Source organism: Homalodisca vitripennis, unplaced genomic scaffold, assembly GCF_021130785.1.
Source record: "Homalodisca vitripennis isolate AUS2020 unplaced genomic scaffold, UT_GWSS_2.1 ScUCBcl_3209;HRSCAF=8585, whole genome shotgun sequence".
Lineage (NCBI taxonomy): Eukaryota > Metazoa > Arthropoda > Insecta > Hemiptera > Cicadellidae > Homalodisca > Homalodisca vitripennis.
The window spans coordinates 1-68,303 of record NW_025779322.1 but is presented as its reverse complement, the minus strand read 5'-3'; the positions used below and the strand labels follow the sequence as shown (position 1 = coordinate 68,303).

General features: G+C 30.9%; 1 pseudogene; it reads left to right on the top strand.

The window, feature by feature from the left end:
- Window positions 1–27,203: 27,203 nt before the first annotated feature.
- Window positions 27,204–58,322, top strand: LOC124372436 (annotated as a pseudogene).
- Window positions 58,323–68,303: the final 9,981 nt, after the last annotated feature.

Here is a 68,303-nt window from a genome sequence, read left to right as displayed (position 1 = left end):
ATAAATTAGAGAAATACATGGACGTGATACAGGGAGACAACAACAGTTGTTATAGACTCTTATAATATATGTGAAATATCACAAACTACGTAGTATAAATTAGAGCAATACATGGACGTGACGCAGGGAGACAACCACAGGCTTTTTAGAGAGCTATGAGACACATGCTACAATCAGATTGTACAAATCTAATTTTTACAATCTGATTGTTAGTTTACAAATATCTGAACTTATATAGGGAGACAATCAAAGTTTTTATAGACTGCAAAAGTCAACATGACATGTCAAAAACTAGAATTTAGAGGAATGCTTAAACATAGCACAAAGGATCAATCAAACGACTGCAATAATAGATTGACATACTACTTGTTACGTGATGCATTAAAACGGTGAATGAACGTAACATAGAGGAGCAATCAGAGGTGTTGTAGACTGCAACAATAGACTGACATACTACTTGTTACGTAATGCGTTAGAAAGATGCTTGAACGTAACAGAGGAGCAATCAGAGGTGCTGTAGACTGCAACAATAGACTGACATACTACTTGTTACGTAATGTGTTTGAAAGATGCTTGAACGTAACAGAGGAGCAATCAGAGGTGTTGTAGACTGCAACAATAAGACTGACATACTACTTGTTACGTAATGCGTTAGAAAGATGCTTGAACGTAACAGAGGAAAAATAAAATGGGTTTTACACTGCAATAATATACTGACATACTACTTGTTATGTGGTGCATTAGAACGATACTGAAACATGACACAGATGAGCAATCAAATATGTTTTTGAGTGCAGTAATAGACTGACATACAACATTTTACGTGATTCATTACAACGATGCTTCACATGACATATTGGAGCCATCAGAGGTATTGATGACCCAAGTAATAGACTGACATATCAGAATTTACGTGATACATTAGAATGTTTAAACGTTTTACAGAGGAGAAATCAAATGTGTTGTAGGCTGTAATAATAGACTGTCATATCACATGTTACGTGATTCTTTATAACGATGCTAGAACGTAACTTAGAAGAACAATCAGAGATATTCTATTCCGCAATAATAACCTGACATCCACAGACCAAATGTTTACAGTACAGTCAATATACTGTACACTTGAACATGAAAATGGAAACATTAAAAGGTTTTGTACATTGCCACATACAACGTGACATACAACAAACAACGCAGGAAAGTTGTTACTGTACACTGGAACGTGACACAAGCGGACAACCAGAGGTGTTATATACCGCAATAATAGACGTGACCTCAAGTCTTGTCACTATCGACATCTCAGTTTGGTGCCAGGCTCCGCTATTCGGAGCTCTGTTGTAACCCAGTCGGTCGATACATCCCAGGTACACTCTACTGTATTATCATACTTGTAACTTCAACAACCAGAGGTGTTATATACCGCAATAATAGACGTGACCTCAAGTCTTGTCACTATCGACATCTCAGTTTGGTGCCAGGCTCCGCTATTCGGAGCTCTGTTGTAACCCAGTCGGTCGATACATCCCAGGTACACTCTACTGTATTATCATACTTGTAACTTCAACAATCAGCTGTCATCTTTGATTAAATTTATCAACACAAGTCCTTGAAGTTTTTTCAGTTTCGCTTTCTTTTTTTCTAACATAAGTATATCTTACAATTCGAATAGTATTATTTCTATCTGAGTGCATTAATTAAGGAGATAAATGAGTATGAGGTGGCTACATGAATATGCATGTAAATATCGAGAATTAACTATTTTAAATCACTTATTTAAAGTTTATTTTTTATGATGAAAGAATTGTGAAGATGACATCATGTTTTGGACATTTGCAAATGTTTAGAAATACAAGAAATCATTAACACTACGTTTCGACGTCTGTTGAGAGATCTGATCTACGCATAAAATAGGAAATTATACTAACAATACTTATTGACACTGTTGTTGCTTATTCAAACAACCTAACTCAAAGTCTAAATCGCTCAATTTCTAACAGTACTGGCATATCTTCATATTTTAACATTTAAACTGTTCCTTCCAGATAATCATGGTAAGAATAGTTTCGTATGTGGCTGGCTAATAATTTGAAAATATGCAATTGAATATATACGCCTTTCAAGGTTATTCTGAACAGAGGTATTGCTGAAACAAGGTTTTGAACGATATTGTTTTACATTACCAATATTTCCTTTTAATTTGAAGATACACATTTGAAGATATATCTAATAAAATATCAGAGTAGTTATGAGTAAATACGTGGTTTATAAAGACGTGTGTGGTTATCACCTGAATGAAAGTTCTGAGCAATGTAATAGAGCTCTCTTTTAGATTGTTGTGAAATAACTGAAATATAACAACTTAAATAAATAATCACAGTAAATATAGAATTGCAAGAACCGAAAGGAGATGGTTGAAAATTAGTTAATGACGTAATCAATAAAAAACTCTCCGATTCGAATGTGTATGTTCACCCTTGGCTTCTACGATTAAATTAGCATGATTCAGTATTACATTATTGCACTTATACTCTTACATAAATAATATAATTTGATTAATTATTATAAATGTTATGTTCGGATTAATGGAATTCATGTTGTAAAACTCTAACTAAGCTTTACTGTAAGCCCATACTACCCTATAACTAGGACGTATATGACTAAAAACGAGGTCCAAAGGGGTACACATTAATAACAACGAGGCCGTATACGAGTAACGAGGACATATTGTATGACTAACAACGAGGTCCAAAGGGGTACACATTAATAACAACGAGGCCGTATACGAGTAACGAGGACATATTGTATGACTAACAACGAGGACGAAAGGGTTTTACATTACTAACAACGAGAACGTATATGACTAGCGAGGACGTATATACCTAATGAGGTCGTATATGACTAAAAACGACAACCTATATGAGAACGAATGGGGTGTATATAACTAACACCGAGAACATAAATGACTAACAACAAGGGCGTATGGGATATGTATGACTAACAACGAGGACGTATGGGGTACAGTTCGAGGACTTTAGCTGTGCGCGTAACCTTGAGTGTGTGGTGATTGGCGAGAGGGGTGGCGGGGTAGCATTATGCGCTGCGTCCCGAAAACATTTCCTGTGACTCATGGATAAACCCTCCTTTCAGGAATCATATTGACCCAAATAACTAATCACACTCACTACAATCAGTCTGTTTTGTGACAATGCTGATTGTGGTGGAATTAAATAACAAGAGAATACCAAATAATAGCAATACTAGGACTTATCCTTTTTTTCAGTTGTTATGGTGTTGTTTAACGTGTTTTTGAAAATAATGTATTTGTCAATACTAATCTGCAAATCGAAGTCGTGAGTTTAAAGTCTTTAAAGAGATTGTTGCGCCTTCATCTCAGCGGCTAGCACGTAAACGCAACACGCCACACAGATAGCGTTTATTTGTTGAAAGGGTAGTATTAGGGCCCTACGAGCACAGCTAAATTCCTTCAACTGTATATAGGAGCAACAACGAGTACGTATGGGGTACTAAGTAAATATATAAATACAAGGTGTGGCTATAAATATATATATATATACAAATATATAAGCTGTGGCTATAAAATAACCCGATTAGTGTTGGCGGAGCCACAGAGCGAACGCAATAAGGATGAATGTCGTATGTCCGGTCACATGACTAACTGTCCCACCCCACTTCGTTTTTCATCTGGATCCCCTATTTATTTCCCTCGTTAGCCTATGATCTTATAAAAATACGATAGTAATGAAATTCGAAATTGGTTTAAAAACTAAATTGGTACTATGCTTGATCATATTACATCACAGGTGCTTACTGAGAAAAAGCTATAAAAATCAGGACTCCACTTCTATGGCAAGAAACATTTCTGTAAAAACTATTGAAATCTTACGGTTTATATATTAAATATCATGGAGGTTTTTTTAAACGTCACTGGTAGTTATAGAAACTGTTTCCTTCCCGAGTTTAGGGCTTGGAAAAACTGTCATTTAAAATTAAATATCCAATTATTCAAAAATGAATCTGGAGTTTTAGTTTCTTCCCATAAACATAACTTATGTGTGCTTAGTACGTCATTTAAAAGAGATACATATTATTCGTTGAGCTATTACAGGAAATTATGTACGGTCAATGTATGCAAATATTAAAACATTTTCAAAGTTTAACCGTTTAAAACTACAGTCGTTCGTGCATGAAGTCTATGTCCACATCGCACCTAAATCTCTATGGAAGTTTTGAAATAGATATATAGAATTTGTAACCTCATTCACAATCAGACTTACTCTCACACTCCACACATACATCCTACTCTTAATCAAAATACTAATTTCATGCTTGCATTAGTGCTAGCAAGTTGTACTTCAATTCCTAATAATTTTGGAGTTAATTCAGCTTTTCTTGGAGATAAAAAACTTATTGGCAGAGATTCTGTCCTTGCATGATGAGTTGCTTTGCAAGCGATTATCTTATGTCGTCACCTTACAAAATGTAAAACTCAAATATTGGTGCAAAGTCTACACACAGGCTGATGATCATGTGGGTATTAAATTCCCGAACAGTTTTTATTTGTATTTCCGTAGAATCTTCTATAAAAGTTGACTGTAGATTATACAAACATGTATTGGTTCTTTCTGTAATTAAAAATATTAAATGTGCATGTACTTTAATTCCAATAGTTGTATCTAAATATTTTCGATAATTTAATTATTTTTATTATTATTAGAGAAGACAAAATTACGTATTTTTCGCTCTGAAATATTACAAATGAATGAAAGAAATGTCTAGTATACTATTATGATGAATATGAAAGTGAATCAATGTTTTTTTTTTTTTTTTTTTTTTTTGTAACCATGTAAAAAATAATTAAAACAATGATTCCCTGGACAAGGAATCTTATCTAAATTTTGTATTCTATATATCAAAACTATTAATGACGGTGCTGTATACTTTGGAAAATAAAGCTATAATTCTCTTCCTGCGAACCGAAGTAAAACCTGTTCCACATCACTAGGCGAGTACTCAAATAGACGTTATGACATCAAACACAGTCGCTATTTTTGAACGGTTTTGCAACCAAATTAAATTTACCATAAAATATTGAAGTAGACACAGGAAGACGGCCGCTTCAGAAAAAAGGGATTAATGGAGTAGCAGACTCAGCCAATGGTCGGATTTAGCAGCTCGTGTAACAGCTGTCAGTTGGCGAAGGATGATTGAGTGAGATTCACATGTAATTAACCCTAAGTCACAGGAACAGCTGCTACCCGCCTTGCTCACTTCAGATGGCAGACTGTAACTGTATTTACTGTAACAGACTGTAACTGTACCAACTGTAATGAACTATACTGACTGGATCTAACTACTAACTGTATGGTCTATGGATGTACTGGTTGTGATGGACTGTAAGTGTACTTACTGGAACATATTGTAACTGGAATGGCTCTAACGAGCTGTAACTACTAACTGTAATGGTCTATGGCTATACTGATTGTAATTGACTTTAATTATACTTACTGTAACAGATTTTAACTGGAATGGCTCTAACGAGCTGTAACTACTAACTGTAATGGTCTATGGCTATACTGATTGTAATTGACTTTAATTATACTTACGGTAACAGATTGTAACTGGAATGGCTCTAACGAGCTGTAACTACTAACTGCAATGGTCTATGGCTGTCCTGATTGTAATGAACTGTAAGTGTACTTACTGTAACAGATTGTAACTGGAATGACTGTAACTGTACTAAATGTAATGTCAATAACTGTACTGATTATAACGGATTGTAACTGCACTAACTGTAACATACCGACGGTAACGGACCGTTACTGCACTGACTATGACGTACTGTAACTGTACTGATTGTAATGGACTCTAACTGTACTCAATGCAACAGATTGTAATAGGAATGAATGCAACGGAATTTAACTGTACTACACTAACTGTAACGAACCGTACTAACTGTAACTGACTATGGCGTACTGTAACTGTACTTATTGTAATGGACTGTGACTGGACTGATTGTAACGAACTGTAACAATTTTAATATGTACTTATTGTAACGGACTGTAACTGTACTGATTGTAATGGACTGTAACTGTACTTAGTGCAACAGACTTTAACATGAATGAATGAAACGGAATGTAACTGTAATAACCGTGACGTATTAAAAGAGGGGAAGTGTATCATGTTTCATTTATAAGGCCTTTGTTAAAATCATGGAATGATTTATCTAATATCAGATATCGCATAAATCGGTATATTCATTTAGGTAACAATACTAAAATGGCGGGGTTTGTCTAGGGCACACTTGATTTATTTATACTTCTTTGCAGTGTTTTATCTTATTGGATTAAGTTGAGGAGTATACTGAAATTACACCAACATTCTTTTCAAGTATTCTTGCAAACCGTGTTTACATAAATGGAAAATTGAATACCGTATTGAATAGGAACAGCTACAGAATATTCAACGTAGCACTGATGGAATTGGACGTGCATAAACTGTACACAATCAAATAGTTATTACCATAAAAAGACACACATTTCAAAAAGGTTTTAAAATGTCTATCTAGAAAAACTACTGCTACGTAAAAGAATATTTATGTTGCAGCTCTTACTCAATAAACTAGTTATTGTCGACTGTCACGAGTAAAGTTTATAGCGTCGGTGCCAATATAAACACAAAGTGTGATATCGCCACCGGTGTGGGATTATTGGTTTCTCCCTTATCAGGAAACTGCCTATCGAAATTGCTATCAGTATTGACACGTCGTTCTGATAATTGCTCCTATTTTGGCACCCCTGTCCACCTCGCAGACCTAGCTCGACTTTGTGCCTTTGATTCCTAGAACTTTAGTACGGCTAACCATTACTGTAATATTTACAATATAACAACCAATATTTCACATTTATAAAAATTATACGTTATACTCATATACTAGATTCCTATTAAAACATATGGTATTTAATTTAATTCTGAACTCGTTTTTGCTCGATCAGTATTCACAACTTGTGTATGTTCAATATTTATAGTTTACTTATTTATGTTACAGTTTTACAAATTTTCAATTATTAGAAAACAAATGTAATGAAAGTATGTCAACTTCATAAAGGAGAATGCCACGATATGCCGTGTCGCGTAGCAGGCTTCACTGAAGTTGCATTCGAAATTTTAAGTCCATATTTCATTGTATACTTAAGCGACATATGCTACTGCGGAACATGTTATTATGCCACATGATTTTACTCAGTTTGTTAACAAATGTATTTATTTAGCTATTTTCTCGTTGCCATCATGTAACCCATTAGGAAAATTTAGAACTCTTCGCTAAACCTCATCCAAATACCAAGGAGTGATAAGCATCATCATCGAACTTAAAACTATATGTATAAAAAAATTATAGAAATGAAGCTTCATAGAAAATTATTCTATGTCAGTTCGTTCTCGGGATATCGGACAGACATACAGGCAGTCGGAAAAACACTTTTTTCAGCTCCTGTAGTGATAGGCTTCACTTGTGATCAGCCATTAAACCACTATTTAGCTACTTTTTCTGTATGAAAACACGAAGGCTGTTTTCTTTATCGAAAGTGACTAAAGATACTCTGTCAGTAGTAATGTGAGCATGTTCATTGATCCAGCACAAAACTTATATATATATATATAAGTAGATAGTAATATGGGGTTCCTGGCGCACTTTCGGAGCCGACCGAAAAGCAATGTAAAATACTGTTCAATGTACCATAAAGGAAGCTGAGAAATAACACAGCAAATCTCAATGAAAAATTAACCGAATCTACAGTCGTTCGTCTCCAAAAGCGATCGGTACATTACTCTGTGGAATGAAAAATTAACCAAATCTGAGCTTCTACTTTCTTAAGCTGTGCTTTGTAAAATGTTGTCAAATCTGCTACGAATAAAGGATTTATCTTAATAAAATTTAATCAATTTAAATCATTTTTACTAAAAACATACTGTACTTTAATAAAAAACTTTTCTACTAAATAAACAACATGAACTCACCAAGCTCTCTTCAGTTTCTAGCATTAAAACAGTGCAACAAAGATGAATTCAGTGAATTGCCGGTTTATTCTCAACAACAGTTGATACCGTCTTTAAATGAAACAGAATTAAAAGAACTTGTAGAGTCTTTTGCAGAAAGAACGAAAACTGCATACGTGTACACACAAAAAACGAAAAAAATAAGGGATTATATATTTAATATAATTACGAAAGATATTGAAAAGAAAGTAAAAAATAAACAAACAGAGAGTTTTCATCGTTTTTTTATGACATTTTTCCCATATTATACGTTCTTTCAAGATAATCAAGACTTAATTGATGAATTTCTTAGGAATTTTTGTGAGTATCAAGATTTATCAACACAATTCATTAAAGAGCATTATAGAATTTTTCTTATAGAATATAGCCACATTTTGTGTGAAACAAAAGGTATTACTGTAGATAATATTCCATGTGATTCCTATGAAGAAAGACACCAACTATGGTTATCAAAACAGTACTATGACGTGGGGAGGGACTGCAAGTTTTAGAGTTAAGACTTTATTCTACAAAGTTAATTGTTATAATTTCTTTATCTTTTATAGTCTTCTTTCCAGTAACAATCAAGTGTAATTTATCATTTTTGTTTAATTCTTTAATCTTTTTTTCATCCAAAACAGTCAAAAATCTGTTCGGCAAGTGTACTTTACAATCTTCCAACTCGGCAATTATTGTAAACCCGAATTTATCTTTCATTTTCTCCAAATTCAAGATTCTATGTTTCTTCCTTTCTTCCAATTCATTTAACTTCTTATACTCTTTAAACTTACATTCTCCAATATCATTTAACTCCTTCAAGAACTCCATTTAAATAGAAAAAATTTAAAGTCAAAAAGTGCAAAACCATTTCTCGGTCGACCTTTTCTCCTCCCTCTGTCTCTTTCTCTCTCCCTCTCTTTTTATGCCTATGACACGATCACTTCTGCCGTTTATAGGCTAGGATCTATATTCAGGCTAGAGAGAGAGAGAAGAGCGAGATACGGATAGAGAAATTGTTCCGGAATACGATCTGAATACTTCTGAACTTGGTGTTTCTCCGCTATGGCCACTCGCATTGAAACAGTTCAGAAGTAAACTTCCTAACCGACCAAACCGAATTCGCGGACATATATACTCAGCAACACAATACAACAGCCCATCAAGAAGTAAAAATTTAAGAAATTAATTTAAAATATAATTTGAAAATTACAAGTAACAAAATGTACGCATATTTAAAATAGGTAAAATTATCTAACATTTTGAAAAAGAAAATGTTATAATAGTAAACGGGAACACAATTTTTATTCTTAAAAGCAAATCTGCATTACCGACATTTTAGTTCCGAAAGATTGCGCTGTGTGTATCAATGACAGTCGAGGTGTGCTACTACAGACCGACCATCACGATAATCGCTTCGCCTGCGTCATATCCGTAGTGATATCACGCCGTGAGAGGCGCAATCGTTGGTTTACAAGCACCATTTAGTTAAATAAATTTTTCTATCTAAATGGAGCGCGAAAAAATATCATGTCCGTTCTGCAAAAAAGAAATTTTAAGAAAAAACTATGATCGCCATTATAATTCTAAAAGTCACGAAAAAAACAAGCAAATTTACGATAATGAACTAAATTATTTAAGACAATGGGCTAGAGAAAATAAAATTGCCGATCACGAAAACATGTTTAATATTGAGAAATTACGTGAATTAAAGAGAAATTTCAAAGTTGAAAAGAAAAATCTGGACCTATTTAATGATGAAAAACTTCATTCAATAGCTGAAAAGTTGGCTATCGGTACTAACGATAAAACCAAGTCTGAAATGATCGAAGAAATTGATAAAACTCTTAAAGTAAAATCCGAAAATATCATTGATGTAGAAGTTTTATCCTCAATACACGGTCTTTTCAAGCAATACATTTTAACAAACTTGAACGACATTTCCATGTCAATTTACAAATATCTTTCAATTATGCGGTCAGAAATTAAAAGTTTAATCGAGAAATTTCAAGAAAATGTTAAAAATATGAAGGGCTATCTCTCTTTGGAATGTGAATACGAACGAACTTTAGTGAATGGTGAACCGCAAACATGTCTAATGTATTTTACTATCAAAGCAGACGAAATCTTTGACGTAAACGACTTTATTACTAAGCAATTTAATAAATTAACACATCGAGAACAAACGAATAATCCAAATAAAGGTTCCGGATGGACATTTAAAAGTTGTAAACAACTAGTTTTGAGCCTTAACAAACACGAAATGATGAATGCAGGATCATACATCGATTTACCAAAGAATATCAAAGATAAAAAAGCTTGTATAAATATAAAAAATAGAGATGATTTTTGCTTTATTTACTCAATAAGATGTGCTATTGAAAAACCAGAAAGAGACTGCGAACGTGTAAAGCAATACGAAAAATTTGTGAATGACGAAATATTTTCAGGTTTTGAGTATCCAATGTCTCTGAAAGATATACAAATATTTGAAAAACGAAGCTACAATTCCAAGTATAAGTATCCAACAATGTCTATCAATGTCTACAGTTTTGATGAAAATATTAACATTGTTCCGTTACAAATTTCTGAAAAATATGACGCTGAAACAAACATTGATTTATTGTATGTTAAACAAGATGATAAATCTCATTATGTTTTGATAACCGATTTAAATAAGCTTGTTTCTTCGCAGTTGTCTAAACATAAAGAAAGAAAATTTTTGTGTAGAAGATGTTTAAGCCATTTTTACAAATCTGGAGATTTAACAGATCACTTAGAAATTTGTAAAAATCATGAAGTTTGTAAGCCAATTATGCCATTTCCAGGTCAAACAACTAAATTTACTAATTATCAAAAGAAATTTAACCATCCGTACGTAATTTATATGGACTTTGAGAGCATATTAGAAAAAATTCCGACATGCAAGAACAATCCACAAAGATCGACTACAACCAAGATTCAGAGGCACATTCCTTATGGTTTTACTCTATATTTAGTGTCGAATGTGACCAATCGCATCTACAAACCGATATGTTATCGTGCCAAAAATGAAGAAGATTTGAAAAACGTCCCGACAAAATTGTTTGAAGAACTCAATAAATTATCGAAATACATAGCGAAAAAAATATAATTCTAAGAACATGAAACCTATGAAATTGACAGAAGAAGAAGAAATTTCGTATCAAAATTCAAACGTTTGTCATATCTGTGAATGGTCTGCTTATGATGTTGGGTCAATTCAGTATGGTTTTACTCCTGATAGTTGGAAAGATAAGAGTTATAATAAAGTGAGAGATCATTGTCATTTAACCGGCAAGTTTCGAGGCGCAGCTCATGCATGTTGCAATCTAAATTTGAAATTTCCTCAGAATATTCCCGTTTTCTGCCACAATATGTCAAATTACGATACTCATTTGTACATAAAAGAATTGGCTAAACAATATGGAAATGTTGATTTGATTGCAAACACCGATGAAAAATATATAAATTATTCTGTAAATTCTGGATATGGCTATGAATTCGTAGGTGATAAGCCAAGAAAATTCATCAAGTTTTCGTTTGTAGACACGTTCAGATTCATGGCCTCGTCTATAGAAAAGTTAGCTAAAAATCTAAAGAGAGAAGACTTCAAACATACAAATCATTTTATACAGGATGGACTGAATGAGATAATAGATAGACAACCAAATGACGACGACGAGATTTTTAAAATTCTATCTGGAAAAGGAATATTTCCCTATGAATTTATCGACAGTATTGAAAAACTTGATTACACAGAAGAATTGAGAATTCAAGATTTCTATTCACTTTTGACAGACGAGAGCATATCTGAGAAAGATTTTCAACACTACTTAAATGTTTGGAACAAATTAAAAGAGAAAAATCTAGGAAATTACTCTGATCTCTATAACATTCAAGATGTTCTATTGCTCGCTGATATCTTTGAAAATTGTAGGAATATTTGTTTGAATTGCTATAAGCTTGATCCAGCACACTATCTAACAGCTCCCAGTCTCGCATGGGACGCAATGTTAAAATTAACGAAAATTGAGCTTCAGCTAATTAACGATTATAATATGTATTTGATGATTGAAAAAGGCATTCGCGGGGGCATTTCTCAGTGTATTAAACGGTATGTGAAAGCAAATAACAAATATTTAAAAGATTTTGATAAGACAAAGCCCGAAAACTATTTACTCTATCTCGATGCTAATAACCTTTATGGGTATGGCCTCATGCAAAGTTTACCATACGGCGATATCAAGTGGATGGATCCTAAAACGTATACAAAAGAAGAGTGGCAAGAAACAATTTTAGAACTCACTGGCGACGAAGATTATGGCTATATTCTCGAAGTCGATCTTGGATATCCAACAAATTTACACGAACATCACAAGGATTTACCTCTTGCTCCAGAACATTTTAAAAACAAACTTTGCACAACTCTACTGGATAAAACTGAATACGTTGTTCATTCGAGAAATTTGAAGTTCTATTTGGAACAAGGTATGATTTTGAAACATGTGAATAGAGTTATTGCATTCGATCAGAAGCCTTTTATGAAAGAGTACATTGATTTTAATACTAATATGAGGACCAAAGCTACAAGTGACTTTGAGAAGGATTTTTATAAGCTGATGAACAACTCAGTTTTTGGAAAAAGTATGGAAAATGTGCGAAATAGATGCGATATTAGACTAGGAAATGAAGAATTTTCAATGAAACAAGCTAAGAAAACAAATTTCAAATGCTTTAACATCTTTGACGACAACTGTATAGCGAGTCACATGTACAAACAAAAGGTTAAATTTAACAAACCGATTTACATAGGATTTTCAGTTCTCGACCTCTCAAAATTGCTAATGTACGAGTTTTATTACAACAAATTAAAGAAGTTTGATCCAGATTTGAATCTGTGTTACATGGATACAGACAGTTATTTTCTAGAATTGAAACGAGATCCTTTTAAAATTATTAAAGAAAATATAGATGACTTTGATACAAGTGATTATCCAAAAGATCATGAATGTTTCACTACTAAAAATAAGAAGGTAATAGGGAAATTCAAAGATGAGTTAAATAGCGAAGTTTTAGAAGAATTTTGTGGTTTAAGGTCTAAGATGTACTCGTACAAATATCTAGATAAAAACCCAGTTAGGTGTAAAGGAATTAAGAGAAGCGTTGTAAATAAAACCATAAATATCGAAAACTTGAAGAGATGTTTGTTCGAAGATAAAGAAGAATTTAGGGAGATGACAGTCATCAAAAGTTATAAACATGAGTTGTACACTGTTACCATAAACAAGCTGGCACTGAACGCTAAAGATGATAAGAGAATTGTCCTAGAAAATAAGATCGATACAGTACCGTATGGCTATAAAAATGAAGCAAAATCTGATATATTAGACGAATTAAATAAACTTGGAAACTTTGATATGTAAATGGAAGATGATTTAATTCACTGTCACAAGTGTAAAAAGAAAACGAAAAATATAGATTCAAAAATCGTTCAAACTCAAAATGGATTGTATAGAATTGCTGCAAAATGTTCAAAATGTAAGACAAATAAGAGTAAATTTATAAAGAATCCAAATCCAAAACCTGTTAAGCAAGAATTGAAGACTAAAGATGAGATAGAGATTGAAGCTCGAGAAATTCATGCACCAGTACGAAAAAAGTTTAAAAAGAGAAAAATTATAACATTAGGAATTGACGATTTATGGGCAGCAGATTTAGTTATAATGTCTAACTATTCAGATCAAAATGATGGATTTAAGTATATGTTAAATGTTATTGATACTTTCTCAAAATATGCTTGGTCAAGAGCTATCAAAAGAAAAAACGGCAAGGATATTTCAAAAGCTTTCGAAGATATAGTAAAAGATGCCATAAGGATCAATCACAAACCTCCTAACCTACTTCATACAGATAAGGGTTTAGAGTTTAAAAATAAAGAATTTAACGATGTTTTGAGGAAATACAACATTAAGATTTATCATACTGAAAACGAAGAGAAATCAAGTATTGTAGAGAGATATAACAGAACTCAAAATGAGAGAATGAAAGTAATTTTTGAGATTAATAAAAACTTTAAATGGATCGATATTCTTCAAAAAATCGTAAACAATTATAACGATACAGTTCACAGCACAATCAAAATGAAACCGAAAGACGTAGATAAGGATGCAGAAAAGGAGTTATTAGAGACCGTTTTCAAGTATGTTCCACCTGAAATTCACACGAAAACTAAATTTAAAGTCAATGATCATGTAAGAATTGTTAGTAAAAAACAAACATTTTCGAACAAATATAAGAACAATTGGTCAAGAGAAATCTTTGTGATTTATCAAATTAATAACACAGATCCTGTAACTTATAGTATAAAAGATTTAAATAATGAAGAAATAACCGGAAAGTTTTATGAATATGAATTGAGAAAGTCAAAGCTGTAATTTTTTCTATATAAATGGAGTCTCAAAAGAAATGTACAAAGTGTCAAGAATTTAAAGATTTAAATGAATTTTATAAAGATAAAAATAGGAAAGATGGAATGCATTATAATTGCAAAGATTGTGAAAGGGAATATCATAAAGAATTATATGATAAAATAGAAAAATTAACTTTGGAAGATAAAGAATGTCTTAAATGTAAAGAAACTAAAAAAATTTCAGAGTTTAATAGTGATCACTATAGTAGAGATAAGAAAGACTCATATTGTAAAGATTGTGTAAAGAAGAATCACCATAGATTATATTATGAAGATACTCAATGTGAATGTGGAAGAACTATAAAATGGTTAAATAATTATCAAAAACATTTACAAACAAAATATCATAATTCAAGAGTTTAACATTTTCATCGTGTAATAATTTGTTCTATATAAATGGAGTCTCAAAAGAAATGTACAAAGTGTCAAGAAGAGAATAGAAAAGACTGTTATTGTAAGGAATTATACGTTAAAATGAACAAATTAACTTTAGAAGAGAAAAAGTGTTACTTTTGTAAAGAAATTAAAAATATTTCTGAATTTAATAACTGGCAGTATAGTAAAGATAGAAAAGATGCTTTTTGCAAAGATTGTGCTAAAAACATTTTCAGCGAAAGTTATAAAAACGAAATGCCTTGTGAATATGAAAAAAGAATTCTACAATGGTTACCTAGTTATGCTAAACATTTACAAACAAAATATAATAAATCGAGAGTTTTTAGTAAAATTTAGAAACATTTTCATCGTGTAATTTAGATATTCTATAAATCAGTCGAGATTCTGCCATATTTGTAGTAAAATGATTTCCGTTGTATAAAATATTCAAAGATTCTTTCATTTGGTTATACAGATTGATAGAATTTGGTTCGTCATCAATGAACAAAATCTCTAATTCAGGATATTTTATTTTTAGATGTTTTAATCGGTTTGGTATTTCTCGTTTTTGAGCTCTGATAACGTAATAAGGATATTCCCACATGTGATTCTTCTTAATTAACACAAAAACATGGTGTTTTTTCTTATCAAAATCTTTACATACCATATCTCTCTTCATTAATTCCATTCGCAATTCTTGATTCTCTATTTTCAAGGATTTCATTTGACCTGAAATTTGTAACTGTTTTATTTCATCTTTTAACTGCTTATTTTCGTTTTTGAGTTTGTACTCACCATATTTTCTAATGGAAGGTAATACTTCTTTCGTAACCCAATTTTTAAACAATTTCGCTTCTGGTTTATGCGATCTCAAAATTAAAGAATAAAGTCCAGATTCATTAACGAAAACAGTGTTATTTTGGAAGTTTGAAGGTAAGCTATTTATAGCCCCCCTTATATTTAGATTAAAATAGAAGTTTTTATCATCTTCGTCAACGTTTATTCTGATCGTTTGCATAGTATTTTCATATTCTAGAATTTTTGCTACGTCTTTAGCCTTAAACCAGATCACATTGTTTTCGTCAACAATCGTAAAGATATGTTTGTTATTGAATTTTAGTTGATTATTGAGTAGGTCTACAACTGACTCCATTTAGATAGAAATAAAATTTAACTAGTAATTTTTATTTCAGTATAAAGTCCAGATTCATTGATAAAAACAGGGTCAGGATGAAGATTGTTAAGGGGTCTATGGGATAGACTCTTGTAATTTATACATTCAAAAGTTGTTTTCTTGAAAATTTGAAGGTAAGAACGATTCGTTCCCCCCCTTGATTCATCATTCTTTCGACAATCTTAAATATATTGTTGTTTTACTCTCATTATTTAATAGATTTCCTTCAGAGTCTTGAATAGTCAGAACGATTTTTTGAATTCTTTTAATATTTTTTCTAATTGGAATATAATCGATTTCATTTGGTTTTTCACTGATTTTTGATCCATAAGCAACATTTGGGAAAAAAGTGTACAAAATTTCAGATTCTTTGTGAAGATGTTCGGTATGATTTTCAAAACTAGGTTCAACGAGATTACAATGTACTTCAATTACATCGAACGGTCTAAATTTTGGCGTTTTATTTCCTAAATATACCTGATTTGGCTCAATAGTTTCTTGAACAAACCCTAATAAATCTACAATAATTGCTGAAAACATTATTCTTACTGGTGATTTTATTTGAATTTTATTAGAGAGATAATTTTTTTGCATTTCAAACTTGTTTTCGTCAAAGTTTAAAGATTTATCTGATTGTTTGAATGTTTTCAGATAATTTTTAAGGGAATTTTTTATTTGATCGAAAGTATAATATCCTTTGTTTAAACCATAATATTTTGTTACGTTCTTCTCACTAAATCCTATACAATAAGGAGAACTTTCACTAATATTTATTACAAAATTGTCAGAATAAAAACCGCTTAAACCGATAAAATAATTTGATTCTTCCTCTAAGTGTATAGGATGTTCCAAGTTTAAAACTAATTTAGAGCTTTCTGAAGTCAACTTGAACAGCTTCATTTTCGCAAGCGTTGCTTCAAGATGAAAATCTTCTATTTAAATGGAGAAATGTTTAAAGCAAAAAGATCAGATAAAACTTCAAACGTTTGAAGAAAATAAGAAAGATCAACCAATCAGATTGTTAATTGTTGGTTCAAGTGGATGTGGAAAAACATCTTTACTATTGAATTTTATCTACAATAGGTTGATTCCTTATTCCAATTTGTATGTTTTTAGTAAATCTTTAGAACAAGACGCCTATAAAAAAATTACAAGAAAGATTTGAAAATATTGAGAAGAACTTAAGTAAGAAAATATCATATTTTTATAATGCTTCTGAGGACATAGTTCCGTTAAGCGAATGTAAACCCAATTCGTTAATCGTTTTTGATGATTGTATTTTAGAAAATCAAGACGTTATTAAGGAATATTTCGTAATGTCCCGTCACAAAAATATCTCTTGTATCTATCTTTCTCAATGCTTTTCAAAGGTTGATAAACAAGTTATTAGAAATAATTTGAATATGTTGTGTGTTTTTAAGCAAGACGATCACTATTCGAGAAAGATTTACAACAATTATGTGGGATCTGATATGAGTTTTAACCACTTTAATGAATTGTGTGATAAAATTTGGAAAGAAGACTATGGATTTTTAACTATTAATCTAACTTTGAAGCCTAAAAATGGTAAATATTTGAATAAATTTTCCAATATAAACGTGTGATAATCTAGTTGTTTTCATGATTTTACGTTCACGTTTACGTTTCGTGTTCTCGTTTTTACGTTCCACGTTCACGTTCCACGTTCACGTTCATGTTTCACGTTCGTGTTTACGTTTCACGTTCATGTTTCACGTTCGTGTTTCACGTTCGTGTTTACGTTTCACGTTCGTGTTTCACGTTCGTGTTTCACGTTCCACGTTCACGTTTTTACGTTCCACGTTCACGTTTTTACGTTCCACGTTTCAAAATTTTCCTAAATAAATGGCGAACGTAACTTCTGAAGAAGCGAAAAAACTTGATCAAATAGAAAAGAAATTAATCAAAGAATTTAAAGAACAGATTCGAATTGATGAAAAAGAACAAGAATTTATTCAAAAAATTAATCAACCTGTAACATCTGCAATAAAAAATGTTGAGGGCAAAATTGAAAATGTTTTAAGCGATAATCAAAATTTGATGAATTTGGTTCCAGTTGTACGACAATTTGCTGATATTTCGATACCAGAATCTGAGTTTGAATTGCCAAAATTACCATCTTCAACACCATTTAGACCTCGAATCATTGAAGACTCTACCATAGTTGAACCAATAAGTCCTGGAACAACGGATATAATAATTGGTGAAATTGGTAAAAAATTTCTTCCTAGAGCAAAGGATGATAAATTTGGTTTGTATTGGAACAGAAAAAAGAAAAGTTTTATGATTGGAAATTTGCCCGTGAATTTTGAGCATAATGATATCATTATTAATGAAAAAACATATGAAGGAACTCAAGGTTTATGGAGATTATTAACAGGCACTGATGTTCCAAAAGACGGTTTATATTCTGAAGAAGACTTGAAAAAGTATACTGAAATTTTATGGAAATCTGATTCAATTTACAAAAATAATGATCCATCAACTAAGAAACCAAAGTCAAGTAAAGGTAAAAAATATCTCAATTTGATTAAACCAATTTGGGAAAAAAGAATCGAAGGATCAGGTGTGAGAAAATACAGTGATAATAAGATTGAGTACAGATATATCGACGATTTGACAAAACTCGATGGAATTATTAATTATATTTATGCTCAAGAAAAGGCTGGAAACAACAATTTTTTGAACGAAAAGAAAGCGATTAAAGATTTTATTTCGAACAAACTTGATGAAATGATTGAAAAACCTGATGGAATTAAATATTTAAAACGAGTTTTGCCGGCAATAAGTTCATCTATGATTGAGGGTAGTGGACTTTTGAATGATTTTATCAACAATTTACCTTTTGAATTACACGTACCAACTTATCAGTATCTGGGGCCTGGCACAAAACTCGAAAAAAGACTAAAAAGAGGAGATCCTGGTATAAATAAATTAGATCAAGCTGCTATGGAACACGATATTTTTTATGCAAAACATAGAGACACAAATTCCAGACATATCGCAGATAAAGTTTTGCAAGATAAGGCAATGGATAGATTTTTATCAAAAGATGCTAGTTTAGGTGAAAGATTTGTTGCGCTTCCAACAGCTGGAGCAATGTTTTTGAAGAGAAAACTAGGAATGGGAATCGAAGAGAACTTGAAATTTTAACTATATAAATGGAGGTGAACGTAAACTTCAGCAAAAATCAGAAAGAAAAAATAAAATCCGCTTTTAAGAAGAAAATACCCGTTAGTATTCAATTTAAAATAGATCAACTAAAAAATGGCGAAGATAAGATATTTTTAACAAATAGACAATACAATAAACTCGAAAAACATAAGAAAAACAATAAAGGAACCAGAATAGAATTTTCTTATAATCAGTTGAAAGAACTCAAAAATGGTGGACTTTTGAAAGATTTATTAGATTTTGGAGAAAATATTCCAGTTGTTAAAAATGTTGTTCCTTATGTTCGTAAAGCTGCTCTAATCGTTAAAAAGGATGTGATTCCTATTGTTCGAAACATTTTAAATTGGTTAGATAAAGAGTTGGAAGATGTTACAGGATCTGGATTAGATGAAAAAACTTTGAATTACGTGAAATCAAACATTGAAAAAAAAATTTAAACCTTTAACATTCGGGGAATTGGAAGAAATCTGCAAAAATATTAAACATTTTAGAGGAATCTTCATGAGAGATACATTACCTGAAAAAGTTAAGAAATTTGAATGTGGAATTGTGAATTTAGACTCGGTTATGGGAAGTGGAACGCATTGGGTTTGTTATTATAAAAATGATAAGAATACATGTTATTTTGATTCGTATGGAAGAATTGAGGACAAACCACCTATAGAATTGATTAAATATTTGAAAAAATCAAGCGTCTACTACAATGATTCTCAGATTCAAGACTATAAAGATCCCCCAATTTGTGGTCATTTATGTGTTTTTGTTTTGAATGAACTGAGTAATGGTAAAGATTTTAAAGAAGTTGTTAACAAAATTATTGCTTAATAAATATGGATTCACAAAATATTTTTGACGTATTTGGAACACAAATTATTCAAAATGTAGATAATAGTTTGAATTTTGATAGTTTGAGAAATGAGTTTGATAACAAGTTAGAAAATTTATTACAAAACCTTCCAGATTCAGATATGTTTGCTGTCGAGATTGAAGATTTTAAAGCAGAATGTGATAACAAACTTGCAAATTTCATGAGTTCAAATGAAGTTGCTGATAAAATAAAAACATTGGAAAAAGAAGTTGATGATGGTGTAAAAAAATTATTTACCAATTTAATGTCTCATATCGAAAAAGCTGATGAAATTACTGAAGCGATCAAAGTTGAAAAGAATTATGTTAGTTTGGCTAATAAGAAAAGAATTGTCGGTGTTCGACCTGGTATTGACAAACATGATGTTGTTGTTAAAGAACAAATTTTAAAACCTCTAAAATTATCAGAAAACATCGATATTGTTGATTTACATGATCCGAATGTTAAAAATGCCTTAGATTTTAAAGGAAAAAGAATTAGCGGTGTTAGTAAAGGAATTAATCCATTTGATGTTGTTGTAATGATTCAATTAGAAGATCCTATTAAAATGTTTAATGAACTAAAACAAAATTATGAGAATCATAAACAGCATGTTAAAGATTTTACAACAGAAGTCTATGACAAGTTAGAAGCCAGAAATAGAAGATCAGTAGACGATGTTGGTGAATTACTTGATAAAGTAAATAAACTAGAAGAAAACTTTAATACATATAAAAATAGTGTTAATGTATTAGTTGGTGAAGTAATTAACAAAATTCTGGAAGATTTTGATACACATTTCAATGAGAAAATAAACTTTTTTGAAGATTTTGGTACACGTTTAAATGAGCAAATAACACATAATAATGAATTACTTAAAAGTATAGATGATCGATACTCTTTATATCTCGATAAAGTAAATAAACTAGAAGAAAACTTTAATAAATTTAAAGAAGATGTCGATAAAACTTTTGAAAACATCGACAACAGATTTAATGGAGTAGGTGGTTACGATGACTAATTTTCCTTATATAAATGGCGCTCATATACTGTGTGAGGTGCAAAGAGAAAACTGCCACAAACGATATAAAATACTATGCAAACATTAACGGAGTTAAGAGAATTTCTGGAAAATGTGCTGAATGTAACTCAAAAAAGAGCCAATTTATAAAAACTTGATTTTGAAATTTTTTCTTAATAAATAGAGATGGCGGGACATTACAGTGCTTTCGATCTTTTTATCATGCAACACGAAAGAGATTTGAAAAAAGAACATTGGGATGACATTTCTCAAAAATATGAATTATCCGAAGATATGATGAGATTATACGTAAACAAATTGAATTGGTATAACATTGCTAAATATCAAACTTTATCATCAGAGTTCATTCAAGAAAATATACATTATCAATTAAAAGATCATATGTCTGTTCTTTGTCTCTATCAACACTTGAGTATAAAGTTTTTGGATGAAAATAAAGATACAGTTGATTGGAACAATATTATAGATAGCGGTTACTATCCTGTGCAGATTTTATTGAAATATGTGACCGAGATCGCAAAATTTAAGGAAGAGAATCCTGAATATGACGAAGTAGATCATTAAAAATGACTCTAATCTTTTTAATTATTTTACTAAAATTTATATCTTTTCTTATAAAAACGTACATTAGATCGATGAAAAAATGATACACGATGTTTAAAATTTCTCTTATTAAATGGCGGACTACAGAAAATATGCTAGTGATATTGAAAGGGCGGAGTTTAAAAATTTCTATCCAATTAGTAAACAACATTTGAATGAACCGAATAAAAGAACTGAGTTTAATATTGATTTTGGAGATAACTTTTGCTCGTCTAACTTCCAGTTTTATATTTCTGGAACTTTAACAAAACAAGATGGTCAAGCATATCTTGGAACTGATAATGTTAGATTAATCGATAATTTTATACCGTTTTTATTTTCTAAGATTGAAGTAAGAAAACACAATAAATTGATAGAAGAAGTCGAAAACTGTGGCCAATTAAGCACAATTAAAGGAACTATTTCGTATTCAAAAAGTGATGTTATTTCTCAAACTTCTAATGGCTTTGAATCAGATTTTAAATTTGGTGTTTTTGAAGCAGCTGGAAATTTATCTCATTTTGGATTAGGATTTTTTGAAAATGTTACTATTCCGATCTATAAAGGAGGATTTTATCTAAGTTTTATAAGAGCAGAAGACGATGATGTGATTCTGAAGACTGCAACTGGAAATGTTATGCCTGTTGATGGAAAAATAACAATTACAGATTTTTTTATTAGAGTTCCAATGATTGATTATAAAACCACGAGTAAAATTAGATTGATTGATGAAATTACAAAAAGTCAAAACATTATGTTTAATTTTCTAGATTGGCAATGTATTGAACAAAAAGGTATTTCCGGAACAACTTATTCGTTCGATATTACAAACATTTATAGAAATATCTTCAATCCCAAGTTCGTTATTATAGGTTTTCAAACAGATAGACAGAATAATCAAGAAAGAAATCCTTCAAAGTTTGATAGTTTGGATGTAAAAAATATCAGAGTAAAATTGAACGGTTCTTATTATCCAGATGAATTACAAAATTTAAACATTTCCGGAGGTCTTTTCAGAATCATGTATGGGATGTATCAAGATTTTAAGAAAGTTTACTGTAATAATAAGGAAATGTATTACAATCCTAAAGAATTTTTAGCGAATAGACCTATTTATGTCATTGATACAACAAAGAGTTTGACAAATATTTCTGGTTCAAAGAACGATATAATTATCAATATGGATTTTCAAAAAGCTGTTACAAACGCGATTTGTTATGTTGTTGTTGTCTCTGAGAAATTTTTAGCCTATGATGTGATTAAGAACGATATTAGAGAAATTCAGTAAAAATCACGTTATTTTCACTATTATTCATCGGATAATTTTAAAACTTTACAGAATTGTTAAAGACATTGATATAAGTATTCATTTTTAATTTCAAAAGAATATCTTAAAAAATGGGGATGATATTAACAAAAAACTATTCCAAGGTCATCTTAAGGGTTGGACCGGAAGTTATGATTTTAAAAAATACTTTAATATTTACTGATCCTATATACCAAATTTCAGCAAAAAAGCTCCAATAGTTCTCGAGATATAAGAGTTTTAAGATAAGGGATGATTGGGGTAGTTTTTGAAAATTTTGTTATTTTCATGAAATTTTAAGTTGAACTCGCTTGTTTTTGAAGTTTCAGATTTTTCTGATAATTTTTTTTATTTTTTTATGAATATTAAGAAATAGGGGATGATTTCACCCTTATGGATAAGTTAAGTCGAAAGAGTTAAGTATTTACTATATGTGTACCAAATTTCATTAAAATCGGTTGAGTGGTTTTTGAAATATAAAATTATTAATAAACTTGTAAACTAGCACTCCTAATTGAACAACTTATATAGCAGAGATATAGCTTATATCTTTCGAGACTCTCCGTAGCTCAGTTGGTAAGACGCTTGCCTTCAAAGCCTGAGGTTCTGGGTTCAAATCCCAGAGCTTCAGGCGCGCTTTTTATTGAGGAAGACATGGTTGTCGTTCAGTGGTTGGGGACAAGTCTTTACACGAGTGGCCATAGTGTAATGACTATAGAACAAGCCGAGTAATGACAACTGTGGTTGGCGCGCCATTTGCTTCCTCACCTTTCCACTTCATTCCTTAATTCCTTCTCTTCCTTAATTCGTACATTCCTTCTCTTCCTTAATTCGTTCATTACATTCATCATTCACATCATTCATTAATACAACATTACACTTACAAAACACCCGACACAAATTCCCTAATTGTATCTCTCCATCAACTTCTACACAGTAGTTACCAAAGAAAAATGAGACTTGGGAACAAAAAAATTCCAGAGTCTAAGACCCGAATTACAGCTCCTAGCCATTAACTTGGTTGGACAGTAGCAGTGCAGGGCCAAGTCTCTAAACAATAGACACCGTAGAAGTTGAATGTGATGTGATTCCCCATAGCGCAAACACGCACACTAACAACACTACACCAAAGACACAATCATTCATTTTGTCTTTTACAATAATTGATGATGTTCATATTATTCTCTTTCATTCCTTCTAAAACTTCAAAAATATACTCTTTCGCTGATGAAAAATCTCGATTTCTTCCGGAATAATCTTTGTAATCGTACACATAATATCCTAAATAGTTGTACAATAGAATGAAATTATTTCTATTTATCTCTGTTGTAGAAATGTAAACACAAACATTTGCGCTGAAAAATTTATATCTCGGCAGACTTAGTTCCATAATCTCCATTTATAAAAAAATCTTTTTGTTTAAATGGAAGAGTATAATGCCAACTGTTACAAGTGTTCTAATAGAGGAGAAATTATCGATAAAAGATATTTAGTTTGTAGAGGTTGTAATTTAATTTTGTTAGAAAGACCTAAACCTAAGAAATTTCGAAATAAATTAACACATTTGAATAACCTGCTTACAAAATTGCAATATGGAGACAAGAAGCAAACAAAATTTGTTACAGAATTTAGAAAACAGAATAAAAATTTTTACTTATCTCTTGGAACCATTGACAAAATTATTTTCCTTTTCAAAGAATACATTAGGTTTGTAGGTATCGATACACACGTTTATTATGAAAAGATATTACCTGTATTTTTTCATTATCTGGATGTTGAATTTGTTTATGATTTTGAACCAGAAATCCTCGATGATTTTATAGTATATTTGGAGAAATTAAACGAAGAACCTCTTGAAAAGAATGCGGTTTTACTCACATTCTCCCCGACTTCTCGAGTGATTGTTAGCAAATTTCATTTTTTCCGTCTTTAAATTTTTTCTATTTAAATGGAGTTCTTGAAAGAGTTAAATGATATTGGAGAATGTAAGTTTAAAGAGTATAAGAAGTTAAATGAATTGGAAGAAAGGAAGAAACATAGAATCGTGAATTTGGAGAAAATGAAAGATAAATTCGGGTTTACAATAATTGCCGAGTTGGAAGATTGTAAAGTACACTTGCCGAACAGATTTTTGACTGTTTTGGATGAGAAAAAGATTAAAGAATTAAACAAAAATGAAAAATTACACTTGGTTGTTACTGGAAAGAAGACTATAAAAGATAAAGAAATTATAACAATTAACTTTGTAGAATAAAGTCTTAACTCTAAAACTTGGAGTCCCTCCCCACGTCATAGTACTGTTTTGATAACCATAGTTGGTGTCTTTCTTCATAGGAATCACATGGAATATTATCTACAGTAATACCTTTTGTTTCACACAAAATGTGGCTATATTCTATAAGAAAAATTCTATAATGCTCTTTAATGAATTGTGTTGATAAATCTTGATACTCACAAAAATTCCTAAGAAATTCATCAATTAAGTCTTGATTATCTTGAAAGAACGTATAATATGGGAAAAATGTCATAAAAAAACGATGAAAACTCTCTGTTTGTTTATTTTTTACTTTCTTTTCAATATCTTTCGTAATTATATTAAATATATAATCCCTTATTTTTTTCGTTTTTTGTGTGTACACGTGTGCAGTTTTCGTTCTTTCTGCAAAAGACTCTACAAGTTCTTTTAATTCTGTTTCATTTAAAGACGGTATCAACTGTTGTTGAGAATAAACCGGCAATTCACTGAATTCATCTTTGTTGCACTGTTTTAATGCTAGAAACTGAAGAGAGCTTGGTGAGTTCATGTTGTTTATTTAGTAGAAAAGTTTTTTATTAAAGTACAGTATGTTTTTAGTAAAAATGTTTTAAATTGATTAAATTTTATTAAGATAAATCCTTTATTTGTAGCAGATTTGACAACATTTTACAAAGCACAGCTTAAGAAAGTAGAAGCTCAGATTTGGTTAATTTTTCATTCCACAGAGTAATGTACCGATCGCTTTTGGAGACGAACGACTGTAGATTCGGTTAATTTTTCATTGAGATTTGCTGTGTTATTTCTCAGCTTCCTTTATGGTACATTGAACAGTATTTTACATTGCTTTTCGGTCGGCTCCGAAAGTGCGCCAGGAACCCCATATTACTATCTACTTATATATATATATATATATATATATATATATATATATATATATAAGTATATATATATATATATATATATATTTTTTTTCTACGATATTTTCAAGTAGGTTATCATTAATGCTATTGAGTCGATCAGTTGGTTGAAACACGGTATGCCAAAAGGTAACATTGCCTGATTCTGTGGATTTATGCCGGCATCTACTACTTTAATATATATATATATATATATATATATATATATATATATATATATATTAAACTTACGTGGTAAATCGTGTTCCTCTTTCAGTTGTAAGTTACAATCCTAAAAACAATATTAAAATGACACCCCACTTGATTACGTGTAAACGTTAGCATTAGTCAAAACATTGCTCTATTATTTTTATTTATTTTACCCCATTGCGAATATGAATATTTTATTTTAAAATTAGATGTGATAGTTTAATTCGTTTGTAAGACCCAATGTAAAAGAATATCCCCATTTTCATATTTCCAATATCTTGCCTCATCTGAAGTGTACATATTGTGTAACCCAAAATAGAGTTTAAGTTTTGCTTACATAACGAATTTTTGTACATTTGGGAATATATTTTCCAAAAACTAAAATAAAAGGAAGTATACATTTTTGTTTTCAGTCATATTTTGATAAATTGCAGCACTTTGGTACCTAATTTCAATTCGAAAGTAATACTACGAAATTCGAAAGTAATACTTCGAAATTCGAAAGTAATACTTACTGCCTTCAATTTCTTTATCTATGTCCTGATATTTTCAGTTATACTTGAAAATTCAAACTATTTTTATCGGACAAATTTATTTTGTAATGCACACCAACCAATCCCCTTCCAAAAGAACCCATAATATAGTTTAGGATAGTTCTTTAGCGTCATATTTACCCTCAAAACTGACCTTAAATTGTCTGAATTTATCAAAGCTTACCTGGAATAAGTTTGAGTAGGAGATATCAAATCTGTACGTCAACCCCTGTTCCTTGTGTTGCAGTGTCTACGGGAGGTACAGAGTCTCCGAGTCCAGGAGGCTTCCGGCGTAAAGGATCAACACAGCGCAGAGTCAACTCAGTCTACCAGAGGAAATCAACGGCCTTCCTCGATGTGCCTGACCGACACCAGCAGCAACAAGAACAGGAGGATGAAGATTCTTACAGGCTCCGCTCATTCAGTTTTACCAGTAAAGGTCGGTCCAAATAATATTTTCAGAATCAGAGCTAAAGTTGAGTCCTACGAAGCTGAATGTATTTCTTAAATAATTAAATAAATTCATAAATACCAGCAAAAGTTAGGAGACTATAAACTTTAAGCTTTTTCACTCGGTTTCATTTGAAAAGGTTTCATGAAGGAATATCGCTAGAGCTATTTCAAGACAAATTTTAAGATACTCTTATTTATATTTAAAGATATTAAAATTTTATTGTGAGCGAAAGTTTTGAACAAACGTTTAAAGTAGTTTGTTTCTCTATCATTTTATTTTTTTATAAACTTTTACACAAAATATTTTGATAGTTCTCTTTTTGGTTGGAAAGATTTACCTTTTATGTTGCGAGAAGTAATTTACGACCATCCTTAGATATTCTTGCACCTTGTTTAATACAATACGCTGTTATAATGTTTCACAATGTATTCATCACTGAGTTAAATGTCCTTTTTTATTTTATTGATATGAGTAACTACTTTTATATTTTTAATTTATGATTTAAAAACAAAATTTTCTGTTGTACTTTTATATTACTCTCGTACAAATACTCTTTTCATTTTTACTTGGTCTAAAAAATATTTTTTTCAGTAGTTTTTCCTTATAATCTCATAGTATTTTTTTTTGTTGATCTTCTATTGCCAAAATAGCTGTTTTGGAAGTGATTTCCTATAACTAGTTTAATAGCGTTTTGTAGATATGATTCCCATTGTTATCAAGAGGTGATACATTCCAAAGCTTTAAGGTTTTAACACGGATATATGTACGATCTCATGCCTAACTCCTATAGGAGTGGTGAACCGGGGCGACTCCTTCAGGAGGCGGAGGTCTCGCAGTAATAGCCTCCTGCCGCCGAGCCCCTGCCCTGAGCCTGCCACTCTCTCCCCTGTCCCTAGTCCAGAGGTGGTCAGCTACCGGGTAGCCATGCTGGGGGCTCCTGGAGTCGGCAAGACCGCACTTGTCAGCCAGTTCATGACTTCGGAGTGTATCAACGCCTACGACCGCACAAGAGGTGAGGAGATCCCATTAATTAGTTCATTCTTGACGAGTTATATACTACAGAAGGATTTTCTTGCTCAAAGATTGTTTACGTTAAATAGGTAGTATTTTAGAAATTGTATTTAACCCCAATTTTGTAGCTCAGGATGACTTGATGACTCACATGTGCTATCCCTACTAAGTTAAGATGTACGTCAGGTTTAAATCAACTAAAGTCATCATTTGGAGGTTTTAGGTTAAAACAAATAAATATTTGTTTTATACCTTTATTTTGATTTTCTGATATTCCAAACGAAATATAATCACAATTACCCGCGGCTTCGCTTGCAGTTTATTTTGATATATGTTTGTATGTGTAGGCCTGCACTGTGTTTTTACTTACTTAGTATGCCTTTGACAATGCCGTGATCGAGCTAAACACCTGAGGCTAAGAATAGATTGGATTGATCAAGTTGTAAGTGAATAACATAAAATTTAGTTTCAAAATTTTGTGCAATATACGCGACAATTAGAGCTAAAAATTGGATCAAGATTAGACATAACATGAAAATTTTCCTGCTTTGGGATAAAATTACATAACACTTTCATATTATGTGCAATTTCTGTTTTGTAACTACGCGATTTTGCACAAATGTATGTTATATTCTTGTTAAAAAATAAGCAATCCATTTGGAAATGTTATATTACCCATGGATAACACTATTCTCACATGGTTGGAGTTGTTATACACTGCACGTTTATATCGACATCTCAGTTATGTTATACACTTAACACTGGCATAGCGTTCAACTACAATCAACTTAGAAGGTTATACAATTTTCCGTACTGTAACGCTGTTGCCACGGATTAAATTTGTCAATTAGCTTTTGTCTGCGCTTTTAGTGTAATCCGTCTCTTCTTACTATGTTATTGGTATATACATTTCCTGCAATGTAGAGGATATTGTGTTCATACTGTAGTTATTATACTCTAAATCATTAAAATTGTTTAAAAGTTTTTTATTATAAACTGAGATGTATCTCAATGCTTCTTCAAGCGGTTTTTTCAGCTAGTTTATTGATCAATTATCCCTTCAACTCTATCATAACTTTTATTATATTTATATTTTCCCAATATATATATATATATATATATATATATATATATATAACTAGATATGAATATGGGGTTTCTAGGACACTTTTGGGACAGACAGAAAATCAATGTAAAATACTGTCCATTGAACCATAAACAAATCTGAGAAATCAAACAGGAAATCACGAATGTTAAATAACCGAATCTATAGCTGTTTTACTGTTCATTGTAGGCTTCTAATTTCTTAAGCTGTTTTAATGAAAAAATCCAGAAATCTTAATGAAAAATCTATAAACGGAAAAAAATGAAATTTGCTAACAATCACTCGAGAAGTCGGGGAGAATGTGAGTAAAACCGCATTCTTTTCACGAGGTTCTTCATTTACTTTCTCCAAATGTACTATAAAATCATCAAAGATTTCAGGTTTAAAATCGTAGTCAAATTCAATGTCCAAATAGTGAAAGATTATAGGTAAAATCTTCTCATAATAAACGCGTGTATTTAAACCTACAAACCTAATGTATTCTTTGAAAAGGAAAATAATTTTTTCAACGGTTCCAAGAGATAAGTAAAAATTTTTATTCTGTTTTCTAAATTCTGTAACAAATTGTGTTTTTTTTTTACCTCCATATTGCAATTTTGTAAGCAGATTATTCAAATGTGTTAGTTTATTTCGAAATTTCTTAGGTTTAGGTCTTTCATACAAAATTAAATTACAATCTCTACAAACTAATCTTTTATCAACAATTTCTCCTCTATTACAACACTTGTAACAGTTGGCATTATACTCTTCCATTTTTACAAAAAGAATAAATGGAGATTATGGAACTAACTCTGCCGAGATATAAATTTTTCAGCGCAAATGTTTGTGTTTATATTTCAACTACCGAGATAAAAAGAAATGATTTTATTTTATTATTTAACTATTTAGGATATTTTGTCTATGATTACAAAGATTATTCCGGAAGAAATCGTGATTTTTCAGTGGCGAAAGAGTATATTTTTAAAGTTTTAGAAGGAATGAAAGAGAACAATATGAACATCATCAATTACTGAATTTCTCTAATATCGTTCTTAATCACGTCATATGATAAAAATTTCTCAGAAACCACAACCACATAACAAATCGCGTTTTGTAACAGCATTTTGAAAATCCATATTGATAATTATATCGTTCTTTGAAGCAGAAATATTTGTCAAACTCTTTGTTGTATCAATGACATAAATAGGTCTATTCGCTAAAAATTCTTTAGGATTATAATACATTTCCATATTTTTGTAGTAAACTTTCTTAAAATCTTGATACATCTGATACATGATTCTGAAAAGACCTCCTGAAATGTTTAAATTTTGTAATTCATCTGGATAATAAGAACCGTTCAATTTTACTCTGATATTTTTTACATTCAAACTATCAAACTTTGAAGGATTTTTCTCTTGATTATTCTGTCTATCTGTTTGAAAACCTATAATAAACAAACTTAGGATTGAAGATATTTCTATAAATATTTGTGATATCGAACGAATAACTTGTTCCGGAAATACCTTTTTGCTCAATACATTGCCAATCTAGAAAATTAAACATAATGTTTTGAGATTTTGTAATTTCATCAATCAACTGAATTTTACTCGTGGTTTTGTAATAAATCATCGGAACTCTAATGAAAAACTCGTTAATTGTAATATTGCCATCAACAGGCATAACATTTCCAGTTGCAGTCTTCAGAATCACATCATCGTCTTCAGCTCTTATGAGACTAATGTAAAATCCACCTTTATAGATTGGAAAATTTACATTTTCAAAGAATCCTAAGCCGAAATGTGCTAAATCACCGACCGCTTCAAATTGTCCAAATTTAAAAGTTGATTCAAAACTGTTTGAAAATACATCACTTTTGGAATAACAAATGGTTCCTTTAATAGTGCTTAATTGGCCACAGTTTTCGACTTCTTCTATCAATTTATTGTGTTTTCTTACTTCAATCTTAGAAAATAAAAACGGTATAAAATTATCGATTAATCTAACATTATCAGTTCCAAGATATGCTTGACCATCTTGTTTTGTTAAAGTTCCAGAAATATAAAACTGGAAGTTAGACGAGCAAAAGTTATCTCCAAAATCAATATTAAACTCAGTTCTTTTATTCGGTTCATTCAAATGTTGTTTACTAATTGGATAGAAATTTTTAAACTCCGCCCTTTCAATATCACTAGCATATTTTCTGTAGTCCGCCATTTAATAAGAGAAAATTTAAACATCATGTATAAGAAAGATATCATTTTTTCATCGATCTAATGTACGTTTTTATAAGAAAAGATATAAATTTTAGTCATTTTTAATGATCTACTTCGTCATATTCGGGATTCTCTTCCTTAAATTTTGCGATCTCGGTCACATATTTCAATACAATTTGCACAGGATAGTAACCGCTATCTATAATATTGTTTCCAATCAACTGTATCTTTATTTTCATCCAAAAATTTTATACTCAAGTGTTGATAGAGACAAAGAACAGACATATGATCTTTTAATTGATAATGTATATTTTCTTGAATGAACTCTGGGGACAGATTTTGATATTTAGCAATGTTATACCAATTCAATTTGTTTACGTATAATCTCATCATATCTTCGGATAATTCATATTTTTGAGAAATATCATCCCAATGTTCTTTTTTCAAATCTCTTTCGTGTTGCATTATAAAAAGATCGAAAGCACTGTAATGTCCCGCCATCTCTATTTATTAAGAAAAAATTTCAAGTTTTTATAAATTGGCTCTTTTTAGCGTTACATTCAGCACATTTTCCAGAAACTCTTTTAACTCCATTGATATTTGCATAGTATTTTATATCACTTGTTGCAGTTTTTTCTTTACATCTCACACAGTATATGAGCGCCATTTATATAAGGAAATTTTATCATCCATAAAATCCTACATGAAGACCTATATCTTCCAAATCTTCCTCGAACTTATTAATTTTTTCTTCTAATTTTTGAAATTTGACAGCATAAGAATCATTGTATTCAACAAATTTATGACCAATATTCTCAAAAGTTTTCGTAGCATCTAAACTAAACTTATCAAAAGAATCTTTAAAATTAGTAAGTTTTTCATTAATTTCACCAACATCGTCTACTGATCTTCTATTTCTGGCTTCTAACTTTTCATAGACTTCTGTTGTAAAATCTTTAACATGCTGTTTATGATTCTCATAATTTTGTTTTAGTTCATTAAACATTTTAATAGGATCTTCTAATTGAATCATTACAACAACATCAAATGGATTAATTCCTTTACTAACACTGCTAATTCTTTTTCCTTTAAAATCTAAGGCATTTTTAACATTCGGATCATGTAAATCAACAATATCGATGTTTTCTGATAATTTTAGAGGTTTTAAAATTTGTTCTTTAACAACAACATCATGTTTGTCAATACCAGGTCGAACACCGACAATTCTTTTTTTATTAGCCAAACTAACATAATTCTTTTCAACTTTGATCGCTTCAGTAATTTTATCAGCTTTTTCGATATGAGACATTAAATTGGTAAATAATTTTTTTACACCATCATCAACTTCTTTTTCCAATGTTTTTATTTTATCAGCAACTTCATTTGAACTCATGAAATTTGCAAGTTTGTTATCATATTCTGCTTTAAAATCTTCAATCTCGACAGCAAACATATCTGAATCTGGAAGGTTTTGTAATAAATTTTTCTAACTTGTTATCAAACTCATTTCTCAAACTATCAAAATTCAAACTATTATCTACATTTTGAATAATTTGTGTTCCAAATACGTCAAAAATATTTTGTGAATCCATATTTATTAAGTAATAATTTGTTAACAACTTCTTTAAAATCTTTACCATCACTCAGTTCATTCAACACAAAAACACATAAATGACCACAAATTGGGGGATCTTTATAGTCTTGAATCTGAGAATCATTGTAGTAGACGCTTGATTTTTTCAAATATTTAATCAATTCTATAGGTGGTTTGTCCTCAATTCTTCCATACGAATCAAAATAACATGCATTCTTATCATTTTTATAATAACAAATCCAATGTGTTCCACTTCCCATAATCGAGTCTAAATTCACAATTCCACATTCAAATTTCTTAACTTTTTCAGGTAATGTATCTCTCATGAAGATTCCTCTAAAATGTTTAATATTTTTGCAGATTTCTTCCAATTCCCCGAATGTTAAAGGTTTAAATTTTTTTTTCAATGTTTGATTTCACGTAATTCAAAGTTTTTTTCATCTAATCCAGATCCTGTAACATCTTCCAACTCTTTATCTAACCAATTTAAAATGTTTCGAACAATAGGAATCACATCTTTTTTAACGATTGGAGCAGCTTTACGAACATAAGGAACAACATTTTTAACAACTGGAATATTTTCTCCAAAATCTAATAAATCTTTCAAAAGTCCACCATTTTTGAGTTCTTTCAACTGATTATAAGAAAATTCTATTCTGGTTCCTTTATGTTTTTCTTATGTTTTTCGAGTTTATTGTATTGTCTATTTGTTAAAAATATCTTATCTTCGCCATTTTTTAGTTGATCTATTTTAAATTGAATACTAACGGGTATTTTCTTCTTAAAAGCGGATTTTATTTTTTCTTTCTGATTTTTGCTGAAATTTACATTCACCTCCATTTATATAGTTAAAATTTCAAGTTCTCTTCGATTCCCATTCCTAGTTTTCTCTTCAAAAACATTGCTCCAGCTGTTGGAAGCGCAACAAATCTTTCACCTAAACTAGCATCTTTTGATAAAAATCTATCCATTGCCTTATCTTGCAAAACTTTATCTGCTATATGTCTGGAATTTGTGTCTCTATGTTTTGCATAAAAAATATCGTGTTCCATAGCAGCTTGATCTAATTTATTTATACCAGGATCTCCTCTTTTTAGTCTTTTTTCGAGTTTTGTGCCAGGCCCCAGATACTGATAAGTTGGTACGTGTAATTCAAAAGGTAAATTGTTGATAAAATCATTCAAAAGTCCACTACCCTCAATCATAGATGAACTTATTGCCGGCAAAATTCGTTTTAAATATTTAATTCCATCAGGTGTTTCAATCATTTCGTCAAGTTTGTTCGAAATAAAATCTTTAATTGCTTTCTTTTCATTCAAAAAATTGTTATTTCCAGCCTTCTCTTGAGCATAAATATAATTAATAATTCCATCGAGTGTTTGTCAAATCGTTGATATATCTGTACTCAATCTTATTATCACTGTATTTTCTTACACCTGATCCTTCGATTCGTTTTTCCCAAATTGGTTTAATCAAATTGAGATATTTTTTACCTTTACTTGACTTTGGTTTCTTAGTTGATGGATCATTATTTTTGTAAATTGAATCAGATTTCCATAAAATTTCAGTATACTTTTTCAAATCTTCTTCAGAATATAAATTATCTTTTGGAGCGTCATAGTCTGTTAATAATCTCCATAAACCTTGAGTTCCTTCATATGTTTTTTCATTAATAATGATATCATTATGTTCAAAATTAACGGGTAAATTTCCAATCATAAAACTTCTCTTTTTTCTGTCCCAATACAAACCAAATTTATCATCCTTTGCTCTAGGAAGAAATTTTTTACCAATTTCACCAATTATTATATCCGTTGTTCCAGGACTTATTGGTTCAACTATGGTAGAGTCTTCAATGATTCGAGGTCTAAATGGTGTCGACGATGGTAATTTTGGCAATTCAAACTCAGATTCTGGTATCGAAATATCGGCAAACTGTCGTACAACTGGAACCAAATTCATTAAATTTTGATTATCGCTTAAAACATTTTCAATTTTGCCCTCAACATTTTTTATTGCAGAAGTTACAGGTTGATTAATTTTTTGAATAAATTCTTGTTCTTTTTCATCAATTCGAATCTGTTCTTTAAATTCTTTGATTAATTTCTTTTTCGATTTGATCAAGATTTTTCGCTTCTTCTGAAGTTACGTTCGCCATTTATTTAGGAAAATTTTGAAACGTGAACGTGAACGAGAACGAGAACGAGAACGAGAACGAGAACGAGAACGAGAACGTGAACGTGTAACGTAAAACGTGAACACGAAGCGTGAAAACGTGAACAGATTTACCGTTTTTCAGTTGTTTTCATAATGTAAATAAAAAGTAAAGATAATGTAAAAATAATTGTAACAAATATTTTATCGAGTAAATTTGTCAGACCACTGAGCAGCATTTATATTAGAAAATTTATTCAAATATTTGCCATTTTTAGGCTTCAAAGTTAGATTAATAGTTAAAAATCCGTAGTCTTCCTTCCAAATTTTATCACACAACTCAATAAAGTGGTTAAAACTCATATCAGAACCAACATAATTGTTGTAAATCTTTCTCGAATAGTGATCGTCTTGCTTAAAAAACACACAACATATTCAAATTATTTCTAATAACTTGTTTATCAACCTTTGAAAAGCATTGAGAAAGATAGATACAAGAGATATTTTTGTGACGAGACATTACGAAATATTCCTTAATAACGTCCTGATTTTCCAAAATACAATCATCAAAAACGATTAACGAATTGGGTTTACATTCGCTTAATGGAACTATGTCCTCAGAAGCATTGTAAAAATGTGATATTTCTTTGCTTAAGTTCTTCTCAATATTTTCAAATCTTTCTTGTAATTTTTTATAGGCGTCTTGTTCTAAAGATTTACTAAAAACATACAAATTGGAATAAGGAATCAACCTATTGTAGATAAAATTCAATAATAAAGTTGTTTTTCCACATCCACTTGAACCAACAATTAACAATCTGATTGGTTGATCTTTCTTATTTTCTTCAAACGTTTGAAGTTTTATCTGATCTTTTTGCTTTAAAAATTTCTCCATTTAAATAGCGAAAATGAAGCTGTTCAAGTTGACTTCAGCAAGCTCTCAATTATTTTTAAACTTGGAACATCCTATACACTTAGAGGAAGAATCAAATTATTTTATCGGTTTAAGCGGTTTTTATTCTGACAATTTTGTAATAAATATTAGTGAAAGTTCTCCTTATTGTATAGTATTTAGTGAGAAGAACATAACAAAATATTATGGTTTAAACAAAGGATATTATACCTTCGATCAAATAAAAAATTCCCTTAAAAATTATCTGAAAACATTCAAACAATCAGATAAATCTTTAAACTTTGACGAAAACAAGTTTGAAATGCAAAAAAATTATCTCTCTAATAAAATTCAAATAAAATCACCAGTAAGAATAATGTTTTCAGCAATTATTGCAGATTTATTAGGGTTTGTTCAAGAAACTATTGAGCCAAATCAGGTATATTTAGGAAATAAAACGCCAAAATTTAGACCGTTTGATGTAATTGAAGTACATTGTAATCTCGTTGAACCTAGTTTTGAAAATCATACCGAACATTTACACAAATAATCTGAAATTTTGTACACATTTTTCCCAAATGTTGCTTATGGATCAAAAATTAGTGAAAAAACCGAATGAAATAGACTATATTCCAATTAGAAAAAATATGAAAAGAATTCAAAAAATCGTCTTAACTGTTCAAGACTCTGAAGGAAATTTATTGAAAAATGAGAGTAAAACTACAATTTACTTAAGATTGTTGAAGCAACGGACATGAATCAAGGGGGTCTATTGAATAGACTACCTTTAAACTTTCAAGAAAAGACTAGAAGATATACATTTTCAAGGGTATCGAATCGCGACTCTTACAAAAATTACATCCAGACACTATTTTCGGACCTTTAAACTCAAAATAATAATTGCTTGTTAAATTTTTTTTCTATCTAAATGGAGTCAGTCATAGATCTAAGAAATAATCAACTTACATTCGATAACACGAATATCTTAACGATTGTAGACGAAAACAATGTGATCTGGTTTAAGGCTAAAGATGTTGCAGAAATTTTACAATATGAAAATACTAGACAAGCTATCATAAATAATATTGATAATGACGATAAAACAACTTTTGAATGTATAAATTACAGGAGTCTATCCCATAGACCCTTTCAAAATCTTCATCCTGACACTATTTTCGTTAATGAATCTGGCCTTTATTCTCGAAATAAAACTTACTAGTTAAATTTCTTTTCTATCTAAATGGAGTCAGTTGTGAATCTACTCAAATTCAATAATAAAGAAAATTTTAACATTTGTTGACGAAAATAATGAATTTTGGTTTAAAGCAAAAGATATTGCAGAAATATTGGAATTTAAAAATACGATGAAAGCGATTAGAGATCACGTTAAAGACAAATATAAAAAAACTACGATAACATAGATTCAGAAGGGGGGAACGAATCGTTCTTACCTTCAAACTTTCAAAAAAACACTATTTTCATTAATGAACCGGGCATATATTCTTTAATACTGAAATCTAAAATGAAGATTGCAGAAACGTTTCAAAATTTGGTTCAAAGCAAAAGATGTTGCAGAAATTTTAGAATATGAAAACACGAGGCAAGCTATCATAAATAATGTCGATAATGACGATAAAACAACTTTTGAATGTATAAATTACAGGAGTCTATCCCATAGACCCCGAGAAACAAGGGGCTATTCGAATGGCCCCTTAACAATCTTCATCCTGACACTGTTTTTATCAATGAATCTGGACTTTACGATGAAAATGTTTCTAAATTTTATTAAACTCTAGAATTATGATATTTTGTCTGTAAATGTTTTTGAAGATGAGGTAACCATTGAATGATTCGTCCACACTCGCTAAGAGTCGGTTTTCTTTGACTTTTTTGAATAATTCTTTTAGCACAATCTTTACAATGTGCATGTTTTTTATTTTTACTATAATGCCAATCGTAAAATTTGGAAATATTCTTAATTTCTTTACAAATACAACATTCTTTCTCTTCTAAAGTTAATTTTTCTATTTTTTCGTATAATTCTCTCTCATATTTACTATGACAATCCTTACAATAATAGTATAATCCACCTTTGCTTCTTTTATCTTGAGAAAACTTCGTCAAATCTTTAAATTCTTGACACTTTATACATTTCTTTTCAGCCTCCATTTATATACAAAAAATTATAGCTTTGACTTTCTCAATTCATATTCGTAAAAACTTCCACTTATTTCTTCATTATTTAAATCTTTTATACTATAAGTTACAGGATCTGTGTTATTAATTTGATAAATCACAAAGATTTCTCTTGACCAATTGTTCTTATATTTGTTTGAAAATGTTTGTTTTTTACTAACAATTCTTACATGATCATTGACTTTAAATTTAGTTTTTGTGTGAATTTCTGGTGGAATATACTTGAAAACGGTCTCTAATAACTCCTTTTCTGCATCTTTATCTACGTCTTTCGGTTTCATTTTTATTGTGCTGTGAACTGTATCGTTATAATTGTTTACGATTTTTTGAAGAATATCGATCCATTTAAAGTTTTTATTAATCTCAAAAATTACTTTCATTCTCTCATTTTGAGTTCTGTTATATCTCTCTACAATACTTGATTTCTCTTCGTTTTCAGTATGATAAATCTTGATGTCGTATTTTCTCAAAACATCATTAAATTCTTTATTTTTAAACTCTAAACCCTTATCTGTATGAAGTAGGTTTGGAGGTTTGTGATTGATCCTTATGGCATCTTTAACTATATCTTCGAAAGCTTTTGAAACATCCTTGCCGTTTTTTCTTTTGATAGCTCTTGACCAAGCATATTTTGAGAAAGTATCAATAACATTTAACATATACTTGAATCCATCATTTTGATCCGAATAGTTAGACATTATAACTAAATCTGCTGCCCATAAATCGTCAATTCCTAAAGTTATAATTTTTCTCTTTTTAAACTTTTTTCGTACTGGTGCATGAATTTCTCTAGCTTCAATCTCGATTTCTTCCTTATTCTTAGATTCTTTCTTTACTTGTTTTTCATTTGGATTCTTTATAAATTTACCCTTATTTGTCTTACATTTTGAACATTTTGCTGCAATTCTATACAATCCGTTTTGAGTTTGAACGATTTTAGAATCTATACTTTTCGTTTTTTTCTTGCATTTGTGGCAGTGAATCAAATCATCTTCCATTTACATGTCAAAGTTTCCAAGTTTATTTAACTCATCTAATATATCAGATTTTGCTTCATTTTTATAGCCATAAGGTACTGTATCGATCTTATTTTCTAGGACAATTCTCTTATCATCTTTAGCGTTCAGTGCCAGTTTGTTTATGGTGATGGTATACAATTCATGTTTATAGCTTTTTATTACAGTCATCTCCCTAAATTCTTCTTTATCTTCGAACAAACATCTCTTCAAGTTTTCGATATTTATTGTTTTATTTACAACGCCTCTCTTAATTCCTTTACACCTAACTGGATTTTTGTCTAGATATTTGTACGAGTACATCTTTGATCTTAAACCACAAAATTCTTCTAAAACTTCGCTATTTAGTTCGTCTTTGAATTTTCCTATGACTTTCTTATTTTTAGTAGTGAAACATTCGTGATCTTTTGGATAATCGCTCGTATCAAAGTCATTCAAATTTTCTTTAATGATTTTGTAAGGATCACGTTTTAATTCTAGAAAATAACTGTCTGTATCCATGTAACACAGATTCAAATCTGGATCATAGTTCTTTAATTTGTTGTAATAAAACTCGTACATTAGCAATTTTGAGAGGTCGAGAACTGAAAATCCTATGTAGATCGGCTTGTTAAATTTTACTTTCTGTTTATACATGTGACTCGCTATACAGTTATCGTCAAAGATATTAAAGCATTTGAAGTTTGTTTTCTTAGCTTGTTTCATTGAAAATTCTTCATTTCCTAGTCTAATATCACATCTATTTCGCACATTTTCCATACTTTTTCCAAAAACTGAGTTGTTCATCAGCTTATAAAAGTCCTTTTCAAAGTCGCTTGTAGCTTTGGTTCTCATGTTTGTGTTAAAATCAATGTACTTTTTCATAAAAGGCTTCTGATCAAATGCAATAAACTCTATTCACATGTTTCAAAATCATACCTTGTTCCAGATAGAATTTCAAATTTCTTGAATGAACAACGTATTCAGTTTTATCCAGTAAAGTTGTGCAAAGTTTGTTTTTATAATGTTCGGGAGCAAGAGGTAAATCCTTGTGATGTTCATGTAAATTTGTTGGATATCCTAGATCAACTTCGAGAATATAGCCATAATCTTCGTCGCCAGTGAGTTCCAAAATTGTTTCTTGCCATTCTGCTGTTGTATACGTTTTAGGATCCATCCACTTGATTTCGTTATATGGTAAATTTTGCATAAGCCCGTAACCATAAAGGTTGTTTGCATCGACGTACAACAGATAGTTTTCGGGCTTTGTCTTATCAAAATCTTTCAAATATTTGTTATTTGCTTTCACATATCGTTTAATACATTGAGAAATGCCTCCGCGAATACCTTTTTCGATCATTAAATACATATTATAATCGTTAATTAGCTGAAGCTCAATTTTCGTTAATTTTAACATTGCGTCCCATGCGAGACTGGGAGCTGTTAGATAGTGTGCCGGATCGAGTTTATAGCAATTTAGGCAAATGTTTCTGAAATTTTCGAATATATCGGCAAGCAATAAAACATCTTGGATGTTATAGAGATCAGAGTAATTTCCTAGATTTTTCTCTTTTAATTTATTCCAAACAGCTAAATAATGTTGAAAATCTTTCTCAGATATGCTCTCATCTGTTAAAAGTGAATAGAAATCTTGAATTTTTAGCTCTTCTGTGTAATCAAGTTTTTCAATACTATCGATAAATTCATAGGGAAATATTCCTTTTCCAGATAGAATTTTAAAAATCTCGTCTTCGTCATTTGGTTGTCTATCTAGAATTTCATTCAGACCATCTTGTATAAAATGATTTGTATGTTTGAAAATCTTCTGTCTTTAGGTTTTTTAGCTAACTTTTCTATAGACGAGGCCATGAATCTGAACGTATCTACGAAAGAAAACTTGATGAACTTTCTTGGTTTATCATCTTCAAACTCATACCCATAGCCAGAATTTACAGAATAATTTATATATTTCTCATCGGTGTTTGCGATCAAATCAACATTACCATACTGTTTTGCCAATTCTTTTATGTACAAATGAGTATCGTAATTTGACATATTGTGACAGAAAACTGGAATATTTTGAGGAAATTTGAGATTCAGATTACAAGATAAATGAGCAGCACCTCGAAATTTACCTGTTAAATGACAATGATCTCGTACTTTTTTTCTTGTTTGATTATCAAAACCCTCACATTCACAAATATGACAAACACTAGAATTTTGGTATGCTAATTCTTCTTCTTCGGTCAATTTCATAGGTTTTTTGTTCTTAGAATTATACTTTTTAGCTATGTATTTTGATATTTTATTGAGCTCTTCAAACAATTTTGCAGGAACATTAGGCAAATCGTCTTCATTTTCGGCTCGATAACATATCGGTTTATACATGCGATTCGTCACATTTGACACTAAATATAGAGTAAAACCATAAGGAATGTGCTTCTGAATCTTGGTTGTAATCGATCTTTGTGGATTGTTCTTGCATGTCGGAATTTTTTCTAATATGCTCTCAAAATCCATATAAATAACGTACGGATGGCTAAACTTCTTTTAATAATTAGTAAATGTTGTTGTTTGACCTGGAAACGGCATAATTGGCTTACAAACTTCATGTTGTTTGCAAATTTCTAAATGATCTGTTAAATCTCCAGATTTGTAGAAATGGCTTAAACATCTTCTACAAAGAAATTTTCTTTCCTTATGCTTGGATAACTGAGAAACTCACGAGTTTATTTAAATCGGTTATCAAAACATAATGAGATTTATCTTCTTGCTTAACATACAATAAATCGATTTCTAACTCGGCATCATAAATTTCTGAAATTTGTAACGGAACAATATTAATTTTTTCATCATAAGTATAGATATTTATAGACATTTTTGGATATTTGTACTTGGAATTGGAGCTGCGTTTCTCGAATAATTGTATATCTTTCAAAGACATTGGATACTCGAAACCTGAAAATATCTCGTCATTTACAAATTTTTCATATTGTTTTACACGTTCAGGATGAAATTTTGATTTTTCAATTGCACATCGGATAGAGTAAATAAAGCAATAGTCATCTTCATTTTTGATATTTACACAAGCTTTCTTTACCTTTATTTCTTGTGGTAAATCGATATATGATCCTGCGTTCAGCATTTCGTGTTTATTAAGGCTCAAAATCAGTTGTTTACAGCGTTTTAATGTCCATCCAGAACCTCGATTTGGATGATTTGTCTGCTCTCGATGTGTTAATTTATTAAATTGTTTAGAAATAAAGTCGTTTACATCAAAGATCTCGTCTGCTTTTATAGTAAAGTACATTGGACAAGTTTGTGTTTCACCGTTCACTAAAGTTCGTTCGTATTCGCATTCTAAAGAGAGATATCCTTTACTATTTTTCACAGTTTCTTGAAATTTTTCGATTAAACTTTTAATTTCTGGGCGCAAAACAGAAAGATATTTGTAAATTGACATGAAATTGTCGTTCAAATTTGTTAAAATGTATTGCTTAAATAGACCGTGTATTGAGGATAAAACTTCTACATCAATGATATTTTCAGGTTTCTCATTAATCGTTTTATCAATTTCTTCGATCATTTCTGACTTAGTTTTGTCGTTAGTTTCGATAGCCAATTTTTCAGCTATTGAATGATTTTTTTCATCATTAAATAGATTGAGATCTTTTTTTACTTTCCTTAAAATTTTTCTTTAGTTCACGCAATTTTTCTATATTATACATGTTTTGGTGATCGGCAATTTGATTTTCTTTAGCCCAAGTCCTCAAATAATTTAGTTCACTTTCGTAAATTTCTTTGTTCTTCAAATGAATCTTTGAGTTGTAATGTCGGGTATAATGATGTTCGAAAATGTCTTTTTTGCAGTACGGGCAGGATATCTTTTTCCTATCCATTTAAATAGGGAAAATTTGAATCTGCCAAGTTTTACTATTTAGTAAAATATCTTTTTATTAAGCTGAAAAATAGCAATAATTCAGTAGATTTCTAAGGATTTTTATCAAAATTTGATAAAAATTAGCACAATTTATGTAGAAACAGCGTTAAATGTTTCTATTTATATAGGAAAAATTTAAAGATTTTGATACAAATCAGCAGAATTTATGATTTAACAGCGTTAGATTCTTCTATTTATATAGGGAAAAATTTGTATAACTCAGACTTTGAAAAGTGGAGAATTTTACTAGAATTTGACACAAATCAGCACAATTTCTGGTGAAACAGTGATAGATTCTTCTATTTATTATAGAAAAATCTGTAAACTAAGACTTAAAATTTTTGAAAAAATAGTATAATTATAGGACAAAATAGTACTTTTATTACTATATTGGTTTGTAGGGGGCAATTTAAATTCTTTATACTATTTTTTCAATAATTTTTTCTTTAACTTTTCCAAGATTTTTCATTAAGATTTTAATATATTTACAACAGAATTTTCGTAGATTAGAAGCAGATATGAGATTGATTCGAAGCATATTTCACTAAGTTTCAGCTTAAGAAAGTAGAATCAAACAGCTATAGATTCGGTTATTTTTTTATTCGTGATTTACAGATTCGATTTGTTTATTGTCCTTTAAACAGTATTTTACATTGATTTTCTGACTGTCCCAAAAGTGTCCTAGAAACCCCATATTCATATCTACTTATATTTATATATATATGGTCTCTGGTCTGTTTCAAAGTATATCTGCTGATTTTGGGAAAAAATGTTGTAAATATTTCTAAATTATATAATATGTGTTTTTAAACTTTATGTTTTTACCAATGTTTAAACATTTCCTTACTTTTTTAAAGTGTCTTTTTGACCAAGGAAGGTTGGTGAAGTATGCAGTTTTTTTTTCCGAAGATTTTCCATTAATCAATGGAAATGAAATTAATATCACTTCCTCCATAAAGTATCGAATATTATAAAACCCTTATTGTGATTTAAAAATACCAATTAACTTTTAGCATTTCTGAATTAAACAAAAGTTACTTTCATTATGGCCGGTTATGATCTTTCGGCGGCCATCTTTATCAGCAAATTGGATTCAGGTTTAGTATATTAAAAACGACTTGTGTCTTGTGCACATCCTATTGGTTTTCCAGTGTTTATTGAGCCATCACAGTGATTGTGTATCACTGAAACGATAACAACGGTTGGAAAAATCTGTCACCTTACTGCCTTGCGTTCTTTTTTAAGTTTTATTTTACACAGTGACGTATTGTACGTGTTTATTTCTCATTAAATTTGTGTTTATAGTACATGTAGGTATCCTTCAAAAGCATATAAACACTTAGAGCCAATTTTATCTATATTTTTGAAACGAAATGTAACTGTGTTTTGGTTTTAAAAAAACTGTACTGCACCTCAATGGTCATTGGCAATGACTATTCCTCAAATTATCAGCCTTATCTAAACAATCACCCTCGCCTCCATACATAAATAAGGTTGTAATGTTTGGTAATGACCCATAAAAGTTGTTTGAATACCATGAATATTAAAAAAATAATTATATTACATTTATGTAACTACAATATTGCTTTCTTCACCTCAAAATAGGAAATATCTTATGAAAAATATTGATAAAACTTCTTAATAATAACAATATAATTTTAAAACAATCATTGTAGTTGATTTTTAGTACGTGTCAGTAAAGTGTCTTTTCGACACTTCTATCCATGGTATAACCGATTTTTTTATTTAATTATTTCGTTGAAAATTTACAAACGAAAATGTATCACTTTTTTAATTTTTATTACATAAAGCTCAGTTGTTGTGCAAAGCGACAAACTGTTTATACACAGAAAAACCAACTAAAACTATGTACTACAAGACCTTAATATAAATCCAAGATAACGGTTTAATGATGGCCGTGGAATGCATTACTATCTAGAATGAAAGTCACCTTAATTGCATTTAACATATATTAAAATTAACTGGTATTTTAATCAATATACAGCATTTTTCATATCTCACACGTAATATACACACTGTATTAATAACAAAAACTAACATATTGCTAAATTGGATGACCTCGCATCACCGATGTAAAACAATAGAAAGTCAAATTATGATATTTATTCCACATTAAGACATTCGATTCACCTAGTGAACTTAGGCGTTGTGTTTTATACTGTTATATCAGAATCCTTGCAATACATCTGTGATTTTGTTCATCTCATATTGGAGTTCTTTACTCCGGTATGATTTATTCATGAGGACTGAGGGAGGGCTGACTCAACCACAATCATCAAAATGTGGAACTCTATTGATGTAACCCTTGAAGTCAATTCCTAAAATAAGTCAGTTCAATAATCTAAAATAAACCTTTCATAATTCTGTGTAAATTGCCTAACTAATGCTTATGACGTTTCGCCCTGCAATAACCTGCTGAATAATAGGAGCGTCTAAGCATAAACTTCTATATGGTATAAAAACGCCCTAGAGATAAAGGAATGGCTACTAAAAGATATTGCAATTTCCTGGACCATAATCAAATTTAGTTTTTGGGTAGAGTGATTTTGGGCCAATGAGTTTAGAGAATTAAACAAATTTTATAAACATCCTATCTACCACATACTAAATCGAATTTATCTGCACTCAAAGTATTTAACTGAATAACCCCAACGGTTTCGGCCATACTTGAGTTATTTAAACCAAAGTGGAGGAATCCTAAAGTCGAAGTCCGTAACTTTCTTAGTTACATCACTTATGATGCAACACGACGGCGTCCTCAAATAAATATTATTTAGGCATAAGTCTTATCATTTTTTAAATGGAAGAAGGAAAACTTTTTTCAGTTCAACTCAATTGAATAAAAATACTTTATAATTGGCAAATAAATAAATAAATGTATATATATATATATATATATCAAATTTCACATCATGATATGCCTGTTTTTTAAACACAACAATTTAAAAACGAAGTGAATTAATTGATTAATATATTACAGCATTAAACGAATCATGTATTTTTTAGACTGATTTCAAACTACAACGAAATATAAGAAAATATGAAGCATCAAAATAAAAGTGAAATTTTAATAGACATACTACTGAATTGTTACACAGAATTGTGAGTGGCTTGCATTGCAGAATTTGTGCTTGTAGGAACGGCAATTTTGAGTTTGCTTTATACCCCGACAGACAATATATTGAGGCTTTTGTTTCTAAATTATTTCTTTTAGATTAAATCAATTTCCTAAACGTTTTTGTTTTTGTTTATGTTAAACCCATGTCCAGATAATGGTCGTTCAGAATTATTGTAGGTGGTACTCAAAATAAAAATATTTCTATGTTTGATTCCTATATATAAGTAACGTACATGAAAATTTCCTTTAAATCAGTCCGCATGGTTTTGTGCGATTAATTATCAAACATCCATTATCGAGACATCCAAACATCTTCACAAACATATATAGGATTATTTATTATTTGATGTTAAGATTACCTCTGACATGACGCCAACTTGTAATAGTACCTTCAAAAAATTAGTATCGGTTGTTAATAATACAATTTCATGTCTTTATATTGGCTGAAGGTTAGCGAAGCCGAGGAACTATGAAAATTTCAATTATGTCTGACTTTTCTATCTGTCTATTTTTCCGAACAACATTTTAAGAATCAACTGACATAAAATACTTGTAAAAAAACTTTGAATGAACTTCGTTTCTATAACGGCAACACCGAGTTCGATGATGGTGCATGTCAGCCATGGGATTTGGTTGAGCGTTAGCGAATATCTTCACATTGGTCTTATGAATAACCATGATGGAAATCAGAAAACAACTGAATAAGTAAATTTTTAAACAAACTTTTACAAACGAACTGTAAAATCATACTATATTGCAACAATTGGCTCTTTTATTTATACAGAAAAAATCAAATATAACAGACTGGAGTCAATGTTGAAAGTCTGTGATCATACTTCAGTGCACTCTTGCCTTATAGTAACCATCACTAACATGTAATCTAATAAACTGTTAGAAACAAGCTTAATGGATTTATTAAAGGCAATTTAAAGTGAAAATAATTTTCTAACGCAACGTCTTGGAATGAAAAAGAATGTTAAAAGTGTTCCGACGAAAGTATTCATACCTTGTGGTAAAAGCCTTACCTTTGACAAACTGAATCAAGGCACCTGTGAATTAGGTAAACTGCTGAATAGAATATTATTCCAAGGACAGAGGAAGAAGAGGAAATTAAAGGCTGAATATTTTTGCTTTTTAAAGTGTTTGAAGTTCTTTCAAGCACCAAGAAAACACAAAAAAGAGTAACTTCATTTTGAAGTTTTGAAAACAAGTGATGACACTGTAAAACATGACGTCGCGCTTGTCAACTTATTAAAAGAAACTTAACCGTTATTCTTGGTCGTTATATCCTTGTAAGGGAATAAACTATCTTATATGTTCGGAACATATTTCATTTAACACTTTTTATTTAGATTCACAGAAAACCAATTTTAATACTTTATATGTTTAGTTTTTTTTCTAAGTATAAATAGTTCAGTCACTTTTTAAATCGATTTTGTAATTAGAGTAATAATTCTCATCTTAATTAATTTTAAGCTTCCTTTGTCTAAAATCTAATCATTTCACTGGCTAAGCTTTGGCGAAGCTATTATTCAAGGGGTTATAAAAATTTAATTTCCGTCTCTCCACAAACAACAACAACGAAATTATCTTTTATAGACTTGAAATTTTGCCTGAATCTTCATTTTTATACACGACATATCGACAATGATGCATGTTACTCCATGCAAAATTGGCTGAGCGTTAGCGAAAATTTTTATATTGGTCTTATGAGCAAACCTACTAACAACGAGAAAATCTGGAAATAAATAAATTAATGAAAAAGGTGAGAACAGTGTTTTAACATGTGACTTATTCACACATTACGTTTATTCATACGGTAAAATAAATATAATAGACTGGAAAGTCACTTTTAAAATTTGGAGACGATATTTGATATCAGCGTAACCTTGCCTAACTTTGTAAAATGTGAATGTATCTTTCTGGCAAGATATCTCAAGAAGAACAATCTTAAAGAATTAAAGAGCTTAATTTTTACCTACACAATGACCACTATTTAAACAATTCAGATGCCAATAAAACTTGTTTAGACATGGAGTTATAACAAAATGAGTATAAATAACTATATGCCAATTGAATACAAGAGGTTTAACCTAACTATCAAGAAGATATTTTAAAAAACGTTCCATTTGTAAACTTTAATTTTTTGCAAAAAACTACATTTCTAGATAGAAAAAAGTGAGTTATATGATGTATATGTTCGTCCGTGGAATTTTGCTAAGCTCAATAAAAATTTCAATCATTAGACGCGCAATTTTTTATCATCCCGCTGGACGGATATGACAATGTCTTTTTATTGTAAGATATTTTCTGTCTGTCTTGAACACATTTCTAGAGTGAAATGAGCAAACTTGCATGCAACCTCAGAAAATTTTGTTGACACGTCATATTTTGTACTACTTCTTTATAATTTTACCGTTAAGTATTCCGTATCAGAGCTCTTAATTGAGATTCATTAACCTGTATCGTTACCAAATTATCAAAGTGTTAAACTCCCGGGTTTCATAACTCAAAATTCTTGGTTGTCAAATAGCTCAATGTTTGGAGCTATGACCTGTTAAAATCGCTGCACCGAGGATCACAAATACTGATCATTACTTTGGTTTGAGTAAACTTATTTAGCCTTATTCTAGAAGTTGTCTCTGTTTTTCAGATCGCATATATGTTCTGAGACTTTTGGACTCCAAAGTTATTAAACCATCTGCCTGAATTAAGAGAGTGTTCGTAACAGTGTAAGCATTATCATTGTAAAGATACGTACAGTATTTAAATAACCCCATTCAATCTTCCATTGTGATATTTTGTAGATAAAACCTGTAGGATTTTCTCACCATCCTGACTTTGGCATAAACGTAACACATTAACTAAAACCCAACAGCAATCAACCAGAAGGACCCAACGTTATAAAAGAGGTCTAATGTAGTGGGCAGCCAGATGTTTTTTTTTCTTGGTAGTATAAATATATAAATAAATTGTTCCTTGAGTACAGCCCAAGCCGCATTCAGTGACCTGAGGCTCGTGACCTTGACCTTGGTTGATGGCCTTGACCTTTAAGGTCATTGACCTACCCTGGGTTATTGACTTCTGTGGGCAAGGGGAGTAGAGGGGAATTGACCGACCTTGGAGAACATTGTTGGCGATCTCTATTGACCTTAACTGTCCCTTAAGTAACAAGTCCCTTAAGTACTCTTGGACCAAGAGGAACCTATTTTAACCCCATGGCTAGGGGACAATATATGAATATTTATCCCACAGACAGCATGGATTGCACTAAATCCCTGTCGGTTTCTTGATAATAAGAAATGAACCATTATTTCCAATAATATTTCATTTTCCATAAAGGGATGTTTACTTGCAAACGATAAAAACTAATTCTTGCAGAACAGGCAATCCTACGTACATGTACTAAAACATTGCATTAATAAGGCAATATTTGACTGCGTGAGAGTGTTCAGTGACACGCCGGTAAACTGGAGTTTTACGACTAACATGACACTAAAACTGAGTGCGTTTCTTACGTGGAATTAATTCATACACGTGTTTCCTTCACTAACAGACATCGATAAGGCAGGTAAATAAAATTCTTATTTATTACCATTTCATAAATTACACAGATAAATTTTGTCCCTGTTGACAAGCTATATTTTAGATATGGACATCAATTTAATATAACGTCCCCAGACGTAAACGTTCTATTTATCCCAATAAATAGTACGTTTACACTGCCACAGTCATAGTGTCAGACCAACACATCATACTAAAATTAGTTTACCAAAGCGTTAGGGGCCACTCGATTAAACGGAATGTCACCAGCTCAGTTCAGCTTCAGTACTACCCCCTCTCCGTCGACACCCTTTTTTTTAACTCTTGATGATAACGTTATAACATGCTAGATGAGGCAGCTCGGTACGTATTTTAAAGCAAACGATTAATTATACTGACACTGGCTAAATACAGCTTCAGCGTTACTTCTTCTCCAGCAACCCCTTTTCTTGTTCAACTCTTTATTGGGACGTTATAACATCTTATATGAGGCAGCTCGGTACGCATTTTGAGGCACACGATTAATCAGACTGACTGGCTAAATACAGCTTCAGTGTTACTACTCCTCCAACAACCCCTTTTCTTGTTCAACTCTTTATTGGGACGTTATAACATCTTATATGAGGCAGCTCGGTACGCATTTTGAGGCACACGATTAATCAGACTGACACTGGCTAAATACAGCTTCAGTGTTACTACTCCTCCAACAACCCCTTTTCTTGTTCGACTCTTGATGGACGTTATAACATGCTAGATGAGGCAGCTCGGTACGCATTTTGAGGCACATGATTAATCAGACTGATACCGGCTAAATACAGCTTCAGTGTTACTACTCCTCCAACAACCTCTTTTCTTGTTCGACTCTTGATGGACGTTATAACATGCTAGATGAGGCAGCTCGGTACGCATTTTGAGGCACACGATTAATCAGACCGACACCGGCTAAATACAGCTTCAGTGTTACTACTCCTCCAACAACCCCTTTTCTTGTTCGACTCTTGATGGACGTTATAACATGCTAGATGAGGCAGCTCGGTACGCATTTTGAGGCACACGATTAATCAGACTGACACTGGCTCAATACAGCTTCAGTGTTACTCCTCCTCCAACAACCCCTTTTCTTGTTCAACTCATGATGAGGACTTTATAGCGTGTCAGATAATGCAGCTCGGTACGCATCCATCTCTATCAAGCCCATATTTCTAAAATTGTGTTAACGACGTTGCAATATTGTAGATGAGACAGCCCAGTACGCATATTGAGGGGCACGATTAATCAGATCTACACTGGCTAAATACTCATTCAGTACTCACCTTATTCATGTGTATCATGTTACTACGCTTATTTTATTATTTCAGACGACGGCGTGACAAGATGGCACTATCAAACAGTCGATGCGTATAATGTTGTTACTAGAGTTTATTTTATTGTTTTAAACGACGGTGTGACAGATGCCACTATCGATCAATCAATGTGTATCATGTTTTTATTACAATTATTTTATTGTTTTAGACGACGGTATGACAGGTGGCAGTACCGAGCAGTCAATGTGAATAATGTTATTGCTTCAGTTATCTTATTGTTTCAGACGACGGTGTGATAGATGGTAGTATCGATCAATCGATATGTATGATGTTGTTATTACAGTTATCTTATTGTTTCAGACGACGGTGTGATAGATGATAGTATCGATCAATCGATATGTATGATGTTGTTATTACAGTTATTTTAATGTTTCAGACGACGGTGTGATAGATGGTACTATCGATCAATCGATATGTATGATGTTGTTATTACAGTATTTTTATTGTTTCAGACGACGGTGTGACAGATGGCACTATCGAGCAGTCGGTGTGTATCATGCTTAACGGAGAAGAGTCTGAGCTTAAATTTATCAACATTGGGAATGAAAAGGTAGAAATTTGTACTATAAAATAGTGCAAATGAATATTTACATATTTTAATATCGTAATATAAAACAAGTATAAAAAGTACATTTATGCCTTTTGTTAATAGTTTCTGATTAGAAATAAATTAGTAGAAGCTAATATTTCCTGTTTGTATACAAGAAACTCATTTTCCACATGGTGAACGTTTTAAATTCTGCTATAAAATCGTATTGAGACTTAATCTATCCATCTCATTTTTCACACACTAAAAAATTATTTGAATAATAAAAACTGATTATTTTTTAGAAGCCTACAGATCTCAGATTTTGTGGAAATTGTCTTCTATATACAAAACAATTATGAGTTTGAAATTGATTTAAACATTTTTTATGTATACTTTTAGGACCACTAAAATCATTGAAAATATAAACAATTGCGAAAGTATCTTTTTTCGTTAAAACAAGAATGCTATTGTATTCAGAAGACCAGAATTTTCAGAGATTTTAAATTAGCCTTATAACATCTTATTAAAAAAACATTATGAACTTCTTATGAAATGCTCCGTTATAAATAACACTTCAGCTGAAACAACAAACCTTAATGGATTTTTATTACAAAACATAAACTACGAAGATTGTTTTGTAACTAACTGGGTTGGATGAGAAGTGCTGTAAGGGGCTATGAGTGGAATAGCTCACTCTATTCTCGGTTTTAATTAAAACCACTTTTCTCTTGAACAAATAAACACAAACCACAGTTTGCTGTAAAGAAGTTCTTATAGCTATATTAAATTGAAAAGTAATGGCTTATTTTATTGTTAACAATCATATTTAATTGTAGGGAATAACAAAAGTAATTTTTCAAATGAGATTTTTTCAAACGGCAAAATTCTTTTATTAGTCAGGTTTTTAAACTATACCGTGGTAACTAAACAGTTTTACCATTATCAATTATCAGACACTAATATGAACAGGGAAAGAGAATTTACACTTGAACTCAACAATTTTGAGTGCATTAGTTAGAAACAGGTCAAATACCAATGGGAAAGGTAGTGGAAAGCTGAGGTGACCTGGGTTCTCTTGCTGTCGCGAATCACTAACCATGGTTAAAACAAGACAACTGCATTTTTATATGTACAGGACAAATGTTTTATATGTTGGTTTTAAATAAAACAACAATATCCCAATAAAATTTGCGCACAACAGAGCCTTGAGTTGATATAAAGTATATATCTTAACAATGTAGTAAGAAATATACAGTATAAGAGCGTACCCTAATATGGGTTTCAAAAGAGAATCCCCAGCAATCGGGCGTTGGTAGTAGTGATGGTAGATAATGTAACTTGATAATATAACGTGATTTTAAACCAATGGGATGGCCACATTAAAATACGTTTGAATGACAGAGGAGCCTCACAGATGTTTTTACAAGATAAACATTACAATGGAATATTTCGAAAAATAACACTAAAGCTTTACCACACATGTTGCTATGCTAGAGTAAAATATATGGGAACTCTACAATCATAAAGTATGTAGCAGTTGAAAATTGTCTTTTATAGGATAATATATGTATGCTAGAATACCCTTTGTAATCATATGGAAACTTTCTGTATTTACTGAGATATTTTGGTTGCGGTCAATACCCAATGTGATAGATCTGGAAATTTGGAGCTTATTTGGGCAGCTCCTGTTTCAAAGTTTTCTTTTTGGTCTTGTTTATGGACAGCATTTCTGACACAGCGTTTTCTGGATAATTTTCTTTTTCGTTTTAAAAAGTTTGTTTTTATGCCAGTTCGTTTTTAAGAAAAATGCTACAATTTTTAAGCGAAAATGGCCCAAACCTATTTTTATATTGCTATCGACCTTCTCAGGATTCGATCCCGTGACCTCGCGACTAGACAGTCACAGCCTTACCCCTACGCTACTGTGAAAACCAATTGAATGAAACTTTTTTGAACTGGGAACACGGAGGCTTGATGCGCTTAAGCACATACACTGAAAGTGATATATGTGTAGCTGTTGCAATTCACGTTCTTTATTCACGTTAGATGAAAACTAACATTTTCGTACGTTGTACTTTGTAATAATGATTAATTTTTGTGTATAATTTTCTAACTGAAAATAATCCACCTCAGTACTTAATTAATTTATAGATTTAAAATTATTAATCTAATTACGTTATCTAAAAATCTAGTTTATTTGTCACATCTAATATGCCTTATTATTAATATTATTTAAAAGAGAGCTAAACAACTTTACGTAAGCTCGAAAATATTGAAAAATACTTTTAAAATTTGAATTTTACGCCGAACTTTTTTCCGTTCTCGATAGGTCAACGATGTCAGCTCTGGCTCCCATGAGTTGCTCAAGTGCTCAAGCAAACTCAAACTAGCCAAAATCTTTTAAAATTCCTACAAAAACTCTTCGATTGTTGTTAAATCATTAGATTTTAGCCATAATGTTTGTTATGTTCATCTTTTATGTGCTTTCCAACAATTTTTGATAATTCTCAGGTCAAACTAAATGAATTCTCAGGACTAATCCTTACAGATTTATCCAAAACGGAGTGTTAAACTTCTTTAGTTCCCGATATTTCAGCTGTAGCAAGGATTTGAACCACCTTCCACTGTTGTAGTAGGCTGGCTATCTTAGTAAACAGACGTAATGTTCAGGTTAGATTATTTTTCGTAGATAGGATATAATACTATCAAATCATATTTTAAATCTAAGTGGATGAAAATTTTTCTCACTCTCATTTTTGCAAAAACCGTTGTACCTTTATTTCATTTCATTGAAAAATAAAAGACAGAAACTGACTCAACAACGATGCAAATGAGATTAGAAATTATTCATATCGAATCATTGATCCACCTCTGACCTGAATACTAAATTCACAGATCAATGCAGAAAAACAAGTGCTGTACGAACATGTCCATATTAACCTTGACAAATAGGCACGCAGGCTAATGTCGTGTACGCAAAAACGGCTTACTGGCTGGCTAAATCAATCATCCTGATAATAATGTCAAACATCAGTATCTTGCTCAGAATAATTATCACTTTTCCAATGGCGCAGTGTAGCGGGTTACAGCGGTTATCGCAAGATAACAGAATAAAGCAACGTCGAGTGTGGTTGCTGCTTGGATGGGTGACCGCTGAGCGATCCTGTCCTTGCAACCAGCCCGCCTGATACTACTAGCACCATTATGATACTAGATATGCGCATAATGTAAGGACTGTTACTTTACAAGTTACGTAAAGAGTATTCTACAAAAAAACCCGTTTTTAAATATATCCAATATTATATATAGAAATATTTGTGTTTCATCATAACACCACCTTGTGTTTGCACCACCCTCTATACCTGTTTTCAAAAATAGAGTGAAATAATGGCTAATCCAATTAGATATCACACAAGCAGAGTCCATTATATCTGCAGATTACCGAGCGGCCTGACCTGCACCACCCATCCTCAGGCACTTTCACCCCCCAATATTACACCCGACCACTAGACCACTATACTACTACTAAACCATACTACTACTACTATTACTACTACTACTACTACTACTACTACTACTACTGCTACTAAACTACCATTCAAACTAGACGCTACATTAGTACACACACACTACTATACTATTATTATATAGAACCATGCTGACTTGATCTCCCCTGAGCCAAGCACAATGATGTGATGCCGTTGCATTATTATAGATAAAATAATATACTAATTTAATTTTTTACAAAGCATAACAAGCCAGTTCTCATATTAAATCGTGTTTTTCTTTCTTTTATTTTAAATTATAAATTTTATGTATAAAAATTCTAGTACATTCTATTAAATGCTCTTAAAGATGTCAAGTTCTTCATTTTAAGTTATCGTGGCGGACGATCAACTGAAGCCTGCGCACAGACTGAATGCCTATGCAGACTCTATTACTTTATTAATTATATAAGTTATATCTTAGCTAGATAACTAGTAAAACTATTGTTTTTCAAAATAATTCTGTTTAGTGCATTACTATTGTAATTTTTAAGAGTAATTTCATGTACATTTGCTGGAATTAAATTCATTCATTCATTTCTTTCATAAAGACAATGACTAGTGAAGTTTCTATTCCCCTTGTTCAGATGTCATTATTTGGAAACATATACTATACGTACATTACCATCCGGACCAAACAGGAGTCATTCAACCTATTGTTGCATTTGTGTTACAGGGAGAGGTTGACAAGACCTCGGCCCCCGCGGACGCCTACGTCGTGATGTACTCTGTGATAGACAAGGCGAGTTTCCAGAGGGCGGAGGACGAGATGGGGCGGCTCCAGGACTACGACCTGCTGCGGGCGCGACCCGCCATTCTTGTAGCTAACAAGGTCGACTTAGTCAGGAGTAGAGCCGTTTCCTCTCAAGGTCAGTGACCTCATAGCAAAGTATTAATTTTAGTAGCAATAAAAATAATTCCAACTTTTTGGAACCACGTTATCACAGTAAGCTATTAAAGTACAAACTGAAATGTGACGTATTGCTTTCATCATTCATGTCAATTATTGAAATTATTATTATTATTATTTACGCAAAAACTGTTACTCTAGTTTGATAAATATTAAAAATTGTATGTTTCTTTATCTGTTCACATGTTATATTATGGTTTTTACTACTTTAATAATAAAAATATAATGGGTTGTTTGGATTGTTTAGTATAAACCTGCAACATATACCAATTTTGTATCTTGATTCCTAGTGTGCCTAAAAATGGAGTATTTACTTGGTAATTTAACTAGTGCAACACATAACACGGTGATGATCAATTTACTAACAGAGTGCTGTGAATGTTGAGTTTAGCTTCCGTTCCGTTCCTCTTAGTGCAGTCTAAAATTATTTAGATTCCAGGCGTTTCACCAAGAGGAAGGTTAACTGGAGCTAAACTTAAAATTCGGATTCAATCAACCAAGACTGAGTTATGAACAGAGTGTTATTGTGTCTGTTACAGATGGTAAATGCCTGGCATGCACGTACCGTGCAAAAATTCATAGAGATCTCAGTCGGGATCAACCACAACGTGGATGAGCTTCTTGTGGGTATCCTCAACCAGATCCGAATGAAGCGAGCATGCGCAGACCGTGAAAGCGGATCTCACTGGTAAATAACAATACAGAATTACTGTCTAAGTACGAAGGGTACCACGGTCCTCAATTAAAGCTGACAGAGTGTTTTTCATGATCAAGGGATTTCCTTTTGAGGAGTTACTTTATTGTTATTTACTTGTTAACAGCGATAACTTTCAATCTTAATTCGTTGTAAAATGTTTCATAATACAAGATCATTGATGGGTTAATTAATCTGTTTTGTTACAAAAGGCCCATCTCATTATAGCCCTACTTGGCCATTCCCAAAAACAAGAAATCGGTACAGTATGAGATATAAAAAATCTATAATTTGGTTTAGCACCGGTCTATAAGTGAACAACAGCGAATCAGTAACGAAATTTAATTTTCTAAAATTAATGTTCTTCTACGAATGACCTCTTATAAAATATTTCCTGCTTCTATTTCCAATATGACTAAAAACAATATATGTAACTGTGTAACAAAGTTTTGTTATGATTCCCAATTTTTACACAAATTTTCTTTTTAAATCAATGCATATAAAAGACTGTTATGTTACATACAGTATTAAACTATTTAACCACCTAATCGATTATAATATGAATTGTGTACGTTATCTCAGACAAAAAAGATTATGCTCAAGATTCATGCATAAACTGCTGTCATTTTTAAGTACTGTTAATGACTATTAGCATGGTTTTTTACAGTTCAAACGGATTGTAATCCAGATGCAATAGATTTCTTTTAACGCACCAAGAAACGTTAAGTACAGGGCCTTTGAACATCGCACTAAAAAGGGTTTATTCACACTGATATTAAAATGCCATATTAAATTTAAAATTAGCATATGTTTAAGTAAAAAGTTTTATTTTAAAATATCATGCTACTTTAATAGAGAAACCTAATCATTCTAACGGTTTCTGGTGAATTATGTGAAATTCACTAAATTATTTTGGAATTGTATACCACTAATGTGATTAATGCATTTTTTTATAAAGAGCTACCAATTTTGTGACCCAGGTACAAGAGTAGAGGTGTGGTCAGAGCCAGCATGAAAGCGCGCCAAATGTTCACCTGGATCTTCGGAAAGGAGGATTCTAAGTTTAAGAACTGCGAGAATCTTCATGTCCTGTAAACTGGGATAGGGTATTTAAACTTGCTAGTCAGGAGTTTGGGATGGACACTTGTGAAACTCATAGTAACTGTGTTATATATTTGAAAATATTATATATTAAGGTACATACATTTAATTGATACAGTTATGAATTGAAAGTCAAGAAAGTTGAGGCATAGTCAGGATCTAGTAATCAAAAACTCATATTGTTATTATTTATTAAATAAGTTAAATTAATGTTTATCTATAAAATATTAATTAAATACAAATGCGTAAAATTGTCTTTAAGCGAAGGGTCTTTATTAATCCAATTTTAATTTCTGATACATTGAAGTAACAATTAAGAAACATCTAGTTACCTAATATGTGCAATACTTTTGCATTTTTTGTACACGTTTCTGGCTAATATTTCCTTCAAGTAACGTATAGTATGAATCTTTATAAATATACTCCACGTTTTCAACTTAGTAAACATTTTATTATTATTCAACATCAATCATGATTCAGGTGAATACTTTCATACCTGATTGTAGTATATCGTGGATTAAAACAATCTGCAGTAATTATAAGATATGCAATCAAATTATTGCATATTATTAGTTTTACTTTTGCAATCAAAGGGAATAGTATTTTTTATTTTAGAATTATCAAATTTTTATATTGGGTTCTAGCCTATGAATATAAAAGGACATCTGCCATGTGTTATTCATAAGCCAATAATCTTACATACAACAAATTCGCAACGCACTCTAAGTAAAGAGATTCTGTTCTTACTAAAAATTTAATGTTTCATCCAAAACTGTACAAGTGTCCATTCACACTTTACTCTTAACTTCGCCTAAACTTTAAGTTAGTATTTACGTTAGGTAGGTTTTCTAATCGTCAGCTGTGACTGCCTCCAAATTTAACCAAGCAATAATAAAAACATATACTATACTATTTATTAAAAAAGTCAGAAAGATCGTAATGAGATTTCCACCCTACTACCTGCAGGGTCAATTAGCTTAAAACTCTTGTCTTCTTCAGTATTGCTTCATTTTCTAATTTAATTTTAACATTTAAAATTAACAAAATGGAAACATTTAGTTAACACAAGCTTTCCTAAGCTTTTTGCCTTGTAAAACATCTGGTGGCAGTATGTAGAACAAGTTTATCTCTTTGGTTTCATAAATAATAACTAGTTATTACTTTCAAAATGGTATTGTCCAGAAATTTTTCTACGATAAAAGTCTTAAGGCAAAATGAAATAGTAGTGTTAAAGTATTGCGATTCACGTTTTATTTTGAATCGTTTATACCAAATATCGAATAACATTTTATTGTTAAGATTTATAGTCTTCCGTTTTACGATGGTGGCACAAAATTAGCATTCATTAAAAACATTAGAATAAATATTATTAGTACAGAAATGGTTATATTTTGAAAATTTATTGCTATGTCGGAGCAATGGTGTGCAGTATTTTTGTCTGTAGCAATAATTATTTAATGTTTGCTACAGCCCCTTAAATTAATTAATATTTTTACATGCAATTGCAGCTAAACCAATAGAAAAATATTATTTAAAAGAAGTATTTGTACGGTTTTAAAGTGTCCTTAGGAATTGAAAAGCCAATAAATTTTACAAATTTATAACACCACTGTAGAATTCGCAAAAAATTACGCTATTGGTAATTACATTAATTTTCTACTTCAATCTCTTAGGACTTATAAAATGTTTATAGAGATGTCTTTACATTAATGCAGTGTATTATTCAATTCACACGTTATTAAAAATATTGTATTCCAATATTGCTACACAGTTAATATTATTTTCATATTATAACACACTTTACATAACTTCCGTTTCAATCTAATGTTAGTGCCGTGCCTTAAGAATTAATACATCTAAATATATAAATGTTGTTTCCGAAAACATATATTTAATTGTTGTGCAGACTTAATATTGTGTATATGTGTTTTGTTATTATTATGATATTGTGTTATATTTTCATGTGAAAAGTTACAACTTAACTGTAATATAATATATGTATATTTCGTATGTAGATTATCAGCCTAGTGTCACTGTAAAATATTTACAAAATGTATTATTATATTACATTAACTTATATTTTTTCATTAAACAGTTTCTTTGTTTTAATATTATTTTAACAGTCTACTAAATCAACTAACAATCCTCTATTATAATATTAGTTGGACGATTATATTGTTATATTTTTTTAAGTAAACATATATTATATGGCATATTAGCTATTATATTTGTATAAACACCTATAATTAAATCAAACTATAAAAGTATAACTCTATAATACTAATTCATAAATACAACATTTTGAATTTTTGTTAAGTTAACGATGATTTTTTTTTTTTAAACTCAAACTTCAATCGGGATTGAACTATTAACTCCTAAATATAAACAAAAACTTTTGTTTTATATCCTGTTTTCTAGTTCAGCATGAGTTCATTATAAAATAGATCAATTGCATTTTTTAGCAAGTATTTTACAAGTATTTTGTATAATATTAAATTTTTATACTTCGACTCTTGTGTGCTTATTTTTCTTGAAGAAAATAATTTTACAATACATTTTTTCTAAAAAATTGGGACCCAATGCAACCGTTTTTTTCCTACGGCATTTTGAGTAACCCTGGAATTGATAGAATTTTTAATAGTTTGCCCCTATAAATCTACTTGTATAATCTATGCAATACAACTAATTAGTTTAAAGATACGTACTTGCTAAAATATATTAATATACATCTTCCATAGACTCGATTAGCAGGGATAATGCAGTTTATGATTGCTTTTTATCAAATTTTGTGACTTTATTTTCACGTTAAATAAAGTTTTTTTTATAAATTAATTTTCAATTTTTTATTATCTTAAATGACTTGTGAATGATGTGGAAAATTATCAATTACCCATTTAATTAATAATCTCTGCCTCATCCCTCTCACCTCAGATATTATGAGAATAGTTAAATACGACAGTAAAAAAGGTTTTCACTTAATACATGTAATTTTCAATTGTTTTAAATATTTTACCATTTCATTTTTTAAACTTCTCTTCTCAATCTTTTTCCTATACCACCATTCTAGCTAAAAAGAGTTATTGATAATGCTGTGTATAAAAAATTTGTTAATGGGGAGTTAGTTTTTCTTAAATTCTTCTCTACACATTTTAAATAATATTAATAAACAGTTGTTTCATGGACCACAAAATAATTTTTAAGCCTATAATACAATGTGTAAAAAAAAATAATTTCTTTCAATAAACATATTAATTTAATTCCTAATAAGTTCTGTAATAGAGTCAGTTCTTCACCATAAGCTGTGAAAACGAAAAAACCTATTTGTTTAATACTAGCCGCTTCTTTTAATACCACTGAAATTGTTATTTCAATGACCGTGAAGGAATGGTTTACACGACACTGAAAAGCTATGATTCACGCACGCGTTCTACCATTATAGCCAAGATCGGAAATATATATAAACTAATACTTATTTGCCATTTTCATTGAATTTATGTGAGGTTATTATGGGGAATAAGACATATAGACCAAGCCAATTTTTAACAATTGTAATATCAGAGATGCAACACTCTTTTCACTCTCCATATCCCTAACTTTTTACTTCATCATATTCGACTTTAAAGGTCGTACAACACTAAGGAGTTGAAATAACTGTTTTTGTGCATTTCTAAAACAGTTTTGTTCCACAAAAACAAAATAAATTATTATTATTATAAAAAAATATTCTTTTATTTTAAATTTTAAATATATCTATATTATAAATATAATCTATTTTATCATAAACAAATGATTGCTCCTTATAAAAATCTGTCATAATGAAAACAGATTGAAACCTAAGACGGGCATAATTTGATAGCTTTAAATATGTGGCAATATTAACACTTCAACCTACAATGCTTTTAAGTTATTTAGAAATACCTCCCAATAATATTTTCATATCAAAAGTATTTTTAGAATAATACTATTTCGTAACACTCTGCATTTGAAAGCTATTTTCACTAGACGTTATATTTCATGTACATCCAGAAGTAACTTTGAGATAGACATTTTTTTTTGTTGGGACTATCAGCAAGTCATAACTGTTTGCCCATTTTTTTAAAACTTCTTCGTTAGATCAAATAAAAGCAATTGTTGTAGTATGATTAACAACCTTTATCATTTTCTCTGCCTACCTTAAATGAAATCAGAACTTCATTACTTGTGCAATACTAGTAAAATATAACCGATACACTATTACTTATCACAAATAGACATTTCGTCGATACTACAATCAGCCGTTAAATATTTAAAAGAATCATAAATTTAAATTAAAAAATTAAAATATAATTTTTTCTTTTCACCTTTTTTAAATTTTGCTTGTATGGTATTTAGCGATTACCTAATTTTAAAATATAGATCATAGAATAACTAGAATGAGAAAATATTTTAAATGGTTTGTCTAAAACAGTCCTGTGATTGGCTTTCGTAAGTATATTAATTATACTTGTTTAAATAATTTGTGTTAGCCTACTTATATAATTAATGTTAGTACATAAAGTGAGATGCACAATATGGGTAGTGTTGTGTACATTACATCTACAGTGTAATCATCATTAGTTATATTACCTGACAGAAGTTTAACAGGTAGTTTAGATTTTAAACAAATGATGAACGATTATTTTCCCTTATCCATGTCTAATTGTTTAACAATAAATGGAAGACAAAGGGTTTTTGAAAAATCAACGTAACAGCAGTGAAGCAATAAAGCCAAATGGTTACTTAATATACTAATGTTGTAAACTGGAAGAATGCCCAATATAAATGCTAGCTTTAAACATTTTAAAATAATGATTTTTTATTGTTAATACATTTAAGACAATGAGAGCCATCATTCCACTTAAGTAGTAGAGGGATTACCTAAGTAGATAATGGATAAGTTATCCATAGTACCTTATATATCCTTTTTTGGTCACGTTTTTAAAGGGTTACTGTTTAAAAACTAAATGTTGTAACAAATTAGTTTTTTACCATGTATGAAATATGCTTAATTGATCAATAGCCACATTTTCAACACACCGGGTATCGGGGTTAATGGGACAAACTAATTATAAGTAAGCGAATTTGGATGATTAATAACAGGTCCTTGTACAAATTAATCACTTGGATTTACATAATTATAATATTTTTAATATGGACCATATACATAGAAGAATTGCATCATAAAAGCTCAATGGCAGATTTTACATTTATATGAAAAAATTATTTATGCTAAAAATGGTGTCAAATCGGTGCCAGTGCGGGAAATTTTAAATCGGCTTTGTTTATAGGAAGTCACCCAAAAAACACTTGTTTACGGAAATTTTCTTATATTTCTTCTACGGAAATACGACAAGCACTTTGAAAATCTTATGGAAGAAAGTTTCATTAAAATTTGAAACACTTTAAAAGAAAAATATTGTCTAAACACCTGAAAACCAGTGGGTGATACTACAACCAATATCATCGACTTGTGCCATTGGACCAGTGGTCACCTCTTGAACATTACGGCTCGCACTTTAGTAACGAGGAACTCTAAAAATTTGTTGTACAGATGCTAGTTGCCAACCACATAAAAAACAAGCTTCCCCTGGAACAAACAGATCACAACGCGATCTTGTGGGCCCGGACATGACACTACTATAAGCGTGATATTATCGCATTCTGTTAACTATTTTAGTAACAAACGTCACATGAGAAGTCTAGTTCAATTGTCTTTGGTCCTTTAAACAGTGGAACGCTAAGTGGAAACGCCAAATGCCTATAAACAGAATCTTAAGAAATCTATACAGTAATATGTTACGGATAATTTATGTTGTGTCTGTTAATCAAAATGATAGTTTTAAATGAATATAGTGTAATGACTTTAAATAGTCCATTATTTATATTCGCCAAAGTGCTATTTAGCTGAAGTAATTTTTATTTTAAAAAGTGAACATTCGATCATACATTACGAAGAATACACTTAGGTGATCTGACTTCAATTTTAAAGGGAACTCTTTTAAAAGGGATCATTTTTATTATTACGCCACAAGGGAGTCACCCGAATTTCGCCATAACTAGACAAGGGTCCTTCGTGGATCAGCGTATTTTTTCCGTACTTTAAATGATTCTAACGTGATCTGACACGGGAAATACTCCGGGCCCAGAGTGCGGGGTAGGTGTGCGAGAAAAAGAAAAACAATCCTCTAAAAGTACCCAAACTGAAGCTCAACCACGTTCAAATGAAGCGCTTACCGTAAACTATCAGACACAGACCCCCAACCCAATGATATATGATAACTAATAATAAATGGTCACTTTCCGCCCTCAAATAAAAATGGCTCTTATATTAATTTAAACCCCAAGTAAATTTTTGGGCTACTTATATAAAATTAGGTCAACAAAGCATACTTTAATCACTTTGTCCACTCTAGTCAATAATAAAGGAGATGTCTGGATTAAAGTTATTAATAGACTCCTTAAATTAAATCACTTTGACCGTAATCACTAGCTATTATACATAATGCTGAGTCTTATATAATAAAATCTGGGTTAGGTTGCCCTTTAGTTGTGACACTTCTAAAATAAATAGAAGAAATGTAGAGCATTCATTATAAGCACTGCTTCTTTGCACCTTTTTTAGTCTCAAAATTGTGCGTTTTACCCTCATTTGAGGAACTATTTTCTTGATCCATAAAAAAAAAATATAGTCTATAGTAGTTTCACGTATAAGATATTGTCTGTTTAAACAGGACCAACTAACGTAAGGGCTAAATGAATGTAACACGTTGTACATATTTTTAACAAAAGTACTACTACAACATAATCAATGGGTATCAGCAGCCAAAGGTTTCTATCTTTTATAAAATGTCAATACCTGTGTAATTAAAATAATATTTGTTGGAATGGATTTTGTTTTATATATTGCTATGCCACGACTGAAATTTAAAAAAATTACCAAACTTACCGAAAGCGATGACAAGCGAGGTTCTGCGAATGGTACATCTCAGCTGGCATTATCCGATTTCATTATGTCTCCGGCTGTTCACATCTCAATATTAATCATTTCAGGAAAGCCTCAATCTCTTTCCTGTGTCTTTTACATTAAGAAATTTGCAGTGCTTCTTTACAGTACTTAATGACTACTATAGTGTTGCCGTAATGTGGTAAGTAATACGTACATACTGTGTTACTTAATCCTAGCATGAACTCTGTATAGTGAGAATTATTATCAATTTTCCGAATATCAGCTTGAAATTTTTTTAATACGAGACTAACACTTAAATAATTTACTTAATACAAATTTTTAACTCTGAATTTCTATACAAATATCGATCCATAAATCCTTGATCTTAAGACATTGCGTTAAAAGCTTTCTGAACAAAGTGCATTGAAATCATGATATCTGACTTATTTTAATAGCCTAGGATGGCGAGTGTTAAATTTTCCCACAGTGGAAGCACCTGTTTTTTCTTGAAGTTAATAGGCCGAGTTTTCCCCAAAAGAAATAATTAATCGTTAGGCATCACACTAAGTTTAGTGGAGGTCAACAAGAAAGATTGAACAGATTTAAAAAATTATAAAAAAATAAGTTTTTCTCAAATTATACATCTTTATACATTTTAAAAACCGACCTTAGGACACATAAATAATAGACATCATCAGAGAACTAGATGATGAAACAGAAATGATCGCCAAAATTCAGATTTATGAATAGTTTGCTAACACAGATTTGAAAACTTATCGGTTTTAGCTCTATACGTGTCAAAAGGAAAGAAAAATTGATCTGGAGAAAGAATTATCATCTCATATATTTGAATACTTTCCGATACATACCCGTTTCGGCCTCCACTATAACTCGTTAGGAGAATTAAACTCTACCGATGAAAACAACAGGTTGCGTGTATATACAGAGCAAAATTTGGCTCACCGGCCCTCCTGGACTATAAGGAAATAAAAAGGAATGAAAGAAATTATTTTCCAATAATTCCAGTTTCTTTAATATTATTTGGGTAGAAAGAATCTTTTATGGATGAGCGATCCGAATCAAACAATTCAAACTTCTGCTGGCAGATAAACGCCATTAATCTTTTTTTATATACCTTTTTGTTCAACTTTCTTTTTTCTAACAACTCTAATAATTCCTTTATCTTATAACAGATCTCCAAATATGTAGCATTTGCATAATTTCTTTGATAAAAGTGTTCGTTTAGAGATTATGAACACCGTAAGTATTTGAACCTGTCGATAATCGGTTAGTTATCATTTGAAAATCATATTTACTATGTACCATTAAGCGTAGAAATACATGACAAGTATACATGAATGTTACAGATGTTCGAAAATATGAAATAGCCTAAGCATAACTTTTATGGTAACAATTCGATTAAAAATAAATTGGCTGGCTCTCATATTCCCCTTTATTTAACAAAAAAAAAAAATTAAACCTAAATGTGAAGGTTAACAGTAGGGGACAGCACTCAAATACATGACGGCGCCGGGGGCAAGAAGATGAGGTATTCGAATGTTTGACGAACTAAGGCCAAATTACGCGACTTGTTTACGTTACTTGAAACAACGTCCAACTTGGCAACTTGACCCTCAGTTTTCTGTTATTTTACTGTATATCAACGTCCGTAGTTCTGGAATTTATTTTTAATTATCAACAAAAAATAGTTTTCCTAAACAAGCGAGCACGTCTACGCCCAAGATATGTATAAAACAAATTCAAGTCCCATAATTAAAAATTTTAAAGGATACTAATAAAAAAAGACCAAAGTTTTAAAAGCAACATTTCCAAAAATTAATGTTCCTAAATAATGTCGGGAATTGGATACAATTTGCCCCAAAATCCGATATCACATAGCTCACGAAACTGGCGCGTTTCCCACATTTATGATAATGTTATACTGAAAACGTATTCAAACAATGTATGTTTCTATCTAAACAAGATAAGGAAGTTTACAGATAAATTTTCGAACTGATTTTACAAAAACAGCAATAGTACTTGAACTGGCTAAACGTATGATGACGTAATAAACCGTACTTTATTTTAAAATTAATAAATAGTGATGTAACGAGAATAAATTTAAAGGGTGAGCATTGAAGCATATTTCTTTGCACGCAACAACTTAATTATGGTCACTCCATGAAACAAGTCCTCAATTTTACATGTTTACTTATAAACGAGTACTGACCTTCAAATATTTATTCAGGGAAGCTGGCCTGACCTGGCAAAGGACCCGGGACTTGGTCTATGACTCGTGAGTACGTGTATATTTATTTACGTTTTTAAAAGAATTCAATGCTACAGTTAGAGCTCGCATTTAATCGCGCTGTTTAAATTCATACAATAGTCCTTATCGAGTCCATGGACTGGTAATATACCCTAGACTTGGTATAATTTGCTAGAGTACTGTGGTATCTGATTAACCATATTTGTCCATCACTACGATAAAGTACATTGGATCCAATAGATGCATCTTAATGCCCTTTTAATAAGTAAAATTCTAGTATTGTTTATTATTTTGTGTACTGGGGCTTCAAATAATATTTTTTATTTTACCAAATCTTGGCAGATATACAAGAATATTAATAGGGCACAGCTATAAACCAAATATCCGATTTAATATACACTACAGAATAACGCATAACATAAACAGTTTTATGGTAGAGAACATCAGCAATGTATTATTCTTCTAAGTTAAGCTGGTAAAAGGTAGAGGCTGAAAATTATTGCCTAATGTTTAAGCTTGTTTATGAAAATCATACAATCTTACATAAACCCGTAGTGGCACTAAAGCCAAATATAAGTGAGACAAAAGGCTTACTCGTGAGGACCATATCCGTTAATTTATTCTATAGCCACTATAATAAGACGCCATTCAAACACAGCTTCATCACTGTTATATTGCTTTTTCAACGACCATCTTTTAGGGTTTGATCCCAATAAATGTGTGCCAAGTGTTCATGGTTGAATTCAATGATTTGCA